Raw genomic sequence first — 72,089 nt, 5'->3', positions numbered from 1 at the left:
CATTTCTGGTCATTACAATTAAAATAGCCTCCTGTTTTACCAGTTCATCTGTTGTATATCCAGTGTCTAAACATTCTTTAGACACTGACAAAGGCAAAAGATTGTTTAAGCTTTGGGCAAAGTAATCACTGTGCTCACTTATAACAGACAAAAGCATGGGTGTTGAGCATAAAAGCAGCATGAATAAATAGCTCAAGCGATGTTAAAATTCGCAAAGTAGGGACCAATGCATTGTTACCTACCAGAACTAGGAAGCTGAACTGTAGAGGCAATTGCCAGAAGCTTCAGATCTTAAAAATATTCAAGAAAAGAAATTAATATTTTGTTTGGTAGATTGATTGCATTGTATGAATGAATTGCTGACTGTAGACAAAGATATAGCCTAGCGAAATTGAGATTTAACCATTTTACACGTATATATAAATACTACAATACGATATATATAATTATAATATATTTACCTTATTGCAGTACAAGTCTTTCCGTCATGAGCGTGCTTTGGCACATATATTTCAGCTCAAAATTTCGACACAGAGTATGGTCGGGGTCATAAATTCTATCTAACAGCTGCTCGTTAGTAAACATAGGTCGAACGTCGACCAATAAACGAGAATAAAGCTCATTAAGGCATTTTAAATCGTTTTTGGCCAACGCAGACTGAGCAGTCTCGTATAAATTACCACAACACAATGAAGACATTATAAAATATCACAAAACCGTAAACTGAGCACAGAGGCTGTTCAGAAACAATACGAGTGTATGTTAATTTTCAATTGCCTAATTTGCCTAGCTCAACTATGCTTATCAACAGCAATGATTGGTTGGAATTGCTCAAGTTAGGCAAAAAATTGACCAATGAAAGCATACGGTTGCAAAAATTGCCCAATCAGAATACCTATACACGATGTCAAGTTAGGCAAATTCATCTTGTTTAGGCAAATTGCTAACAACCAATCAAATGGCTAGATCGCCTTCTTGACTTAGGCAAAATGGCTGCTTTGCCTAACGACACGGAGCTTTATAGATAATCATACGCATCTGGACTACGATTCATATCAAAATTACGTTATTTAATTGCACAACATTTCTAAACAAAAGTCAGATGATTTGACTGCGATAAAGTGCTATTCATAGTTTCATAATTCGATAAATTCGTATCGAATCTAAGTCGAAGTATATTTTGGTAATTTCACCATAGGCACTTGCCTATGGTGCCTACCCCTAGATCCGCCCCTGGAAACAATGGTTAACCTTCCTTGGGATAAATCTGTCTGCCAGGCAGTGGCGTGCGGTCATGCAAGCGTAGGCAAGCGCCGCTTACCTAAGCATTTTACCGAACAAAAAGTTTTTGGATCAATCTCTGAGCAAAATCAGTTTAAATTTTTCTGTTCTAAACAATGTCAATGTAATCTTTTGTCTAAATTGTCTTTACAGTTGAAATGCTTGCTATTTATACGCGATTTACTGTCGTGGTTTTCGGTTTCACTTTGCTACACTTGTAAGATGAGTCAAGTGTATTAAATTAAGTGGATTAAATTAATTATTTATTAACCAAGGCAAGCGCGCTTGCCTTCGGAGCTCAATTTGAACATTTGCGCATGCGTTAATCTAGATTTGGAGGCTTCTTATTCGAGGAATATCGAGAAAAGGCAAGCGGCGCTTCTAAGGGCGCCGCTTGATAGCGATTGGTCAACAGTCTTGTACGCTCGCAATTTTAAACACATATCAGCGCACGAATAATATTCGTATATTCAACACATTGGACATCCGAATTATTCACGTCGTTAATGTTATCGTTTATTAAAAGACGACTGAGAGCGAAAGGTAATGTTCTGATTTCTAATTCAAAGTAGTAGTAGATTTCTAATTTATGTATGTAGAAGATATTATCTGTAGCATGTTATACTTTAGCGTTATATAAGTCTTGCGTATGAGCTCTGAACGTGTTTTCAATGTACTAGAACGCTATTAAATTTTGTGATTATTTTATTCACTAGCAAAGAAGTTATTTGCAACAGTCGTGAGTATTCTATATGTTAGAATTTATTTACAGGCTTTTTATATATTTTGATAAACAAGGTGCAGTTATTACACAGCGGATAATGTACTTGAAATTTGAGTAGTTTTACGTAATTATAAAGTTAAGTGCGTAAGTTTAAGTAGCGCGTTTGAGTAAGTGTAGGATTGGCTATTTCCTCTATTGCTAATACATGAATCTAGATGAGTAATGTACGCACGTTATGTACGTCACTACAAGATATCATGTAACTGATGTAAGGTATAAATAAGATTGATTTTCCTATAAAATATATAGCATAGGAATTTTCATCCTTTTATGTTCTACTTCTACAATTCGGTATTTTCACGACACCTGTACAACATGACTGAATGCATTGTGGAATCACTGTTATCCCGCTCATTTGGATTGAGACCTTTTTCCGAGAAACGAGAGATCGTCGGCCGTCCCACTCCTGAGTTGCAAGGACTACATACAACATCCAAGCGAAGTTGTAAAGTCTTTATTCGAAGTTTTCAGACGTCAAATTACGACAAGTACAAATGGCCGGCTGGCTCCTCAAAATTGAATAAGTTATTTTGCTGGCCGTGTCTTTTGTTCAACTCAACAGACAAGACAGTCTGGTGCAAGAAGGGATACGATGATTTGGCCAACCTGTGTAATGCCGTCAACAGACACGAGAAAACGAAGACACACTTGTCCAGTTGCCTAATGAATGCCAGTTTTGGGCGTACACGCATCGGCATGCATCTAGACGAACAGGCCCGTCAACACATCTCAGCTCACAACTTGATGGTGCACAAGAATAGAGAAGTACTTCGCCGTTTCATTGATGTTGTTTGCTCTCTTGGCAAACAGGAACTTTCTTTCAGAGGTCGGGTGGAGCTGGAGGAGTCTGCCGACCGGGGCAATTACGTCGAATTGATAAAACTGCTAAGTGCATATGACCCCACGCTTGAACAGCATCTTCATACAGCAACCGTGTTTTCTGGACTTTCTAATCGTATCTAGAACGATTTGATTGTTGCTTTCAAGGACGTTATGTTGAAAGCAATAAAAGATGAAGTGATGAGGAGCCCATTTGTCGCTATTTCCCTGGATGAAACCTCCGACGTTAAGACCTTATCGCAGCTAACAACTATAGTTCGCTATGTCAACCCAGTTGGTAAAGCTGTGGAGCGCTTTCTTGGATTTACCGATGTAAGTGCGGACCGTACTGCGGCTAGACTGAAACAAGAAGTCGGTAAAACCCTGAACGAGTACGGATGCGGCGAAAAACTGATTGCCCAAACGTATGACGGTGCGAGTGTGATGTCAGGAGAACTGTCCGGTTTGCAAACACGAGTAAGAGAAGACTATCCACATGCTCTTTTTATCCACTGTTGCGGACACGCATTAAATTTGGTCCTTGTTCAAGCTGTCTCGTCAACTAAAGAGTGTCGTATATTTTTTATAACCGTCACTGGTCTTTCATCCTTTTCATGCCTCGTCCAAGAGAACATACCTGTTGGACACAGTTGTCGGCAGACGCATTCCCACTGGAACAGCTGTTCGATGGCACTATCAGAGCAGGTTAATCCATGCTGTACTGGAGACAAGAGCAAAGCTGCTCGAAGTTTTCGAATACATCATCGAAAATGATGACGAGTTTGACGGTACGACGTTAAACGAAGCGAGGGGCTACTGACAAGTTCTTGCAGATTTCCAGTTTGTGTTCTGCCTTAAAATATTTTCAGAAATATTTGGTCTTACGGATGTTTTGTATAATATCATTCAGAGTAAGCAGTTCGATATTGTCTTCTGTGTCACGAAAGTTCGCGAGACGAAAGATAAGATTCAAGAACAACGAACAAAATTCGTAGATTATTGGAATTTTACGTCAAGTATCGTCAAAGTAGCACTGAAACGCGGGCAAAGTGAAGAGGATGTAAAGGCGTCCTTCCGTCAAATGTTTTTCTGTGTAGTCGATACCATTGTCGTGCAGATTGACTCTAGATTCGAAAGTCTTAACAGCAGAGCATTCGTTTCTTTGTTGGATCATTCAAAGCACGAATTGTACAGCCGGAATTTTCCCGAACGAGAGCTGCAATCGTTGCAAGATTCATATGGAACATTCTTTAATCTTCAAGCACTAAAAGTGAACTAATCGTTGTATACGCATCTGCCGAGCTCAAATCGAAACCTGTTTTGATATGATATCAAAATAATCGAACTTGACTTGAAAGCCTGTTTTCCAGAGGTGTACCGATTGTGTCAGCTCATTCTTACTATGCCAAGTACGTCCTCCTCTGCAGAAAGATCATTTTCGGCTCTCAAGCGTATCAAAACGTATCTTCGCAGTACACAAGGGCAAGAGCGACTTTCTGCATTGGCTACAATTTCAATCGAGAAGGAGATGTTGGTAAGTTTGCAGGGAAGCCACGATTCTATGAGGACGTTATAAAGGAGTTTTGCGCAAAGGAAAGACGGATGGAATTTACATTTAAGTAAATCTGTTGTAGGATTTTGGACTATTTCGTTCTGTTACTTCTTCACTACAATAGAAATGCACGCGTAGCCATTTACTTAAAACGACTTTATATCACAATACCACATGTAATACTTTTAAACCGTAATTGTGATATATACTCTATAAAAGTTTTGAATTTTTAGATTTTTCAATACTGTTTCAGTCATGACAGATACATTTTTTCGACAAAGTACTCCCAGAAATCGCGGGAAATGCGCTCCAGTAGCCTTCAAAATCCAAAAATTTTCTGGGGGAGCATGCCCCCAGAAATCCTAGATAGCTTCGCGGCATGCCGCGAACCTCACCCCCAGCGCTTACCTATTAAATTCGGTCACTGCACGCCACTGCTGCCAGCAAACTGTAAACAAGCTTACTCTGAGTATTAAAGTCATCTATAAGCTAAGCTCAGTGAGCTAATGAGTCACCCGGGTCACCCCCCAACTGCATGCTTTTTCTTTGTCTTCTATACAAGAATATCTGCCTTTTCCATGCTTCAATTTTAATAAATTGTTTTGAAATCATATTTCGCTTCAAACTGTACCACAATTTCTTCTTAGTCCCCACGCCTTGCCTTTTCTTTTTTGTCAACAATGCTCTATTTTAAAACTGCAGGCTCGTTTACGTGTAATTATGAGGTCAATTTCTAAGAAATGCTGTTAAATCCATAGATCGTTCAAAATTTCATACGTCATAATTTGTTATTGAAATTTTATCATCTAGCGAGCGCCTGGTTGACGTTATTATTTAGTTGTTTACGACAAAATTTATTCGTGTTTTATGAGGATTGTGTTGAAATAATGCTGTGTAAATTAAGACACTGCAAATTTATCTACGTTTGAATAAAGTGTTGGAGCCTTTCATATTACCATAATATTAAAGCTCTTATATATTCGATTTCTGCAATGCGATATTGCACTATTTATAAAATTCTGACGGTGTTCTTTGAGACCATTGACACGCCTTGGATCTGCCCCTGGGCTTTATGTGAGCATAGTGATTAGGATGGAGGTCTGGAAATCCTTGAAAAACAAGTAAAATTGGATTAACCGTGCCGTATTTATGCCGTTTTAAACGTCGCATTTTAAATACGTTTAATGCAATTAAAAATAAAGAAAATAAGAAAAAATTCCTTATTGTCTTTTGTTTTAAATGCATTTTACTCATGTAAAATGCTACGTTTGAAAATGGCCTTATTTACATTGTTTAATTTGGAAGTTGGACTTTGGCCAAAGAGCCCCGGCGAGGAAAATGTTGTGTAATCATTTATTTATTTTATTTATAATTATTGATTAACATTGTGAAATAAACCTTGGCAATGCAATGGAAAATATTAATGTGACACGCGGGCAAACATTTCTGTTGTCTGTCATTCAAATCACACAATTATAGTGAACGCGAGCAAATTTTCAATCTACGCCAGTAAACAAATCCATCCAGATATGTTCTACATCCAGTGGTGGTCCTATTGAAGTCAGTACATAACAATTTTTTATTGACAAGTTTGCAGGGGCAGCACTACCCTTTCTTTGTGACAATAATTTCTGTTTTATAAAATATAAACTAAGTGCATGGATGACTGTCACAGAGGTATGAGTGACACCCTCATTTCAAAACATCAAAGTTTTTTTTAGTGGTTTTAGGATTGCGATGTTACAATAAAATCTGTGCATTTTGCTCCGTATGATCATGAGTAATTGTGAAGCGGGATTTAAAAATATAAGCTCAAATTTCAATTGCTTTCTTTGTATGATTTAAAACTACGAAGCAGAGAGAAGCTATCTTCGTCATATAACAAAACTAAATGTGACATTTGTACTTTAAATAACGCTGACCATTGGTGTATGTAAAAATATAGTTTGAATCGGTTTAACTGAAATCCTACAGACTGTTAGAAGCTATGCCTTGTAAAAATTTCAAAACACGTTAGCTATAATGAGTAAATGAGATAATTACGTTAATCCTGTTAATCAAACAATTGTTCTCATTAAAATTAAAAAATGCATTTCCATGTTATGGTACAGAAACATAAATAGTTCCCGTTTTACTATCCTGTTATGTCTTCAGTAATGTTTTTGCTTTCAGCAAGAGAATAATACTTCCCTTGTTTTTGTATTTTAACTTCCCATATTCTATTTTATACTGATAAGTTTTACATCTCTATTATTATTGACATCACACAAACATATATTACGGACACTCAATTTACAAATGTATACGCTTATTTAGTTGTCGATTCTTTTGATTTAAAAATCGAATTTAGGACACAATTCAGTTGCGACTTTTTCGGGAGTACGTAGGGAGTACGTTTTTTGGGAGTCGTAGGTTTTAGTTTGTCTTTACCAGGTTGTATTGAACAGTAACAAATAAGGTATGACTTGTCATGTATTTAAAATGAACAACCAAAGATTAAAGTAATTGAAGATAAGAAAGTATTTTTTTCACAATATACATCAAAATTCATGCAAAATGCATATACTTAAACGCCATGTCGACAGTGAAGTGGCACCTATGCAAGTGTTTACATGAAGATGATTAAAGTCCATGTTGCCTTGAAGACGTTCTGTGTAACATAATTGTGGCACTTAATTGCATCGATTTTGCGTAATGAAACAATGAAAAAAAGAATGACAGCATAATGCTATAACCGACAACTACAATAACGAGCGTAATGAAACAATAACGATCTCTTCTAACAACATTTGAGAAATTAACCTTACACTCCTCTTTCTTGTAAGCGAGATACTACAAGTCACGGGCTTGTGACCGGTATAGCAGAGTTAAAAGTTGAAAGGTTTATCAAAGATTGATCAACTGAATATTCCTACTCATTTTTGTTTCGAAGCATGCTGAACAGCTCATATGGACAAAGCTCGAATTCCATATTAAATAAACAGTAACATAATCCGGTGTTAATGTTAGACATAACATCATTGGTCTTCAGTGAAAGCACCAATTTTCGACAGGAAAATTATCTATTTTCAACATAGTTTGTTACAAGCATCCCGCTTGCCGATATGTATAAGTGTAATCACAAGGTTAAATAGTTAGAATGTTATTTAACAAAAAGGATGACAGCATAATGCTATAACCAACAACTACAAACGATAACAATCTTTTCTAACAACATTTGAGAAATTAACCTTCCACTCCTTTTCCTTGTAAACGAGATGCTACAAGTCCCGGGCTTGTGACCGGTATAACAGAGTTAAAAAGCTGTTGGTTACAGCCTAATGCTGTCATTTATTTTCTTTAATAACATTTATCCAACTATCTAACCTTGTAATGAAATAATGAGCTTCATCCTGTAACATGAACGTACGTCTAAACAAGGGAAGTAAACAGTCATATGCACAATTATATAAGGCCCAGACTTATTTTCGTTTCATCATTTGTCTGCAAGATTTCTACTAAAGATGGCGAAAGTCAACTTTGGAATTTTTTTCACTCTCGTATTTTTCTACGCTGCCATTCAAGGGTAAGTATTCGTTTTACGCTCATTCCTTCATTCCTTAACACGTAAAAGTGGATTTTTGAATAAATGGTCAATCACTCATGCAAGATTTAATTGTTGTAATGATGCATAGATCTATGATATTACTTTCAAAAAAGCACTCGAGTACGTAATAACTTCAATTCAACGAGAGAAGATCTGGGATTTCTTTGCAGTTTATGCATTAGCCACAGAGTTTTCCACTCATTATCTTTATGATTTTTTGGGGGGAAATTGAGTTTTTAATTTTGTACATCAGGAAATACAACACGAATGTACTGGAGATAGATGGCCTTGACGGTCTCAGTTACTTTTTACTACAATTACATACATAAATTTTTAGTTATTTTTACCCCGAATTCTGTCATTTTGATGAATAATGGATTATTATTTTTTTTTGACAACAACGAATCCAAAAAGCTTACTTACTTAGTTTATTAATGCATTACAGTAACAAGTATATGCTATTACATTTGCTCATCCTATAATATTATTCAATTATAACAATTTAATCTTGAATGTAAATCAAACACTTTAACTTATTTAGTTTTGCGAAACAAGATGTTTCGTCCATTAATGGTCTAACGACCATTAAAGATAGAAAAGTAATGCCTGAGTACACAATTAACAGAGATTTTATCAAATTCTGAAAGAACAAACCTCAGTCAGAATAATTATTGTTGTACTTAATTATTATTTACAATTGTCAATCTTAGTAAACAGGCTCCTAAGAGAAACTATAAAATTTTAAAGCCAAAATCTTAAGCAAGATGCATGTGTGTTATCAGGACATTACTTCGGTCCCACCTCCCCCCCACCCCCCGTAACCCGCTCCAAATATCATAGTCTTATGCCGCTTTGAAGCCAAACATCATGGCATTAAACCGTTACAATTGTATCTTTATAGTTTGACTTCGTTTTACTTTTTTCATGGTAGCAATAGGGGGCTTACTCAGTTTAAATAGATCGGCAATCAACTCCAACAACAACCTGTTTTTCATTTTTTGGCTTTTTAATTAAAAGAGTCACAATGCCTACAAGATGGTAATATAATACACACTTTCTCCGCCGTTTCAGATCTTTTTCTTTTTAGTAGCAAGATACAATGATATTCTTTCAATAAATTGTGTATTGGTAGGAATTTCTAACTTTGGACAACCAGCAACACAACTTCTACGTCTGCGAAGGCGTTTATCACTATTAGTTCTATACTCCATGTTTAGGAGTGATCATCGTTGTGACGTCACACGACAAAGAAAAAGTTCGCAAAATATACAGCGAAAATCGCAACTTTAAAAAGCTACAAAATCTGTTAGAAGTGACCAGTCTTAATTCTGTTTTCAGCCAATGTGCTAGTAAAGCGCATATTTTCAAGAAAGTAAATAAAAAAGTTGTCGAAAAAATCGTGGCTGTAGCACTTTAAACAAGTCACACATTGAATCACAATTTTAATTGCAACCAAACTAGGTTTAATATGTTGCAGATACTAGACGGAAAAGATCTTTTCCCTGACTAAAGTCCGGCTACAGAACTTCTCTCATTACCGGGTCCCACCAAAGCCGAAATCTAAAGTATAAAATGTCAATAAATTTGGGTTCCTCTTTTCAATAAAGGCAAAGCCTGCTATTTTTGGTGTCCTTGATTAAATGAAATCTGCCATCTTGTGCTGTAGTTTTTTAGTACAGACAAAGAATTAATACTTGCGCACATTATTTCCTATTCTGCTAGTCCTAAAACAATGGACTATCTGTACACGAAAAATCTGTAAAAAAATTAAAAATTACATTAATTTGTACAATGAGAAACGGTGGATAGGTAATATCATGTTTTCTTTAGTCATAGTGTTCATAACACTTGACATGTTATTAATCGGCGTATCTCTATTTATCGAACAAGTATAGAAGTTTACACAATCTAATATATACAGCTATCTATAGAACTTATAGTTTTTCTCTTGTTTAAAGTCAACAAATTCATTATAAGAGTAAATCTATTTGATAGATTTCTATAATTAGTGACAAACACTTATTCAATAGGAACTATTGTCAATTATTGGTATTAAGATTAATATAAAATCAAATCTATCTCTAATAGGTGAAGATTATAAAAAATGACATATTAAAAAAAAACTTAAATAGCCCACAATGTTAAAGCTGAGCGTATGTGTTTGCGTTGAGATTGACAAAAAGATTGACAAAGGCTTAAACAGCATGCACGATATTTTACACCCTATATGTTTCAAATGATTTTTAGCTTTTCCGTTTTCTTGAGCGAGATATTTTAAATTGCACTTTTAATTCAGCTTGGGAGAATAATCATAATGTCAGTGTCTATAATTGGATGAGTTTGGATTGACTTCATTTGTTGATGTTGGCGTATGCTAAATTTGACTTTTGAGGCAACCACGCCTTCCTCCTGTTTCGCTGTCTTTAATTTTTTTTTAGATTCTTTCAATGACCTGCTTTAAAACAACAAAAACGCCTAACATTGTTTTTCAGCTTTAATCATCCTGGTCACTTTAAGTGTTTCCTTTAAGTCAACAACCTTTTACGGCATCCCAATAGGCGTCATAGATATCCGTTTGAGTTTTTTATACAATCGATTTATGTATTGAACACCAATTCTTATTCATGTGCAATATGTTTGTCTAACTTCCATTTTTTATGGTCTTAGCAGTCTTATATTTTGACAAGGTAGGAAACTTTCAACACAAAATTACCGACCGTTAATTCAAATATTTTCAGAAAACCGTAAATATTCCATAGATAAATGTCAAAACATAGAAAACAACTGCGGCACAATAATAACGTTTGTTTTTACTATATTTTTGCAGCTTTTTCAACATTAAAATTTGTTTCTATTGTATGAAAAACATCAATGTTTTTAGGGTTTGTAGCAAAAATTTTTCAAAACGTATCTAATTCAGGGCCACTTACCTTCTCATTCATCATGTTTTTGAATGTTCAAAGGCATCGCAGATTGGCAGCATTTAATTCAAAAACTGTACTAGCCATGCAGTCTGAATACATACAAACTAAATTGCGCGCGTGACAAGCATTACACATGAATCAAAGAAAGTAATTAATATTTACGCAAATCGATCGCGCATAAAAAAGGTTCCAAGGCTGCCTGTGGCACTCCTGTTTACTGATCTTTTATTGATCTTGCGTCACGCAATAGTACATATACCTGAGCCCAGAGTCTTTACTAGAAAGTTAATTGGGGAGATGCATATCCATATATTCCGTTGCGCCCTACTGACTTCTTTTGAAAGTGAATTGAGTTTTAAAAGAAATCAGTATGGCACGACAGAGCCCAGACTCTGAGCTCATCTATGGCAAACACAATTGAATTCTTGAATGTTTCGATGAAACTTAAGAAAGCTAAAAAAGTCAGCCTATGATGAAATTTACAACAATGATCAACAGGGTATTTGACATTCTTAATACCAGATCTCCTCAGGCAAAGGGATACTAGAAACTTCTGAGAAGAAAATCTGAGGACACAAGGGTGTCATGCAAAGAGAACCTAAAATTAAGAATGGACATGACATAAACTCAAGCAAAAACCTACGCAGTATAATAATCATGGACGTCTGTCATCTTTACCGACAAATCAAGTCATTTAAACATCTTTGATGATCATACTCTTGAGTTGACCAATGGCCTTGATGAAAACAACAAGATGAAATCGATTACGTACACTGCCGTCAAGTACTTCACCCTTCAAGTACAGCAAGCGTTTTAATGAAACCGTTATATTCATAATGGACAATGAATTTACAGATTCCAGTTAACTAAATTGATTTTGTTTAAAAACCAACAAAATTTTATGAACTATTGATAAATATTACGTATCGACCGTGAACTGTACAGTGTGTAAACTGTTTCCGTCAGTGGTATCATCTCAAAAAGAGTGAGGAAAGACTTCTTTGAGAACCCGAATTGAAACTCACTCGGACGATTGAAATCTGTCAAGCGGATAAATTATCGTTACAACAATTAAAACTGTTTAATAACGACAAAGAAATAAATTCTATCCACTGGCCTCGTCATCCACGACGAGAAAACTTCTCCAAAAGACAGCACGTTGATAAAAGGCAAAAGGAAAATCGTGATGAAATTAGCATAGAAAAGAAATGCATGCATTGTGGAAACAAGCATCCTAAAGAAAAATGTCCAGCATTTGGTCGGCAATGCAATAAATGCAAGAAATTCAATCATTACGCCAAGATGTGTCGCTCAAGTAGAAAATTAAACTCAATTGAGACAAAAGGATCTAATAATGGATCTAATCAAAAAGAAGTAAGCGACCACTTCCTATTCCTCAATACAATACAAGCTGCCATAAACGAAACAAGAATCAAACGCAATCAAGCGGAATCTGCAACACTGTGCGTGAACAATACTGAAGTCAAGTTAAAACTAGATCCTTCGGCAGAAGTTAACGTCATCCCAGTTAAAACATATAAATCGTTAGCAAGCACTACAAGAATACCGTTAAAAAAGCCAGCAGTTAATCTCATCGCATACAACGGCAAGCCTGTTCCCGTTAAAGCAGTATGTACTCTGCATTGCAAATACCGAGAAGAAGAGTACGATTTGGAATTCTTTATATCAGATGCACCCAGTCAGCCTATACTCAGTATAGTAGCCTGCAAAGAGTTAAACCTCGTCAAGTTTACTCAAGGACTAAAATCACAAGTATCCGGTGAGAGCGCGTCAAAGTCAACACAATATGCTTCTACAGATGAATATTCAGAACAAATTCGAACCAAATATGAAGATGTATTTACAGGTCTTGGCTGTCTCTTAAAACTATACCACTTGGAAGTGGACCCTGAAGTACAGCCGGTCATAAATCCACCATGAAAAGTTCCACATCCTCTGCGAGAGCATCGAGCAAAAACCCTCGAAGATACGGTTAAGCAAGGAATTTTGGTAGAAGTTGATGAGCCGTTGGATTTGGTAAATTCAATGGTTACTGTCAAAAACAAGATGGAAGTTTACGCATCTCTATAGATCTTTAAGACCTCAATAAATCTTTTGAAAAGAAAATATCATCAGCTTCCAACAATCGAAAAAATCATTGCTCGAATGCCAGGTGCATGCTTCTTCTCGACGTTAGATGCAAAATTGGGCTATTGGCAAATACCTCTGGACGAAGAAAGCTCCAAGCTCACGACTTTCAATACACCATTTAGATTTACCTGAATGCCGTTTGGAATCCGAAGTGCTCAAGAAGTGTTTCACAAAAGAATACATTAAATCTTTAATTATATAGCTAGAGTCGAAAGAGACATCGATGACATTCTTGTTTGGTGTAAAACACTTTAAGAACATGATTAGCGTCTCAAGGCAACGCTGGGTCGAGCTATAGAGTGCAATCTAAAGTTTAAATTAGAAAAAGGTCACTTTAGAAAAAAGAGTGTGGTGTATATTGGACATCAGCTCACACACAAAGGTGTCAAGCCAGATCCACGGAAACTAGAAGCAATTGTGAACATGCCACAACCCGAAGACAAGAAGCGAATTCAAAGACTTCTTGGTATGGTCAATTATGTTTGATAATTCGTACCAAATTCACCGGAAATCACTTCACCTTTACGAAAATTACTTAAAAAAAGACATAGCGTGGCACTGGACGGAAAGACATTCTCATGTTTTGAAGAGACAAAGACCTTACTCTCAAGTCCACAGCCTGGCATCTTAGCATATTGTGATTTAATGAAATCAGTTTATCTTCAAGTAGACGCGTCGAAATCGGGACTAGGAGCAGTACTTATTCAATGAAATAGACCAGTAGCATACGCTTCAAGATCTTTGACACAAGCAAAAACAAGATATGCACAGATAGAAAAAGAATTGCTAGCGGTTGTTTTTGAGCGTAATCGCTTCTATCAGTGCATTTATAACCAGCATGTCATAGTTGAATCGGATCATCAGCCACTGAAAACAATCAGCAAGAAATTGTTGGATTAATCATCACTTCGCTTGCAAAGAATGCTACTGATTTTACAGCGGTTTGATACTGAGGTAAAATATAAACCGGGAACTGAATTATACATAGCAGATACGTTGTCCAGAGCCCATTTGTCAAATTTTAAATCAGAGGAAGAAACACTTGATTTGCATTATCAAACGATTGCTATGATCTCAATGCTACAATTGTCTGACGGCAAACGAAGAGATATCACTGAAGAAACAAGGAAGGACTATATGATGAAAGATCTAGTGAGAGTGATTACTGAAGGTTGGCCAAATGATAAGAAAAATCTTTCAAGCTTCTTAAAACCATTATGGAGCAACAGAGAAGAACTGACAGTAATTGAAGGCGTGGTGCCCAAAGGAGAAAAGATTTTCATTCTACCCTCACTGCGAGGAAGTGTTTTAAATAAAATTCATCAAAGCCACATGGGCGCTGAAAAAAGTAAACAGCGTGCTCTTGAGCTTGCATACTGGCCAGGTATAAATAAAGATATTCAGGCAGTTGTTGAAAATTGCTCAATTTGTGCTGAATATAGATGCAGCAATCGAAAAAGCCTATGTTACCACATACAATAACTAAATATTAATGGCAGATTGTGGCAACAGACATGTTCTATTGGAATAATGATGATTACCTTCTGGTTGTGGACTATTACAGTAGATTCTGGGAGATATTTAAAACTACCAACACGAAGAGTCTTGCAAGAATAGATAAAATGAAAACACTCTTCGCACGACATGGAATTCCAGAAAACGTTAAATCCGACAATGGTCTACAGTACTCTTCAAGAGAGTTTGCCGCATTTGCCAAAACGTGGGGTTTGAACACATAACGTCCAGCCCAGGTTATTTGCAATCAGACGGCTTAGTGGAGAAAACGGTACAAATGGCAAAGTTCACTCTGACGAAAGCTCGAAGAGATAATCGAGATTTAAATTTAGCCATATTAGAGCAAAGAAATACACCAATTGATGACATTGGATCACCAGCACAACTAAGCATTGGATGAAGACTTCGATGAAATAGGCTATCCTCGACTAAACAACGTATTCCAAAAACAGTGAATCCTGAGATCATTCAAGTAAAATTGGAAAAGAAGCAAAAACAACAGAAAGAATACTACGATAGATCGTCGAAATCCGTCGAAAACTTGAGAGAAGGTGAAAATATTTGTGTTGAAAGAGAAGGGAAATGAAAACCAGCCGTTGTCATAATCAAAGCGGACACGCCAAGAAGTTATAATGTGAAAACATCTGAGGTGCAGAATATCGACGAAATAAAAGACATTTGAAGAAAACTAATGATCAAAATTTGCAGCCTCCCCTTCGTTTTCAATCAAAGAAAAATGAAGCAGACACAAAAGAACAAACCCAACTTTAAAAAACAAGAGTAAAAGATGAGCAATCGATATGTTTAGCTGGAACGACTTTATCACCAATGAAGACAAGATCAGGATGTATCGTAAGTAAGCCAATATAATGAAAAGACTATGTTTAACCTTTAATATAGACATTTATAAAATCAAAACATTAGTTACATTACATAGGGAATAGTTAGTTAATCGTTTATTTAAACTAGAAAGAAATTATTAGAAAAATCAGACAGAAAAATACAAGGATACTAGTTTTAAAAAAGGAAGTTGTAATATATTGAAATGAAACATGATTAATATACATCTATGCTAATTCTTATCTATATAAGAAACTCATAGTCGTGTACATAAGTAGTAGTCTGACTGACAGAGTCAGAGACGTATCAAGAAAAATAAAGAATATTACACAGTCCACAATGCGTAATTTTATAGTCAAATGTAAAACGTAAACAAACTTCTCGAAAAAACCCGAAAAAAAAACCCATTAACGAATATGAGTAAAACGAAAAACTCTCGAAAAAGAGTTTAATTATGCAGACGATACAAAACTAAAAATGACTTATTTTTACTGACAAAAACTAGAATAGTGAAAGCCAACCCTTACAAAACAGCAAGGACGAGATCGAAAGCAAGCTTTGTGTCAGGTCAAATAATGCCGTTTATAATAAAAATTTTAATAACCTCGCTTTCACGATCTTTACTTTACTACGGGCTTGGTTGGTGCAAAAAGAACTAGGTCCGATATTTCTCCGTAAAGACTTGAGCTCAGTTATTAAGGGCTTGATATACATGAAAAAATTTCTCAATTCTGGCTGCCTCGTATATTACAATTTCATTGGATATTATTTTTTATAACACTATAGCTTTCAAACACGCAGCTAGAACAAGGTGACTACTTTTGGCAGTGTTCATATTTTTTTCAAACACGTCTTGCAAAAGGTGAAGTGTAAGCTCGTTCACCATAGAAAATTTACGTAAACTTGCGCCAGCCATTGCATTTGCTTTGCTTACTTTAATTTTCACGCCTTTGAAACGTTTTATTTTGATTGTCTCTTAGATCACTTCATTGTTTGATTAACCAATCCGGAGCAATTTTTTTTAAAAAAATTGCACTGTATTTCTTTTTTCTGCACCGTGTTTCTTCTTTTTTCCCTCTGGTATTCACAATAGATTGCACTGCTCTTAATTAACCAATGAGAACTGAGAAGTTTTTTCATGTATATTATTAAAGCGTAAATCAACATAGCCAATCCAATGTTGGCTTCTGAGTTTTACATAAAAATAGCGATTATAAAAAATGGACAAATGACTTTTTAATTTTAGTTTAACAATATTAAGCCACATTTGCACCTTTATGAGCAACGTCTTTCGCCAAATTATTTTTCTCGATCTTGCGAAGAGCAGCGGCAAGTTCTTCGTACCACAACTGCTTATTTTCTCGTAATTCAAACCATAACTTTAGCATTTCAAACCCTTTCCAGACCACTTTACGATTTTCTAGTTCAATTTCTTTTATTCTCGCATCTCTGACATTCAGAAATATTGCCAAATTCTTCCATATATCAGGAATTTCTTGGGCAATCTCTAGCAGAATTTGGTAAATTTCTGCAAAAGACGCACATATAAAAGCAAGTTAATAGCATTTTTTACTTTAGAAGAAAACGCGGGACATCTTACATCAACTATATAGATATACATAGCATGACAGTTGTTAAAATACATCAAAGGTTTGTCATGTTGATTTAAGTACAACTATGGATAACAATATAATGGTGCTTTCAGTAGTGATGTGTTAAAATGCTAGAACCAAATTTGGGTGATCTACATTGGAAATTTTAACAAAGTCCGTTTCGTTACGGTGAAATTGATTCGTAATTTTTTGCATCATTTAAACTGCATACGGTACGTAGTTATAAGTTATCAGTCAACACTGATGATTGCCCAACATTAAGTTCGAAATAAAGCCATTTTTTAAAGAAATCATTTATTATTTGTAACGTTTCGTCTTCAGACAAGACAACATCAGACAGGTAATTAAAATAAGCAATATGTTAAGCGTCTTTTTTTTCTCTCTCAATTGCCTATTTGCCTATTCTGTTCTCTTCCTAGCATTTGAACAATGCAAAACCGATTCAACAATCGTAATGGAATTTGCAGAGCGCAGATATTAGTACAAAAAAAGAGCTCTGAAGAGAAAAAATTTTCAACGAAAGACAAATTGTTAACGTAAAGATCATAAATTATCCTCAGAATTTAACACGGATTCCAACGTCATTTCGCCTTATTATACATGAAAGTTTTCTCCATTTAAAAGTATAAAAAGTAAATATACACCAAGGAGCCAAGGGCAAATAATGTTAATTTTTACTTAGCATAATATTTGATATGTATAACGCGAAAAACTCGTCATCCGAGTGAGCACCTTCAGCAAGCTTTGTTTTTCACCATTGTTTATCAAGTGTAGTGAAAGACTTTTCACCCTAACGCTACCTAATTGGTTGAGAGAAAGACTCTCTTTGCGTTGAAGACGTATAAACAAATCATTGATTTCACCTTTCTCTGATCTGATCATATATTCAAGATAAAATAATCGATTTTTCTCTTTTAAGTGCAAGTTAAACAATTGACATATATCCTTAAGTTCATAAGTACTAATAAAGCAACATGATGGTAAAAAATTTTTGGTTCTTCGATGGACGCATGAAAAAATCACACTTTTCGAAGTTGGCCCATGGCTGTTTCGTTTCTGATTCATAACAAGAAAGAATTAAAATTAACCTATGACTTAAGATAAGTCTTGTTCAGTTTTCAAATTAACATCAATAACCTTAACACATTTCACGCATATAAAACATGAAGTGCAACCTAGTACATAGATGGGAAAGTTGGTAAAATAAATTGCTTCACACGTCAATGTTGTCATCCCTGTTTTATTTGATTTTAGGATCAAAATTATGCACCGAAATATTTCGTCCCCAAGATTTATGTCTCTTGAGTTTTTATATTTCTTATAAATTTTTGCATTTTCAATAATGCTTGCGAGTTAATAAAAAATATTTTAACATAAAGAAGGTAAGGCATACATGCTCTAAGATTTGACTCGATAGGTTTGATGGTGTAAACATATATTCATGTTTGCATAAAGTGTCGTTATGGACGTTGCAGCGAGAAAATCTCCTTCGCTCTTTAAAGAACAGGCATTTACTCCTGTCTGTTCTCTGTAGAGTCTCTTAACTCTTCGTATTGATAATTTTATCCCACAACTAAACATATTCTAATCATACTACATTGAGAAATTATCGTGCAGCAACCTAATTTGTCAGCAACCTATATTTAGAATTAACCCAATGAAAAATTGATCATCTATGGCAATTTCACTATTTCATAAATGCCACTAATTTTGCAAAGCATTACAAAAACCTTATTGCATAAAATAAGGTGTGCCATATATATTTCATATCGCATACCATATATATTTTGCTAAGTGGAAAAGAATCTGCGCAAAAAGACAGAAATTAAACCAGCTTTGCTGAATTGTAAAGTAATATGCAATGTTATAAAGGTACTGGCTGCCATAATTTAGTAACCCTAACGTCAGAACTCTAACTGAAACAACATACACATAAACTGGTTATGTTTCTGTTTCTTTAAATGGGGGCAAAGATGCTAAACCACTTATAGGTTTTATAGAGAACTGGTACCAAATCACGAAAAACGTATTCACTGCTGGAAACAAACTAAAACACCCTTGATCTGTGCGTGTATCTGAACAAGAAACTTTCTGTTAATTTGGGTCAGTTTTTGTTTACGTGTATACGAAATAATGTAAAAATATGCCTTTTACAATAGGTTTCATACTATAACAATTTCTGCAAATTTAAAAATATCATGTTTCTACGTAGTGACGTAGCTGATGAAGGGTTGGAGTTAAAAAATTAAGCAAGATATACTTTAAATTGAAGTCATATATTTTAATTCTACTCGTCATCATGATTAGCGAAGGCATAACATGCCTTTTCATATATCTATATAATACAACAACAATCACACCCGTGCATCTTCGTAAATGGTTTGTGTTAAATACTGCATGCTGAATTTATATTCTTTTTAAGCTACTCGTTCGTTCCTCACTCAAGGCAAGAAAGACGTACAATAAAATTTTGCCTTAAGAAAATTTGTTCAAATTAAAAATTAACTGCTTCCAAGGGGCTTCACATATTTCACACGTAAAAAACGGCAAATAAAGCAACATAGTGCAGATATGAAAAAGTTGGTTAAACTAAATTGTTTCAAGCATAAATGTTGCCAGTGTTTATTGTCTTAAGATCAAAATTATGCAAGGAAGTATGTTGCTCACAAGCTTTATGTCTTCTAAATTTTTATATTGTTTTTTAATTTGTTAGGCGTTTGATATAGTGCGTTGAGAAAAAAATTGCCGCATATTGAATATAACTTAAACATGTTCTAAGATTTGAATTTCACTTGATGAGGAAAACTACTTGGTTTGAGCTAAGAGTTTTTTGGGGGATAGGTTATTCATGTAGTAAAAATATTTATTTTAAAATTTGATTTAAAATAGTTATGATAGTAAAATTGTCAATGAAGAATTACAAGTTAACTAATTTTCGTTTTTTTCCTCCATAGTTTTCCCTAGAGAACTGTACAATTTTTGGAAAGAAATATAGTGAGACTCCTGGATGTGCTTTACGTTTGAGGTTTTGCGTATAAAATTTGTTATAACAATGCTGGTTTTTTAAACTATTTTAATGTCACAAAAGTAACATGTGCTATTTGAATTACTACAACCTAAAAATAACACCAAAATTTGTAACGTTTCGCGTTATCTGTGATTGCAAAATGTTCTAACCTCTTAGTTTTATAACAATGAACAATATTTACAAACAAAAGTGAAAGAATATTTGAAGAAATAATGAAATCAACTTGAAATAGATTCCAAGTATTTTCATGATTTCCTCTCTTTTTGACTATTAAAAAGTTCATCTAATAAAGCTCTAAGTTTTGTATATTTACCTTCCAATAAAAAAAGCATACCTTCTATTTTCTCCGTATGAACGTGTAGATTTAAACGAGATATAGCATCAGCAGTATCATCAGATTTTATTTCTTTAAAACAGATATAAAAGAAGAGCAAGTGAACCATACCATAAAATAGAATGCTGCTTTTTATAATAAGTATGTTTCTAGAGAAATACTGAGTTAAGTGGAGTTTATAAAGTTTACTGGATTAAAAAAAAAGAAAAAACCAAGAATCATTTCATGAACTAAATTATTAGAATTTAGCTGCACGTTCTTTCCAAGAACAAAGATATATATCAATCTTGGTTTTTAAAAAAATAAATAACATTTTTAAAATCCAAGTATTGTAAATCTGGTATTTTTCTTAAAATATTTAAAATAAAAATCTAAAAAAACGTAAAACTTTATTTATGTCCTAATTTTTAATTAAGTTTTTTTTTAGTTTTTCAAATTTTAAGAACTAAAATTAAACGAAATTAGTAGGAAATTTTTCAATTCGTCATATATAGAACCAAAAAACACTATTTGTAATAAAAATAACTTGCCCCATCCTTGTAGCTATGCTAAAAACCAAGCACAATTTTAAACAGAGTACTTAAGATTTTTTAAAGCATACGTTTATATTAAGTAAAAACAGGCAATTCAAAAAATAAAAATAGCTGAATCAGGACAAAGTCAAACAAATTGTATTTAGGTATATCAGATTAGAAAGATTTAGGATGAAAAGGCTCTCAGAAGTTTCTAGCCGTAAATTACAAACCAATAATAAAGCATAAGATTGAAAGAAAATAAGGAAAAGTTTACCAAAAACAAATTTTAATTGCATGTGTCGTCGTTTCTTTGTAGTTTAATTTAGGTTAGTTTTCTTATATGTTAAGGAGATTTAAAATATTTTCGCTCCTAAATATGTATTGAAGTGCAATACATTGATCTTAATTTGCATCAACCTTTAAGAAACAGATCTTTTTTATCCATTTTAAGATAGCTCTACAAATAAACTATATATAAGAGAACTTAACTAAATAAATGCTAGGATGGTTAAACGGCCTAAAATAACATCATTACTCCAAATGAATCCCAATTTCACCAGAAACAGCTTTAACTAACTTTATAAATATTGCTTAAATTGCTTTTCTCTATTCAGATTTAGCCGAACATAATACAAGAAGAATTCATGATTTGTAAACACAAAAGACATAAAAAAATTTTACCTGCAATTTCAAAAACCTCAAAAGTTACACTTGAAAACGCTTATATTTGCTATGATGTAAAAAATAAAGAATAACATACCAATACTGTTCAATGACTCAGTAACAACAACATGATCCGAAGCAACTGATTTTGTTTGAATTGCCAGGGCTTTTTCATAAATATCTTTTGCTTGGTCACATTCTTTAGTACGATGGTACTCATTGCCAGGATTGTTAAAAGTCGTAGCTACATCTACATGTTCAGGTTCAAGTGATTTTTGCTGAATTTCCAATGCTTTTTCTTGAAATTCTTTTGCTTTGTCATATTCTTTAGTACAAAGATACACATTACCAAGATTGTTAAAAGTCGTAGCGACATTGACATGATCAGGACCTAGTGATATTTTTTGAATTTTCAACGCCTTTTCGTGAAATTCTATTGCTTTGTCATATTCTTTAGTACGATGATACACATTACCAAGATTGGTAAAAGTCGTAGCTACATCAACATGTTCAGGACCAAGTGATTTTTGTCGAATTTCCAACGCTTTTTCATAACACTCTTTAGCTTTGGTATATTTGTTGGTATCATAATGAACAATACCAAGAATGTTTAAAGTCGTAGCCACGTCAACATTTTCAGGACCTAATGATTTTTGTCGAATTTCCAGCGCTTTTTCAAAAAATTCTGTTGCTTTGCCATATTCTTTAGTACCATAGTGCACGTTGCCGAGATTGTTTAAAGTCGTAGCTACATCAACATGTTCAGGACCTAATGATTTTTGCTGAATTTCCAACGCTTTTTCATAACAATCTTTGGCTTTTGCATATTTATTTGTATCATAATACACATTGCCAAGATCGTTGAAAGTCACGGCTACATCGACATGTTCAGGACCAAGTGATTTTTGTCGAATTTCCAACGCTTTTTCATGAAATTCTTTTGATTTCTCATATTCTTTAGTACGATGGTACAACTTGCCAAGATTTTTTAAAGTGGTAGCTACATCAACATGTTCAGGACCAAGTGATTTTTTTCGAATTTCCAACGCTTTTTCATAACACTCTTTGGCTTTGGCATATTTTTTGGTATCATAATGAACAATACCAAGAATGTTAAATGTCGTAGCCACGTCAACATGTTCAGGACCTAGTGATTTTTGTCGAATTTCTAGCACTTTCTCAGAACACTCTTTGGCTTTCGCATATTTGTTGGTCTCATAATACACATTAACAAGATTGTTTAAAGTCGTAGCTACATCAACATGTTCAGGACCAAGTGATTTTTGTCGAATTTCCAACGCTTTTTTATAATATTCTTTGGCTTTAGCATATTTTTTGGTCTTAAAATACACATTGCCAAGATAGTTTAATGTCGAAGCGACATCAACATGTTCAGGACTTAACGCTTTTCGTTGAATTTCCAAAGCTTTTTCATAACACTCTTTGGCTTTGGCAAATTTGTTGGTATCATAATACACATTACCAAGAATGTTTAAAGTCGTAGCCACGTCAACATGTTCAGGACCAAGTGATTTTTGCCGAATTTCCAACGCTTTTTCATAACACTCTTTGGCTTTGGCATAATCTTTAGTACGATAATACGAATTACCAAGACAGTTTAAAGTCCAAGCTACATCAACATGTTCAGGACGAAGCGATTTTTGTTGAATTTCCAACGCTTTTTCATAACACTCTTTGGCTTTGGCATATACTTCAGTACAAAAATGCACATTACCAAGATTGTTTAACGTCGTAGCTACATCAACATGTTCAGGACCAAGTGATTTTTCTCGAACGTCCAAAGCTTTTTCATAACACTCTTTGGCTTTGTCATATTTGTTGGTATCATAATACACATTACCAAGATTATTTAATGTCGTAGCTACATCAACATGTTCAGGACCAAGTGATTTTTGTCGAACTTCCAAAGCTTTTTCATAACACTCTTTGGCTTTGGCATATTTGTTGATATCATAATACACATTACCAAGGCAGTTTAATGTCGTAGAAACATCAACATGTTCAGGACCTAGTGATTTTTGTCGAATTTCAAGCACTTTTTCATAACATTCATTGGCTTTGGCGTATTTCTTGGTCTTATAGTACACATTACCAAGATTGTTTAACGTCGTAGCTACATCAACATGTTCAGGACCAAGTGATTTTTCTCGAACGTCCAACGCTTTTTCATAACACTCTTTGGCTTTGTCATATTTGTTGGTATCATAATGCACATTACCAAGAATGTTTAAAGTCATAGCTACATCAACATGTTTAGGACCTAGTAATTTTTTTTGAATTTCCAATGCTTTTTCGTGAAATTCTTTTGCTTTGCCATATTCTTTAGTACGATGGTACACCTTCCCACGAAAGTTTAAAGTCGTAGCTACATCAGTATGTTCACAACCCAGTGATGTTTGTTGAATTTCCAGCGCTTTCTCATAGCACTCTTTGGCTTTGACATATTTGTTGGTCTCATAATACACATTACCAAGATTGTTTAAAGTGGTAGCTACATCAACATGTTCAGGACCAAGTGATTTTTGTTGATTTTCCAACGCTTTTTTAAAGACTTCATTTGCCTTGTCATATGCTTTAGTACGATGGTACATATTGCCAAGATTGTTTAAAGTCGAAGCTACATCAACATGTTCAGGACCAAGTGATTTTTGTCGAATCTCCAACGCTTTTTTATAACACTCTTTGGCTTTGGCATATACTTCAGTACAATAATACACATTACCAAGATTATTTAAAGTCGAAGCCACATCAACATGTTCAAGACCAAGTGATTTTTGTTGAATTTCCAACGCTTTTTCATAACACTCTTTGGCTTTGGCATATACTTCAGTACAAAGATACACATTACCGATATCGTTTAATGTCCAAGACACATCAACATGTTCAAGACCAAGTGATTTTCGTCGAATTTTCAACGCTTTTTCATAACACTCTTTGGCTTTGGCATATTTGTTGGTCTCATAATACACATTACCAAGATTATTTAAAGTCGTAGCTACATCAGTATGTTCAGGAGCAAGTGATTTTTTTTGAATTTCCAACGCTTTTTCGTGAAATTCTTTTGCTTTGTCATGTTCGTTAGTACGATAATACACATTGCCAAGATTGCTTAATGTCGTAGCCACATCAACATGTTCAAAACCTAGTGATTGTTGTCGAATTTCCAGCGCTTTTTCAAATAATTCTTTTGCTTTGTCATATTCTTTAGTACAAAGATAAACATTACCAAGATTGTTTAAAGTCGAAGCTACATCAATATGTTTGAGACCAAGTGATTTTTGTCGAATTCCCAACGCTTTTTCGAGAAATTCTTTTGCTTTGTCATAATCTTTAGTACAATTGTACACAATGCCAAGATCGTTTAAAGTCGTAGCTACATCAACATGTTCAGGAGCAAGTGATTTTTGTCGAATTCCCAACGCTTTTTCGAGAAATTCTTTTGCTTTGTCATAATCTTTAGTACAATTGTACACATTGCCAAGATCGTTTAAAGTCGTAGCTACATCAACATGTTCAGGAGCAAGTGAATTTTGTTGAATTTCCAACGCTTTTTCGTGAAATTTTTTTGCTTTCTCATATTCTTTAGTACAATAATACACATTGCCAAGATCGTTTAAAGTCGTAGCTACATCAACATGTTCAGGACCAAGTGATTTTTGTCGAATTTCCAACTCTTTTTCGTGAAATTCTTTTGCTTTCTCATATTCTTTAGTACAATAATACACATTGCCAAGATTGCTAAAAGTCTTTGCCACATCAATATGTTCGAAACCAAGTGATTTTTGTCGAATTTCCAGCGATTTTTCAAAAAATTCTTTTGCTTTCTCATATTCTTTAGTACAAAGATGCACATTACCAAGATCGTTTAAAGTCTTAGCCATATCAACATGTTTACGACCAAGTGATTTAAGTTGAATTTCCAAAGCTTTTTTATTACACTCTTTGGCTTTGACTAATTTGTTGATATCATAATTCACATTACCAAGATTGTTCAAAGTCGTAGCTACATCTACATGTTCAGGAACATGTGATTTTTTTCGACCGTCTATTACAAGCCTTGACAATTCTGAAACAGTTATAAAACCAAATAAAGCTTAAGTGACAAAAACTCGGCCCATTGACTCAGTTAACCCTCATATCTTATTATAGAGAGGTTATATAGCTTCTATAGGTTTTAGAAAAGTAAAGAGCGATTAGATTCGTGCAAAGACAGTTTTCAAATGGACACAAACGCCGATATTTCATGGCCATAGGAAGCATTTTGATGTCAAATTGAATTAAATAACTTGTTCTACCCATAACGTAAGTTTTTTATTATTTAAAAAGTCGCAAACCTAAAATATTCAAAAATTTACGTTAGTAAACGTTGTGCGCCATCATTCCTATTTGGTCTTTATTCTTGTACGGGTAAAAAAGAAAATAGTAATCTGGTACATCTTTGTTTATTCCCACACTACTGTTTTGACGCAATTACCTCAGCAAGTTCTATTTGTTAATTATACACTTTTCAGTAGTGTTTAATGTGATGTTCTAGCGTCAATAGTGAGCTTTAGTAAGTGTGTATTAATATACAGTGCGACTTAATTCAAGTACAAGTTTGAAGTTTGACCGTGTTCTGGATTGGCACAAGGAAGTTTGTTGTCGTTGTCGCTTCGTCAAAATTTTATTTTATGTAAAAAAAGACCAAGGTTTTTCTTTGAAAACCACCGAGTTTTGTGAAGCATTTAGCTCTAGCTACGGCTTTATTTGTTAATATTAATATTAACGAATCAGCAATAATGATTTTGCAAGAACTTTTTTTAGACAGAAAAATCAAGAGTCAAGAGTCAAGGACTTTTATAGACAGAAAAATCTTTACTTATTTACTTTTTATGTTTTATATAATTGTAGTATTTTACTGTTTGTTTACGTGTGCATTTGCATTGAGATGCATGGAAGTATAAAAGATATACCAAGTTTTTTCGTAATTGAATGACATTTTGAAGCTGTTACATCAAGGCATTTGTGAGTTGCAAAAAAATCCACAGAGTAAAACTATTAGGTTTCTAAATAAATAATTACACTCGCTACATCGACAAAGTTCGACTTTACTGATTTAAACATTAACAAATAATGAAGGTGCTTGAAGCATATATTGTTCATGGTCAACAAGGGGATGAAGAAATCGATAAAAACTATTTTAATTGTGAATTTTGTTATTTTCTCGGTACACTAAAACGAATACACTCTTTTTGGCGTAGACTTGTATGTTTCTTAAAATGAACGGTCTCTTCACAAAAACGCCTCATGAATCATTATTGGATTCATCGAATGGTTACTCTATCGTAAGTTTGGAATGTTGGCATGCATTTTGCAACATGAAATATTACGACGTTTGTACAAGTGCGTTTTGCATTCCGGCACTCGTTACTCTTTGTAGTAAATCTACCTCATATTTACACCTTAACTGATTTGAATTTATGTAATTTAGAATAAAACGAAAGCGTAAGAGATTCTATTTTCGTTTTTCGTTAACATAAACATATTTACAACCCATACCCTACGTTGAAACGTTCGAATTTACCAAAGAACAAGCATTTACGTACTTGTTAGCAATGAAATTATAAGCTCTTACTATATATATATATATATATATATATCAAATTATTTATGGTCCCAATATAGTTTAAAAGGCAGAAAGTCAAAGCGACCATTTCAACACCTTGCCCTCTACAAAGTTATAACAAGGAAGCATAATTAAGTAGTATAGAGACTACCGATTCTGGCGCAACCCCGGTCTGGGAGATTTCGTACATCAATCTGAGCGCCCCAGCCCTAGTTCGTTTACACAGTACAAAAAAAAAACTGTGTATACATTGGTCCCGACAAAAAATCGCACCGGTTCTGGCGCACATCACACCTTAAGACCTAGTATACGCAAATCTAAGCACATAGTAAGCACATATATCGGCACAAAAATCACAAGACAGCGAATGTCAAACCCAGGACAACGGCAGGAGCCAAAAGACGGGCGGCCGGCCGTCGGGGTCTATTAGTTCTGATGTGATAATTAGTTCTGATGTGATAGTTAGTTAGTACAAGTCGAGAGAGTTCCCCTCGAAGACCCAGTCCAACATGCGGAGGTGGGTATCTACTCGCTCCCTCGCAAGCACAACTTGCCGTTGCAGTTCCTCGGGAGCAGCCCGGAGGAAGCGATGAGGCCACCCCCTAGATCTCATAAGCTCCTCAACTAGCTTTTCTCGGTGCCAAGGCGACTCGACATGCTTACATAGCCATTCCACATCCCCGCCGCTGTCGTCACACAAGTGGCAAACGAAATTCATAGCTTTGCCAGCCAACAACGCACGATTATGCCGCCGGCCATTGAAATGCTCGGCTAGATTCATGACGCTCATAGCGCCAGTTTGACATGCCAAACACTTCATACCAGCGACACTATTTCATACACAATCTTATTCAAATATTGGTTTCCCTCGCGAACAAAAGAGATGTTCACCGCTGTTATTTATTATGATCACAGCTTCGATCGGTAGCCCCTGGCATGGGGTGATGAAAACTGTCACACCAAGATGATGCAACACTGTCAATGGCGCACAAAGTGTACTCACTTTCGCTGCAGTTTCCATCTCGAAGCGCTTGGCTCGTGATCAGCGAAATTGTTCGGAGCACGATCTCAGCGGATATCCGAATGCAATCGTGTTTTTCAGCTTTCTTGGCCAATCTGTGGCTCACGACCAAACCAGCAATAGCGGTCGTGCCGCAAACAGCTGCTAGGCCTTCGAGAGAGATCCTGACAAGAATTAAGACGACGGTACTGAGTACGGCCACGCCGCTAACAGCACTACCCACAGTGATAGTAGATAGGGCTTTGCTCGCGCTGTACTTCACAGCTCTTATGTACTTTTTGTAGAGTGTTTGGCGGGCTTCCATTTCCGTGTGCAAGCAAGCTTCAACCTCTGAAGTCTTCTGTAATCGGTACGTATTTCCGGCATCGCTCGCAGTAGGCAGCGTAGTATAGAGAGGCGCCGTCGACACCGGAGCTGAAGAAGGGGGCGCGGAGGGCTCAAACGAGGTCATACTGCTCCAATAGCAATGTCACTATAAAACCAACGGTAATGTCTGTTGAAGAAAACTAAATAACGGCCCCCGCGTCTCTAATGCAGAGTCGAAAACTGTGATGGCTGAAAACTGCCCACATGGCTTGCACACTTCGAAAGTTGTCTTCTCGACATCGTTCACCTTCAGCCGGACTGTCGCAACATTGTTTACAGCAGCCGCGATCCCCATGCGAAGCACTCGACTCGCGCTGAGAACCGGGCCAAGCGAGACCATCCGCCGGCCCCCTTCTCCGCCTGCAGAGAAATACGTGTAGGATGGCGTCTCACCCTCCTCGCAGCGCCATCGGAACAATAATACTCAACCCGCTTGGCGGCCTGAGCTTGGGTGAGAACGGTCTCCAGCTGCGTACGAGTGGGGCGGTCAAAAGCGTATTCCCATACAGAGATCGAGCTCGGTGGATCTTGCTTGGCATCGTATTGGCAGCGGAAGCGCGTTAAATCCGCCACAGGAGGTTTCCTTGCTTGGAGCCAAATCTCATCTGCTTGAGTCATACACAAATCTAACGCCATGCTGATACGATATGTATCAGGGGAACTCAAGATAATACAACCTATAGGTACGTCTCCAATTGTATCCGAACGTGCCATGTTGGTTCGAGACTGCCAGCGGGATCTTGATATAGTTTCTGAGAAGAGAGGTGCCATCACCCCGCCAGAAGACATTGAATCTCCAAACCCAAGCCTCTTCCAGTTTACTGCTGCTCATATGATACCACTCGTTTTCAGCCCGCTCAGCCCAGAGACTCTGATAACGGCGGTTGCTCGTTTTTAGATCACCCCCGAGATAACGGCGGTTGCTCGTTTTCAGATTACCACCTTCCATGTTGCTTCTGTAATTATGCTAGCATTATTATACTATAACAAAAACTTCACACTTCAAATGTAATTATGTTAGCATAATTAGTTCTGATGTGATAATTACAGTATAACTCAGACGACACTCCAGCTGATACCTTTCTCTTTCGACATCGTGTACACATACTGATCGAGGCACAGAAAGTTCACTTTGATTGACGTGGTGGTGTCGGAGGGGAGCGCAATAGGACTGTCCGCCACTGCCGTGAAATGATATTCGATTGTGAGATTGCCTCGTGCTTTTGCGTTGTCTGTGACAGGGTCCAGATTGAGATTGATCGGGATCATGAACCAGTTGTTGCAATAGTCCTCGGCCGTGATGGGCACTTCCGTGCCGTACCTCCTTCTGAAGAACAATTGGACCAAGTTTTAGCCCCTCAGGTAAGAACTTTTACTGTGGTCGTAGAAGTAAGTGGCTCCTGTTTGGTTAGCTTCGCCCGTGCTGCACTGCCACGAGAACTTCAGAGGGTGATCAAAGAGGTTCTGCACGTTCACGATGATGCAGAGCTGGCTTAAGTTGGCGTGGATCATAGCTAATCTGTTACTGGAGTCGGCGGCGGCATTTGGATTAAGTCCTGGTGCGTCTCCGAGCCTCGAGTCGTTGAAGAAGAGAATCATCTTCCTGGGGATCGAGGCATTGTTTAGGAGCGCGAGAATGCCAGCGTCATCGTTCAAAGACTTCTGAAATACCCTGGGGCACAAGGTGTGGAAATACAGCTCCTTAGCGATCGAGACCTGGTGGCTGTAGTCTTTTTTCATGCAATAGGTGGGTAGACAAAGTCGAGCTCCAGCAGATGTATACGTATTCTGCCGGTAGCGTCTGCATTGTCCGCACCGACCCCTGTGTTAGAAATGATCATGTTGCGACTGAGATCGCCTTTTGGGGAGGTCGACCCGAATCTTCACCTGTGTGCCCGGAGGCAGCCAACTATCCCCACTGGATAAGAGAGGGAGGAATGGGCGAAACTTATACAGAAAGTTCCCGCTGAGAACACGGACAATAATTTCTTGCACCGTATTCGAGAAGGCTTCGGTTTAAGAGGGCTGGACACCAGGCACCCTTTTAAGGTATGATCGGCAGCAAAGTCAGGGTTTCCGATTTCGCCTACTGTGTTTGTCGCAAAGGCATAGCCAACGCGACGGTCTACTCCATATGTGTAGGTCTGCAAGGGGAGAGCTTTCAAAGCCCTCTTGGTATCCAGCTTCTGTAAGCCGAATAAGTCACTATCCGCGTATTGCAACTTCCCGGTCGAGCTCTCTATAAGACTCAGATGTGCTGAAACGGTTGCATATAAGCCACGACGCCACTCTGCGTGACCTCTTGCTGATTGAGTCCCACACGAATGTTTTTTACCCAACTATAGGCTGGGCTCGTGGGAGTGATCCAATCGGGGTAATCGCCCGTGTTTGGGTGGTTGCGATTGTCTTTTACCGCGTACCGCATCTTGACGATGAAATAGGATTCCGAAAGCGCCATAAAGTTGTTTTCCGAGCTGATGTCTATCCCAGTCCAGAGACTTGGAATGTCCGGATAGAGAGTGACACTAGCTCGCCCCTCAAGCAGGGAGACCTTATTTTCAGTCCTCTCCTCGATGGCATCCTGGACTACCTTCACAGGTGACAGCAGACCACGGAAGGGCTCGGAGATTTGGGATGTGTCAAAAGTCATCGCCATGGTTCACCTTTGGTAAATGCGTCAGTTGCTTGTACCTCCAGTTGGATGTAAGAGGGTTGTTGGGTCATGTTTAACATGGCAGCAGCAACAAGCGTAGTCCTATCCGCGGTGAATAACTCGCCGGCGGTCAGCCGCAGCGTCCTCGAGCACAACTTTACGATGTGGGTTAAGGACCTGAACACTATGGGAAAGGCGATATTTTTCGAAAGTGCCCAGTTTGAGCTCCATTATCTGAATGTCGGGCCTGAAAGCAACAAGCTGTACGTTGTTATTAGTGACAGCGAGACCACGCTCAGCATCCTCACGGGGACATACACAGAGGTCGGGCACCTCATCAAAGTTATAAACCAGACTCTGGCCAACGCCGATCATGACGGTATAGTCTTCAGCTACGTGCGGGCTCAGAGCCGAGTTCAGGTCAGGGTGCCGGCTGGTAAGACCTTGAAGATGAAGAAAGATAGCCCCTCCCTCATCCTCGGCTTATGCGAGATTGCGGCAATTAAATCGTGGGATGCCGTAGGTGGCTCCTCCGGAATCGTGAAAAACCTTCCTTATGCAGTAGACCCGAGCGCAGTTCGGCGGGCAGTCCTCCTTTACACGGATCTGATCTACCCCGCTGTGGAGTATGAGGATAACTCTGACAGCCTAGTCCTCAAGACCTTTCTCGTGCAGACACTCGACGGCATTAACAATTATGTGTTTGCTAAGCCCGACTTGCAGCGTCTACGCCCCTACCAACAAGTTAATGAGGTGTCCTTTTGGTTGAAATTCAACCCTGGAGAGCACATTTCCAAAGGGTATCCGATCTTTCTGGATCTAAGAACCGTTGATATTAATTAATTTTAATCAGAGATTTAATGTGCCAAAAGATAATATGAGCAACATCTCAAGCTAATGATGCGTCTTCCGGAGGAGCTTCGGGTTGCCTGCCATGGTGTTGCTGCAGCGGCTCGCCACGATCTTAGGGGTGAAGGTCTGCGAATGAGAAGTTTTCAACTTCTGGAGTTCGGCAATATTGCCGATGTCTCGCGGGAGGGATGGAGAGCAATGTCTCGGGAAGCGTTTGTCGACATGGGGAAAAAGAACCTACCGTGCGCGGCATTGCTCATTGCGGCCAGGAAAAGGGCGGCATTCCTCATTGACATGCTCGCCGAAGATCTGATGCCCGCGACTGCGCAGCATATCCATACCGTGGCGGAAGCGCTTTGCTTCGAAGAGCGCCTCTTTGTACTGGGCATGGCTGATATGCTTTTTCACAACGGCCTTTTTAACACCTTTGGCTTGGCTCTCCTCCAAACCATCGGCTTTCAGGATAGAGTACATCTTGGGCCTGAGCTCTACAAACTCAGAGATAGGCGCCCGAGCGCACTCGTCCTTTATTTTCCCCAGCACATTCTTGTTGGCTGTGCTGAACAGCGGATGGTCTTTGGGATAGTTGCTGGTGTCGTACTGACCAGCGTTGAGTCTCATGTCGGCGTACACGTCCTCAGTCTGGATCTCCAGCACAAGGCTGTCGGTGTCGGTGTAGAGGAGCTCTGCTGACGACCAGTATTGCACCTTGAGATGGTTGTAGTACCAGTCGTACAACAGATGCTTCGAGAGGTCGAGAATGCTCATGCCCACGAAGACCGGCCTGTTGAGCAGCAGACTGCTTTTATTCATGTGAACGGCTGCGAGGTCTCCCGCATCGCCATAGATGAGATGCCGATTGAATGTCGGATTGGCGATAAGTTTGCGGAGTCTCTCGGTCTCGCTTAGCCGGAGCAGCTTCACATCGACACGCTTTCGGAGGTTCTCCATCATCTTGCCGAAGACGCTGTTGTTCAGCAGCTTGTAGAGGTTGACTTCAAAGTCACTCTTTGCCTTCTTCTGGAGTTCGGTGTTTTTCCGGATGTAGGGCTCCATCCAAGGGCTTTGATCGAAGCGGAGTGACCTGTGGATCTTTTTCAGGCGCATGCCAAGCCGCAGATAGAGCTGCAGATTCCGATAATGCAGGACTTATTGGGTCTTGTCGCGCAGATTGGGGACCAGCTTCTCGACCTCGTGAGACGCACCCCCAAACATCTGTTTGAGGAGATTTTGCTGGTAATCCGACATCCAAGCGTTGTAGAACTTTAGGCGTTCTGGCGCTAACGGATATGCATTGTGCTTGTCGTGCAGCTATTCTAGGTATTCCAGGTCGACTTCGAGAATTTAGCCCTACTCTGCATGTACAGGCTGGTTCAGGGTCGCTTTTGCATCCTCTTTGGCGACCCACTCGAACGCGCCTGTCGGCAGCGGGCGAGATATACTTCTTGGCGTTGTTGGGAATGCAGGTGACCTCCCCTTCAGTCTCTGCGATAGTCTGCCTTATGAGATGTCTGTCGTAGTCCCGCAGGTTGTGGAAGACAACCGGTATGATTGTCGTCTTCGGGCTGAGCCGCAACTTCAGGTTGCACTCATTGTGGGCTGCACCTCGGTACTTGCCAGTAATGTGGCAGTGGTCTCGCACGGAATCTCCTTTGAGGGGCTTGCTGCAGACGTGGCAATTTGTGGCTTTCTTGTAGCTCCCAGTCCTTTCCTGTCATGTGCATAGGCTCGGGGTTAGCCAACACCGTCTTGATCTTGCGCTCTTATTCTTGGAGCGCTTCCAAGAAATGCTTAGCCGCGTCAGGTCCTCGGTAAAGCCGCGGTGGCTGCGTTTCCCCGTCGAAACGGACGACTATGTACGAGTAGCCGCATGGCTCGTGCCTGGATGTTTGCTGGGTGCCGCTCTTTTAGGGTTAAGCGCGGGGCCCTCGATTTTGCAAACCAGACTCTCGAAGTCGGCGTAGATTATGAAGGGCGCTTTGAGCTGCTTGTGGTAGTTCTCAAAGCGGATTTTGTCGGGTTTTTTTCCGGGAGTTGGCATTCTGATGGCAACCGCGGCCTGGTTGATGCCTCGACATTCAGGATTATGCTCTTCCAGCAAATCCTGCTTGGTGAAGCCGTGAAGGCAACGCTCACAGAAGTGCTGCTGATGGTGGCCACTCTGGTTGAGAAGGCGGTCGAAGTTCTTAATCCAAGTGTAGGGGTGTTTCTTAGGATTTTTCGAAACTGAGACGAGGAAGAGATTCACAGTCTTGCGAGCTCCCTCTACTTTGCTCAGACGGCAAGGAACGACGCCACCTTCCCAACCGTACACATTGATAGCAAGGTCGTTCTGACGCTCTACTCGTTCGAGCTGGGATAACGGTGTGGGTGCGCTCGCTCCCGCAAAGTCAAGGCCCTCTTCAGTGGGATACTTTCCCGGCTGTTGCGGGTGTTTAGCTGCGGGAAATAGCGCAGCCCTTAGAGACTAGCGGAGGCAGTCGTCGTCTTTGTTTTTCACGTTGATGATCGCCTTCTTATTCTTGACCGTGGTGGGGAGAGGAAGGTATGAGCCTCCACGTAAAGGCTGATAGTGAGCAATGTCAAGCCAGAGTGTTTAACACGATCCACTATCCACCCAGATCCTTCCCTAGTGTACTTTTCTAATCTCTCCAGGATTGTTGGGAAGGCATCATGTAGGGCTTGCAGAATCTCATGCGCCTGTAGCAGCGTGATCTGCTTTGTCCGGAACACTGGTGCTTGGAGCACTTCAGTACCATTTGCTTCATCCTTCCGAAGCTTATCCTCTACAGTCAACTGCAACTTAACTCCTCGTAGAGCTAATAGCTCCTCGATGAGTTTGCGTTTGATGTGAGGCTGGACGTTTTTGAGAAAGCCATCAAATCGCGTTCGGAAGGGTGTCCCTTCAGCACCTGCATTTTCCAGGCTCTCAGTTGATAGCTGAAGGCCTTCGTTTCATCCCACTTAAGTTCCGTAGGTGGTGGGGGAGGAGCCCTTGTGGGGTGTTGTGGTTTAATTCCAGCCAGAAGTTCATCATCGGTAGGCTCGGCGGGCTTGCTCTTGTGTGGTTTGGGGATAGGCTTGCTCTTGCGCGGTTTGGGGATAGGCCTGCGCTTGCGCGGTTTGTGGATAGGCGGAGTGACATTTCTTGGCGTAGGCGTTTGAAGAGCCTCAATAGAGTCGTGCAGCGCGTCTCCGCTGATCACACCTTGCTTATATAATTATATAAGATCCTTAACAACACCTTCCATCTCAAGTGTCGCAAATTTTAGTTCTATACCCTCCGCGAGATAAATCTCTAAATCGAAATTAATTCAAAATGTCGAAGTTAATTCGGCGAGTACTCTAGCAAATTTCTTTCTTGCTTGTTTCTCCGCATAAACGGTATACTCTACGTGAGATAAATCTCTAAATCGAAATTAATTCAAAATGTCGAAGTTAATTTTAAATGTCGAAGTTAATTCGGCGAGTACTCTAGCAAATATCTTTCTTGCTTGTTTCTGTTTATAAACGAGCTAATGATGCACCCTATCCGCACCGCAGGCTTGACAAAGGATAGTTTCTGCCTGTGGTCCGACTCCACACTTACGACATGGTTGTGGAAGTCGCCCGCCTTCCCTTAACCGCCTCATATGAAGTCCACAGTATGCCCCTATGGAGCTTCGCCCACATGTGGTGAACTTTCCGGGTAAAAACCACGCACACTTATTCTTGCCCTGCCTCATGATAATGTGTCAAGACATATACTCTATGAGAGAATATTTGTCTAAATAATAGCCCCCGACGGCCGGCCGCCCTGGCGCGGGGGGTGGTCCGGCCGTCTTTGGATCCTGCCGTTGTCCTGGGGTTGACATTTGCTGTAATTATGCAAGCATACCTACGCAAGCTAGGGCTGGGGCGCTTAGATTTACGTATAATAGGTCTCAAGGTGTGAGGTGGGCCAGAAACGACGCTCTGTATACTACTAATTAAGCGATAATGATTGATGCAGCAGTACCATGTTGTGTCTCTTTTTTCTCGTTCATGAATGAAAAATCAGCCATTTATGTTGCTCCTTGTCATCAGGAATATTTTTGCAAGTTTTAATAGCTATTACATTAAACTGTTTTGCATATGTCACTATAATGAATTGTTGTTTATCATTCAGCTTACGAAAATGATTTAGTGTTATATCTATGCAATTTATTAAAAGTATGTCATTTCTGTTTCGTTTCACTTGTTAGAAGCCTAACTCAGAGCTCATAAAGTATGCAGTGAGGCCAACATTGAAGTGCAAATTGCCGAATTTTTAAAATATACTCCATGTAAGCAAGGTGGTTCCAGATTTAAGGTAGCATGTCATTATTATAGATTGCTGGGTAAAGTACATAGATGACATATTTTCTTTGTTTGATTTTCTCAACTTAGACAGGGAGAACTCAACTTATTTTACTCTGTAATCTCATAGTTAACATATTTGTATTTTCTTGTCTGTGTAAGTTGAGAAAAATACACAATAACATTATTGGCATGTGCACTTAAAGAAAGTGAGCATGTGTATTTCATTGTCCTTCAATTATAAGTAAAGCAAAATGGAATGGACACATATACATAATGCGTACTTTTAAAAACTTTCATTTTAGTGCAGGTATTAGATTTCTACAAGTTTTGAATTTTTTTAATTCAAACGGCATAATTAGATTTATTATATACAATTTGCTTAACGTGATATTAAACAATTATTGAATGAAATAGTATATGAATTAAGACTTATGAAGGCCAAGGTTTGTTCAATCTACCAATGCTGAGGCAGATAGAACACATTGATGCCTTGATAATTCTTTATATTACGTGAAAACCCAATTCAATAATTGTTTCATTATTTATATAAAAAAGCAAGTGTTGCTTAAATGTGAAAAAGGTGCCGTAACGATTAAAGTTTTGTTCACTTGTTTTGTTTCTCGTATGTATGAGATGACGTTGTAGCGCGAGATAATTTCGTATATTCGACGTACGTACGTGGTGGCATTCATATAAGTAGATTTATTCGATTGCTTTAAGTGAATAAAACTAAAAAATACTTTGATCCATATGTTTATATAAATTAAATTAAGAAGATATACATACAGCAGATGATTCAGTTTTTCATTTAAATGGCATCTCTTACAGACAAATATGTCAATGTTGTTGTAGGTGGTAAGACATATAAAAATGATATATAGACTACCATTTTCTAATAATAATATATGTTATTTTCTTGCAGGTCCAAAAAGGCAACTTATTGGAATCGGCCTAATTAGCATTTTTGTAAATATGTATATTAAAATACGCACAGCAAAATAGATGAATTAAAAGTTGATAATATGGAAATCAAACTTTAGTTCGTATCATTGGAAAGGCTGTTTTATGACTTTACAAATAATGCATCATTAATTGTATGTTAAATGGACGTCGGATAAACGTCAGGTAAACATTGTACGAACGTCTGATATATGTTGTATGAACGTCTGATATATGTTGTATGAACGTCTGATATATGTTGTATGAACGTCTGATATATGTTGTATGAACGTCGGATAAACGTTGTATGAGCGTTGTATAACCGTCGTGTTTAGGTTGAAAATACGTTACATCCCAACATTCATCCTAACGTGGCCACCACGTTCCTATGAGTATCAATATGCCCCCCCCCCGCCCCCCAATTAACGTTCTAGTTACGCTACTGACCATAGCTTTAACACACGCAGCTAGAACAAGGTAACTATTTTGGCAGTGCTCATATTTTTTTCCAAACACGTCTTGCAAACAGTGAATTGTAAGCTCGTTCACTAAAGAAAATTTATTTAAACTTGCGCCAGCCATTGCATTTACTTTGGTTACTTTAATTTAACTTTCACGCCTTTGAAATGTTTTATTTTGATTGGCTCTTAGATCACTTCTTTCTTTGATTAACCAATTAGGAGCAAATTTTTTTTTAAAAATTTGCACTGCATTTCTTATTTTTTTCCTCTGGTATTCACAATAAATTTCAATGCTCTTAATTAACCAATGAGAACTGAGAAGTTTTTTCATGTATATTATTAAAGTGAAAATCAATATAACAAATCCAATGTTGGCTTCTGAGTTTTACATGAAAATGGCGATTATAAAAAATGGATAAATGACTTTTTTATTTCAGTTTAACAATATTTAGCAACATTTTTACCTGTATGAAGAACGCTTTCAGCCAAATTATTTTTCTCGATTTTGCGAAGAGCAGCAGCAAGTTCTTCGTACCACAACTGCTCATTTTTTCGTGATTCAAACCAAAACTTTAGCATTTCAAACCCTTGCCAGATCACGTCATCATGATTTAGTTCAATTTCTTTTAGTGTCGCATCTCTGACATTCAGAAATATTGCCAAATTCTTCCATTTATCAGGAACTTTTTGGGCAATCTCTAGCAGAATTTGCTTAATTTCTGCAAAAAAATGCACATTTAAAAGCAAGTTAATAGCACTTTTTACTTTGGAAGAAAATGTTGGACATCCTACATAAACTTTATAGATATACATAGCATGAGATTTTTTAAAATACCTCAAATGTGTGTCATGTGGATTTTAGTACAACTATGGATGACAATATAATAGTGCTTTCAGTAGTGATGTGCCAAAATGCTAGAACCAAATTTGTGTGATCTACATTGGAAGTTTTATCAAAGTGCGTTTTGCTACGGTAAAATTTATTCGTAATTTTTTGCATCATTTAAACTGCATACGGTACGTAGTTATAAATTATCAGCTAACACTTATGATTGCACAACATAAAATTCGAAATAAAGCAATTTTTTTAAAGAAATTATTTATTATATGTAACGTCTTTATACAAGACATCATCAGACAGGTAACTAAAATTATCAAGTGTGCGTTTAGATTTATATATTAGAAGTGTAGTTATAAGTGTTAGATTACAGTAAGGTGTGAATAACATGATATATATGTATAGTAAAATACTATATAAAGTATGAGGGAAGATACTAGTATGGAGTGTGAAATGGACGCAAAACGTAATGGGATATTTAGAAAAGTTCGAGTGGGAAAGTAAAAATTAAAATATGTCGATCGTTTTGTTTTTCTCTCTCTCTTGCCTGTTTGCCAGTTCTGTTCTCATCTTAGCATTTGAACAATGCAAAACCGATTCAACAATCGTAATAGAATTTGCAGAGCGCCGATATTAGTACAAAACAAGAACTCTGAAGAGCAAAAATTTTCAGCGAAAGACAAATTGTCAACGTAAAGGTCGTAAATCATCCCCAGAATTTAAGGCGGATTCCAACGTCATTTCGCCTTATTATACATGGAAGTTTTCTTCATTTAAAAGTATAAAAAGTAAATAAAGACCAAGGAGCCAAGTGCAAATGATGTTAATTTTTAGTTAGCACTAATTTTGATATGCATAACGCAAAAAACTCTTCATCCGAGTGAGCAACTTCAGCAAGCTTTGTTATTCACCAATGTTTATTAAGTGTAGTGAAATACTTTTCACCCTAACGCTACCTAATTGGTTGAGAGAAAGACTCTATTTACGTTGAAGACGTGAAAACATAACAATGATTTCACCTTTCGCTGATCTGATCATATATTCAAGATAAAATAATCGATTTTTCTCTTTTATGCGCAAGTTAAACAATTGACATACATCATCAAGTTGATAAGTACTACTAGAGCAACATGATGGTTAAATATATTTTGGTTCTTCGATGGACGCTTGAAAAAATGTACAATTTTCGAACTTGGCCCATGGCCGTTTCGTTTCTGACTCATAACAAGAAAGAATTAAATTAACTTATGACTTAAAATAGAATTCTCGTTCAGTTTTCAAATTAACATCAATAACCTTTACACAATTCACGCATATAAAACATAAAGTGCAACCTAGTACATAGATGGGAAAGTTGGTAAAATAAATTGCTTCACATGGCAATGTTGTCATCCCTGTTTTTTGTGATTTTAGGGTCAAAATTATGCACCGAAATATTTCGTCCCCAAGATTTATATCTCTTGAGTTTTTACATAATGTTTAATTTTTGCATTTTTAATAATGCTTGCGAGTTAACAAAAAATATTTTAACATAAAGACGGCAAGGCGCACATGCTCTAAGATTTGACTCTATAGCTTTGATGATGTAAATAATTATTCATGTTTGCATTAAGTGCATTATAGATTTTCCAGCGAGAAAATCTCCTTAGCTCTTTAAAGAACAGGCCTTTACTCCTGTCTGTTCTCTGTAGAGTCTTTTAACTCTTCGTATTGATAATTTCATCACACAACTAAACATATTCTAATCATACTACATTAAGAAATACATGCCCCTCCAATGTTAAGCATACCAATGTGTATGAAATATACTTATTACAATTGATGGTGTGTAAATAAATGCACATAACGATGTCATATTTCATAAAAGTATTTGAATGATATAGGAAAACAAAAATGCAGAGTGTTTGCATGAAAGCACAAGTGTTACAGGGAAACTTATACTTTTCACATATTTACTACACTTGACTTGGTGTGCTATAGTGCTACAGTCGTTTAAACAATAAAATGTTTTGGAACAAGATATGAACTCCTTGCAAAATATTTGCTGTTTCCTTTTTCCATTTCTTAGAACCACTTGACTATATAAAAATTATTGTACAGCAATTTGATTTGTCAGCAACCTGTATTTAGAATTAACCCAATGGAAAACTCATCATCCATGGCAATCTCCCTATTTTATAAAAGCCACTATTTTTGCAAAGCATTCCAAAAACCTAATAGCGTTAAACAAGGTCTGCAAACCGGAGGTTGAAGAAGGATTATTAGGAAAATTACCTAGCATCCCAGGTCTCATTTATTGTCAATTTTACTATATAGTGTTTGAAAATTGAAAAACAACAACATTAAGAAATGGATTGGAAATTTAATGCTTATATAACACTGCCTGGTCATGATTGTAAAATACAGTTGAGTCGTTGTTACAGAATGTTGAGTTTTATGCCTGATTTCACATAGAAACTCAAATGCAGTAATTACTACAGTGTCGTACTCACTGGACTAAGTGCGAGATTTGAAAATGAATCTAATGGACAGTAAAAATATTTAAAATCACCAAGGCTGAGAAGTTGTGCATAGGCTGTTTGGTAGCATTTATCCAACAAAGGAATGTCTCGTTCTACAAATCTAATCCAAAGTAACACAGCCCGTAAAAAAATAAGGACAACTTTTTTCTCTATTTTCAAGGCAAATATAGAACGTTACAATATCTCAACGATAGGAAAAGATATCATTATGGAATCGTAAAGGCAAAGGCGTAACTAGAACGTTAATTAAGTTAGGGAGGGAGTATAATCATATATTAAGTTGTGCCATTCTGATTTCTATTAAAATTCAATTCCCTTTTAAAAGAAAACAGTAGGGCACAACGGAATATATGAATATGCACCCAAAATTAACGTTCTAGCTACGCCTCTTCTTAGAGGGAATCTTATAATGCATATATTTTGCTAAATGGAAAAGAATCTACGTGAAAAGACAGAAATTAAGCCAGCTTTGCCAAATGTAAAGTAATATGCGATGTTAGAAAGGTACTGACTGCGGAATTTAGTAACCCTAACGTCAGAACTCTAACAGAAACAACATACACATAAACTGGTTATGTTCCTCTTTCTTTATATAGGGGCAAAGATGCTAAACCACTTCTAAGTTTTATAGAGAACTGGTACCAAATCAGGAAAAACGTATTCACTTCTGGAAACAAAGTAAAACACACTTGGTCGGTGCGTGTATCCGCACAAGAAATTATTTGTTAATTTGGCTAAGTTTTTATTTACGTATGAAAGAATGTTACATGCAGTGCGGTGTTTTAAACTAAATGAATATATGATCTTTGCACTTTGCTGGACAATATAAGCAATTGTCTCATGAACCTGAAAAATTCAGGTGACTCAACGGGATCTTGAGTCACCTGAGTCATTCCGTTGAGTCACCTGAATTTTTCAGGTTCATGAGACAATTGCTTAAATTGTCCAGCAAAGTGCGAAGATCATCTCTTCATTTATTTTCATTTACGTGTTTACTAAATAATGCAATAATATGCTTTTTACAATAGGTTCCATACTATAACAATTTCTACAAAAAGTTATAGTTGAAGTTATAGATTTTAATTCTACTCGTCATCATGATTAGCGAAGGCATAACATGCCTTTTCATATATCTATGTAATACAACAACAATAACACCCGTGCATCTCCGTATATGGTTTGCGTTAAATATTGCATGTTGAATTTGTATTCTGTTCAAGCTACTCCTTCGTTTCTCACTCATGGCAAGAAAGAAGTATAGTCAAATTTTGCCTTAAGAAAATTTGTTCAGTTTTTAAATTAACTGCATGCAAGGAGATTAAATATTTAACACGTAAAAATAGTGCAACCTAATGCAGATATGAAAAAGTTGGTTGAACTAAATTGTTTCAATCGTAAATGTTGTCATGCCAGTGTTTATTGTCAAAATTATGAACGAAAGTATTTTTCTCCTAAGCTTCATGTCTTCTAAGTTTTTATATTGTTTTTTAATTTGTTATACGTTTGATATTGTGCGTAAAGAAAAAAATTGCCGCATAAAGAATGTAACTTAAACATGTTCTAAGCTTTGAATCTTACTTTATGCAGTAAACAACTTGGTTTAAGCTAAGAGTTTTTTGTGGAATAGGTTATCTATGTAGTCAAATTGATTATTCTCAAATTTGATTTTAAATAGTTGTGATATTAAAATTGTCAATGAAGAATACAATTTAATTAATTTTCGTTTTTTTCTTCCAAATTTTCCCCTAGAGAATTGTACAATTTTTGGAAAGGAATATAGTGAGACACCCGGATGTGCTTTAGTTTGAAGGTATTGCGTATAAAATTTGTTATAACAATGCTGGTTTTGTAAACTATTTTAATGTCACAAAAGTAACATGTGTTATTTGAAATACTACAACCTAAAAATAACACCAAAATTTGTAGCGTTTCGCGTTATCTGTGATTGCAAAATGTTTTAACCGCTTAGTTTTATAACAATGAACAAAATTTATAACCAAAAGTTAAAGAATAATTGAAGAATCAATGGAATCAACTTGATCTAGATTCCAAGTATTTTCACGATTTCTACTTTTTCTGACTACTGAAGAGTTTATCTAATAAAGAATCTAAATTTGTCTTCTAATATAATAAACATACCTTCTATTTTTTCCGTATGAACGTGTAAATTTGAAGGGGATTTAGCATCAGCAGTATCATCAGACTTTATTTCTTTGAAAAAAATATAAAAGTAGAGAAAGTGAACCATGGCGTAAAATAGAAAGTTGCTTTTTATAATAAATTTGTTTATAGGTGAAGACCGAGTTAAGTGGAGTTTATAAAGTTTACTAAATTAAATAAAAAGAAAAAACCAAGAATCAATTCTTCAATTAAATTATTAGAATTTAGCTACATGCTCTTTCCAAGAACAAAGATATATATCAATCTAGGATTTTAAAGAAATAACGAAAGTTTTTAAAATTCAAGTATTTTAATTCTGGTATTTTTCCTAAAGTATTCAAAGTAAAAACTAAAAAATGTAGAACTTTATTTGTGCCCTAATTTTTACTTAAGTTTTTTTAATTTTTCTAATTTTTACGAACAGTAATTAAAGGCAATTAGTAGAAAATTTTTTAACTCGTCGTATATAGAACAAACCAAATATATTTGTAATAAAAATAACAAGCCCCAGCGTTGTACCTACGGTAAAAAGAAAAAACAACTTTAAATAGAGTACTTGAGATTTTTTTAAAGCACACGCTTATATTAAGTAAAAAGCAGATACTTCAAAAAATTAAAATAGTTGAAACAAGAGCAAAGTCAAACAAATTGTATTTATGTATATCAGTTTAGAAAGATTTAGGAGGAAAAGGCTCTCAGTAGTTTCTAGCCCTAAATTTCAAACTACATAATAAAGCATAAGATAGAAAGAAAACAAGGAAAAGTTTACCAAAAACAAATTTTAGTTGTTCCTTAGTAGTTTAATTTAGTTTAGTTTTATCTATATGTTAAAAGAAATTTAAAATATTTTTGCTCTTAGAAATATATTGAAGTGCATTACATTGTTCTTGATTTGCATCAAACTTTAAGAAACAAATCTTTTTTATCAATTTAAAGATAGCGAACAAATGGACTATGTATAAGACAATTTAATTAAATATATGCTCAGGATGGTACAACGGCCTATAATTGGATCATTACTCAAGATAAATCCTACTAAAAAATAACATACCAATACTCTTCGATAGTACAGTAACAACAACATGATCCGAAGAAACTGATTTTTTTTGAATTGCCAGCGCTCTTTCATAAAATTCTTTTGCTTTGACATTTTCAATATAGTTTAAAGTCGTAGCTACATCAACATGTTCAGGATCTGGTGATTTTGGTCGAATATCCATCGCTTTTTCGTGAAATTCTCTTGCTTTGTCATATTCTTTAGTACGATAGTACACATTACCAAGATTGTTTAAAGTCGCAGCTACATCAATATGTTCTGGACCAAGTGAATTTTGTTGAAATTCCAACGCTTTTTCATAACACTCTTTGGCTTTGCCATATTTGTTGGTCTCATAATACACATTACCAAGAGAGTTCAAAGTCGTAGCTACATCAACATGTTCGGGATCTAGTGATTTTTGTCGAATTTCCAGCGCTTTTTCGTGAAATACTCTTGCTTTGTCATATTCTTTAGTACGATGGTACACATTACCAAGATTGTTTAAAGTTGCAGCTACATCAACATGTTCTGGACCAAGTGATTTTTGTCGAATTTCCAATGCCTTTTCATAGCACTCTTTGGCTTTGGCATGTTTGTTGATCTCATAATACACATTACCAAGAGAATACAAAGTCGTAGCTACCTCAACATCTTCAGGATCTAGTGCTTTTTGCTCAATTTCCAACGCTTTTTCGTGAAATTCAATTGCTTTTTCATATTCTTTAGTATCAAGATACAATTTACCAATGTTATCAAAAGTAAAAGCTACCATAACATCTTCAGGACCTAGTGATTTTTGGTAAATTTCCAACGCTTTTTCGAGAAATTCTCTTGCTTTGTCATATTCTTTAGTATAAAGGTACACCTTACCAAGATCATAAAAAGTCCTAGCTACATCAACATGTTCAGGATCTAGTGATTTTTGTCGAATTTCCAACGCATTTTCGAGAAATTCTTTTGATTTGTCATATTCTTCTGTATTATGGTACACAACACCAAGACTGTTTAAAGTCGCAGCTACATCAACATGTTCAGGACCTAGTGATTTTTGTTCAATTTTCAACGCTTTTTCGTGAAATTTTCTTGCTTTGTCATACTCTTTAGTATAAAGGTACACATTACCAAGATTGTTTAAAGTCGAAGCTACATCAACATGTTCTGGACCATATGATTTTTGTCGAATTTCCAACGCTTTTTCATAACACTTTTTGGCTTTGGCATATTTGTTGGTGTCATAATACACATGACCAAGAGAGTTCAAAATCGTAGCTACATCAACATGTTTAGGATCTAGTGATTTTTGTTCAATTTCCAACGCTTTTTCGAGAAATTCTTTTGCTTTTTCATATTTTTTAGTACATTGGTAAACGTTACCAAGATTATAAAAAGTCCTAGCTACATCAACATGTTCAGGACCTAGTGATTTTTGCTCAATTTCCAACGCTTTTTCGTGAAATTCAATTGCTTTTTCATATTCTTTAGTATCAAGATACAAGTTACCAATGTTATCAAAAGTAAAAGCTACCATAACATCTTCAGGACCTAGTGATTTTTGGTAAATTTGCAACGCTTTTTCGAGAAATTCTCTTGCTTTGTCATACTCTTTAGTATAAAGGTACACATTACCAAGATTGTTTAAAGTCGAAGCTACATCAACATGTTCTGGACCATATGATTTTTGTCGAATTTCCAACGCTTTTTCATGACACTCTTTGGCTTTGGCACATTTGTTGGTGTGATAATACACATGACCAAGAGAGTTCAACGTCGTAGCTACATCAACATGTTCAGGATCTAGTGATTTTTGTCGAATTTCCAACGCTTTTTCATAACACTCTTTGGCTTTGGCATATTTGTTGATATCATAATACACATTACCAAGGCAGTTTAATGTCGTAGAAACATCAACATGTTCAGGACCTAGTGATTTTTGTCGAATTTCAAGCACTTTTTCAAAACATTCATTGGCTTTGGCGTATTTCTTGGTCTTATAGTACAAATTACCAAGATTGTTGAACGTCGTAGCTACATCAAAATGTTCAGGACCTAGTGATTTTTGGTAAATTTCCAGCGATTTTTCATAACACTCTTTGGCTTTGGCATATTCGTTGGTCTCATAATAGATATTACCAAGATTGTTTAAAGTCGTAGCAACATCAACATGCTCTGGACCAAGTGATTTTTGTCGAATTTCCAGCGTTTTTTCGTGAAATTTTCTTGCTTTGTCATATTCTTTAGTATAAAGATACACATTACCAAGATTGTTTAAAGTCGTAGCTACATCAACATGTTCTGGACCAAATGATTTTTGTCGAATTTCCAACGCTTTTTCATAGCACTCTTTGGCTTTGGCATATTTTTTGGCATCACAATACACATGACCAAGATTGTTTGAAGCCGTAGCTACATCAACATGTTCAGGACCTAGTGAAGTTTTTAGAATTTCGAGACATTTCTCAAAACATTTCATAGCTTTTTCGTATTGTCCAATTTTGTAATGCTCAATGCCAAGTTCGTTTGATATCTTAGCTTCATTTTGCTTTTGTGAGTCTTTTTTGATTTTTAATAATTTGAAAATGAAACTCATTATCTTTCTGACATTACCACCACTAGAAAAAATGATCAAACCTCATGTACTTTTCATTATAAACAAATAGGAAATATATAGATTTACTTCGTTTTTATTCATGTTATTTAAATTTTTAATGTTAACCGTTTATTGCCAGCCATGACAATTCTGAAACAACTATAAACCAAATAACAGTTAACTCCCTGGTCTGATAATAGACTGGTTATATAACTTATGTAGGTATCACAAAATTAAAGCCCGATAATATGTTCGACGATGAGACAAATTAGATTCTTGCACGGACAGCTTTTAATAGTACACAAACCGCCAATATTTTAGGGCCAGAAGAAGCATTTTAATGTCAAATTGAATTGAATAACTTGTTTTACCCATGACGTATATTTTTTATTATTAAAAAAGTCGCGAAACTAAAATTTTCGAAAATCTACTTTGAAAAACATCATTCACCATCATTCCTATTTGGTCTTTTAATCTTGTACTGGTGGAAAAGAAAATGATAACCTGGTATAACTTTGTTTATTCCAACTCTGTTGTTTTGATGCAGTTAGTTTAGCATGTTTTATGTGTTACTTATACACTTTTCAGTAATGTTTAGTGTGATGTTCTAGCGTTAATAGTGAGCTTTAGAAAGTGTGTACTAATATACAGTGCGATTTAATTCAAGTACGAGTTCGAAGTTTGACCGTGTACTGGATTGTTTGATGTCGTTGTTTTTTCGTTAAAATTTTAGTCTGTTGTGAGCCGCCACCAGAATGGCCCCTTACGCGAAGAATGCCGCTATATCCTTCGCCCTCGGTGTGCTCAGCTCGCTGTGGGAAAACGTCTTTGACAGTATCTTCGGCGTGGGTATTCTTAACGGCAACATGTCTCGCCCCTCCGACGACTACCGCGAGGAATATGTGCCATCCCGCAAGCTGAATAAGGGCAGTGCAAAAAGATCGAGGGCTGGAAAGACTCGCAAGACGACGGGAACAGTTCGAAGAACACGCACAGCGCCAAGGTTGACAACAAGACGGAAGACGGGGGCGTCGAAGCGCGCAGCGCCTGGAAGAACAGCAGGAACACGACGGAAGACCACGGGGTGAGCGACGAATAGCGGTTTGGGTGAATTCAAGAGCATGCTCCTGGATGCTGCAAAGAGTACAGGCAAGAGCGCAGTGAATCGCACAAAATTGAGGGCCATTTCTAGTTTGAAATCTTCAGCCACAAGTTTGGCACCCAATGTCCTTGCTTCGGCGCCTGCGGCAGCTTCACGTTTCCATCAGCCTATCAGCAACAGCATTTCCCAGGCCTTGCGGACCGCGTCCTCGACCCCGACGAGCGCCCACATCGTCCAGTCGTACAACATTTAGAGAGGTGCATATCTTTCCGAACTAGATTTTCTGCTCTTATTTCCCACCCCCGTCAGAGCAATTTTGGCGAGAGCTTCTTCACAAAACGGCTCCTTGCTCACGTTTGTCCGAAAATTCTGTACGTCCTTTCGAACACCTCCGCTGATCAATATATTCAACTTAACACGGCCTTGAAGCCTTATTCCGTCATGCCTGAATCGATCGAGGATACGAGTATTGAACCGAAGTCATACGTCATCATCGACGACATCCGCGTCATGAATCTCAAATGCGGAACGCAGAGGGAATGCCACTATAAGTTCTTTTCGATGTATAGCCATCATCTGAAATTGAACGTCTTCTTCCTGTCCCAGAGCTTTGACAAAATAAAGGACAAGAAGGTTAACACAAACTTTCTCTATCTCTTCCGATTCACGGTTAAGTCGAACGTGAAGCGGTTTCTTAATACGTTCTTCAGGCGGCACGGGCATAAAACCGGCTCTCATCTTCAAACTGTACGAGAAATACTTGACGTGTTGCTGGTGCCTGATTCTCGCTATGGACTGCACCAATCAGCGATTCGCCTATTATTGCGACGAAAAATCTATTACGGTGGACCTTTGGTGAAAGCTTTGCTTTCTCCGTAATCGTTTTTAAGAAACGTTTTTAAGCTTGCTAGCCGCTTCCCAGCTTTGCTGTCTCGAAAATTCAGTTTAAGGATTGACGGTTGTCCGTGATCTTAACGATATCAACTTAAAAATTCCTTACCGCGAAGAACCAACGCTTGGAATTCCGTAACGTAAAAATCGTGCACAACAACTATGAAGATCCTATCAAAGTTTTAAATATAATTGTAAAATACAGTCCCATGGTTCGAGTGAAGTTTTGAGAACAGTGTTAAATTGGTTCAGTGAACCTGTGTATGAATTTCTTTTCAAATAAAGATATGATTAATTTATTAACGAAGTGGTAAAAGTTGAACAGGTTTGAAAAACGAGTTTGGTGATTGTGTCTCAAGTCTTGACACTGTAACAGTGGTACAAGAGGACTTTTAAACTTGGTAAACACATATTGCTATGAACATTTTCCATTCACTGGAATGAAAAATGATTCAGCCTTGGAAAAGTAACGATTCAAGTTGACGCAATTTCTTCAGGCAACGAAAATCAAATTTGGAAACAAAGCACACTTAAAATTCATGAGGAATATTTAGTTTAAACGTCTCCAATAAATATATTGATGATGGATATTTAGAACTAAATATCATTCTCCTTGATATTGAGGGAAATACGTCCGTAAACGTTCCTGTGATAACAGAAGATCCCGACGCAACTCTGTTATTACGTATTTAAATGCTGACTGGTGCTTAAATATTGTGTGGCAAACATCTGTTACATTACAAATATTGCTAATAACGTTAATAAAGTCAGTCTCGAACTGGAGTAATTAATTCTGTTATTTTCTCGGTACACTAAAATGAATACACTCTTATTAGGGTAAACTTGGATGTTTCTTAAAATGAACGGTCTCTTCACAAAAACGCCTCATGAATCATTACATATTTGTAAATAAAGATGACTACTGAAGATTTTGACTCTGAAGAAGACTACCGCTAAGGTTGTCGAAACGTCAGTCAACAACAACAAAAACAGTCCTTCTCAGGACTTTATTAACCTGGACGATCATCATTTACAAACATGTAACGATACTCCCGGGCTCAAACCATTTACTTTATCATAAATCATTATTGGATTCATTGAATGGTTACTTTATCGTAAGTTTGAAAAGTTGGAATGCATGTTGTAACATGAAATATTACGACGTTTGTACAAGTACGTTTTGCACTCCGAATACAGCAACCAGTATTGGCTGAATAAGCTGAGCTTCGAGCAATTGAAGAAAAAACAGGCTAAATATTTTAGGCCTAAGAACTGCGATCGTCTTATTGTACCTAAGGTAAGCCCCGAAATTTGGGGAAAATTAGACCCCACATCTAGAGGGAGTGATTTTAAATTGAGTGCCATTCAATCAGCCCCGACAAATGTCGGTCATATAGCAGCAAAAAACACCAATGAGCTGTTGGTTGCCCGCAATAACAACAGCAAACTGAATATTGATAATCTTGTTCGTATGAACGTTGATATCATAGCGATCCTGGGACATGTAAGTTTTGAATTATCTCAACGACGACGTGACGCTACACGTCCCAATCTCCATCGAGAATTTAGTACTTTATGCGCATCGCATGTTCCCATTACGAAATATTTGTATGGAGATGAATTGCAAACCCAAATTAATCAAATTCGCACAACCAACAAGTTTGGCAACGCGACAACAAGCTCTTCTTATACCACTTGGCAGCAACATTCCAAACAAGGGAAACGACAATGGCGCCCTTTTGTATCCCGTCATCAGGGTAACACTCCTTATTGGTCGAAGAGTTACCAATTCGGGAAGAAGCAATCGGACACAATGAATGATTGCAGGTAGAGAACTTTTTTTAAGAAATTTTTAAGAAATTTTTAACACTTAACAGGTAAACCAGTATTCTTTTTTTGTACCCACGCTAATAGCGTATTTGAATAAAAGCTTGGAGACCTATCAGTCTGGCAGCATATCAATTTTTTTAAGTTTATGGGAAACACTCGCCTCTGATAAGGAAATCTTAGAGACAGTGTCAGGACAAAAAATTGAATTTGAGACAATTCCGATTCAAAGAGCTTTACCCAAGCAAATACAGCTACCCGAGATTAAAATGAACGATATTGATTTAGAAATGAAAAACTTACGCGTAAAAGGCGTTTTGAAGATTTCTCACTCTGAATCAGGGAAGTTTGTATCTCCAATTTTCAATTGCCCAAAAAAGACGGTTCATTACTCTTAATCTGTAATCCTTAAACAGGTATGTTAGATATCACCATTTTAAATTGGAGTGTGTTTGGTCAGCTATTAGGTTTATAAAACCAAATTATTTCATGGCATCCATCGAGCTCAGAGATGCTTTTTATTCCGTACCTATTCACCCAGCATATCAAAAATCCCTCAAATTTTGGTGGAGAGGGCAACTATATGAATTTGCCTGTGTTTTTTTCAAATTTATGTCAAAAAGGACATATTTTGGTTGGATTTATTAATGATACTTGTCTGAAATTTGACACATATACTTCATGTTTCAGGAATATTCGAGATAACATTTGCTTAATTAGTGAAATGGGGTTTTACGTACTTCCAGATAAGTCAGTTTTAGTTCTCTCACAAGTAATTACTTTTTTGGGTTTCCGACTCAACTCAGTTCTTATGCGAATATTTGTGACGACAGAATGAGCTGAGAAGATAAACGCATATGTCATGAGCTGCTACAAGCTTCTCACAAAAAGATAAGGGATGTTTCTGAGGTTTTCGGCACTCAGCTTCGAGTCTCCCGGGCGTAATGTACGGTCAGTTGCATTATCACTGGCAGGAAGTGGATAAAAGCGATGCCCTTCAGTCAAACCGGGGAAATTTTGACAAGACAATGACCCTGTCTTCCGAGGCCATACATGATTTACGATGGTGGCAGTCATCAATATGCACGACTTACAGGCAATTTACTCACAATGAACCTAGCATATGCCTAACAGATGCGTCGTTGACAGAACGGGGCTGCTCCCTAAATGGTGTATGTGTTGGGGGTAACTAAACCATCTTGGAGGCTTCCAATCATATAAAATATTTGAAAATTCTTGCGCTATTGTTTGCCCTCGAGTCGTTTTCTTTAGAAATAAAAGGTTACCCTGTTAAGGTATTAATTGATGATACTACCGCTGTAGCTTGCATTAATCAAATGGGCATATGCCCACTCAAGGTCTATTTTCAAGTTGACATGCAATGTCTGGACCTGCTGCATTTCGTATGATAGTTGGTTGACAGCAGCGCACATTCCAGGATTACAAAATGTCACTGCGGATCGAGAATGTCGAATATCACGCAGAGAAACATAATAGCAAATGAACAAGACTCTGTTTACGTGTGCCATTAAAAAACTACACGTAACTCCGAACATTGATTTGTTTGCTTCAAGGTTGTATAATCAAGTGAAATCCTATGCTTCATGTCAACCTGACTCGTATGCTATAGCTGTCAACGCCTTTACGATATCGTGGGCCAATCATACATTTTATGCGTTCCCGCCTTTTAGTATAATTTCGCAAGTGTTACAAAAAAAAGTACAAGATAAAAGCAAATATTGATCTTAGTCCCTAACTGGCCAACACAAAGTTGGTGGCCATCTTTAATGCAGATGCAAATAGCACATCCTGTAGTTTTACCTGGAGGAAGAATGACTTTAACTCTTCCAGCTCATCCGGATCACATCCACCCTCCCAATACAAAACTGGAGCTACTACTTTGCCATTTATCGGGAAACTCCTCTCTGATAGAGGCATTTCACCAGAGGCTTCTCAAATCATCCCGCAGTCTTGGCGGACCGGTACCAAGAGGCAATATTTTACATACCTTAACAGTTGGTGACAATATTGCAACGCAAACAATATCGATCTTGTCGCGTCCTCTGCAGATGAGGGCATTAATTTTCTTACAAAATTATACCAGGAAGGTTTATCCTACAGTGGTATTAATACCGCAAGGAGCGCCTTATCTACAATCTTATTGCTACCAAGTGGCATCTCGTTTGGTACACATCCACTCGTTGCTAGGTTTGTTAAAGGTGTATTTGTTGCAAGACAATTTCTTCCTAGATATGCCATGGTCTGGGACGTTTCAGGGGTATTCAAACATCTTCGAAGTCTGTACACTCCAAAAGATCTCAATTTGAAATCATTAACACCAAATATAGTAATGCTTTTAGCTTTACTATCTGGTCAGCGATGCCAAACACTTTATGCATTGGATATTTCTCATAAGGAGAAGAAAGAAGATCGAATAGATTTTCATGTGCACCAACTGCTCAAAACATCTAAACCTGGTAAACATGCTGCTCCTTTAGAATTTCGGGTTCATCCACCAGAGCTTGGGTTATGTGTATTTAGTTACTTGTCCCATTATCTAAATGCCACTGAACCAATACGAAATGCTGCAAGACAACTCCTATTAAGCTTTTAAAAAACCTTATCAATCGGTCACTTAAGCGATCATTTCCCGATGGTTAAAATACGTGTTAAAGGATGATGGTATAAATACTAAGGTTTACAGTGCACACAGTATTAGAACTGCATCAACTTTTGCGGCAAAAACATTGAATATTTCTATGGACACTTTTATGAATGCAGCTACATGGCGTAATGAACAAACTTTTCAAATATTTTATAATAAACCAATTCATGCGAAAAACTTAGGCAATGATCTATTTTCTGCCATTTGTGTGTCATGAAATGTGAAATTTCAGCTATATAATTTTGTTATTAGTTATTGCTCATGTCCACATTGCTTTAAAATCTCACATGACTACCTAGTGACGTAGAACAGTGACGAAATAGAATTAGAAAATTAAACGAGACTTACCTGAAGTCGAAGTTTGATTGAAATTCTATGAGTTACTATTCAGGAAATAGGAATTCACCCACCCAACTACTAACTTACTTCTTTTCAAATGATGTTAAATACTAGATGACTTCCTAGTTCTTGAACAGTAACTCATAGAATTTCAATCAAACTTCGACTTCAGGTAAGTCTCGTTCAATTTTTTAATTCTATTTTAGACTTTTGTTAACATCTTCTGCTCTGCGTATGAGATGACTAATATTCCAAAAGCACTTCTTTTTCAGTACAACTTCACAGCACATTGTTGTCAAGTTAAAGACAATATGCCAAGCATTACACAGTCAATGAGTGGGGCTTCGAAATCACTTTATACATATTCAAATTCTCAGTTCCTCTAAACTGATTCTATGATTTGAAATATCTAGGAGAAAATCTTACAATAGATGGAGAAATGACTTTGCTGATGATTAGATAGAGTGTGATTTTTATGTCGCTCTCAATATATGTGAATGTGAGTGAGCTTTTAGTTTACGGGTATAGATTTCTTCAAGATTTTTATTGCCGAAATAAACATAAAACCCATAGCATCGACGACATTTCCATCAAGCAACTTCGTGAATATCTCAGGAAATACAATGCATTTTTGTTCGAAAGAAAAGAAACAACGGAAAATACAAAACAATTAAGTTCCTTCGTAAGAAATGAATTGTCTACGTTGAGTTTTAAATCGTACGCACTCACCTAGCATGAAGCAGTTTATTTAAATTATATATAATCCATATGTCGTCGTATGGATGGCTTAGACGCAAATAAGACATTGAAAAGGCTTAATGCAAAAGATCAAACAAAATATTTTCTTTTTAAAATACATAAAATTTAGTCAATATTTATCTATAGTGTGTCTACGCTATATACTAGTCATTCAGTGGTGGATTCAACTTTATATTAGAAGACTAATAAATACAACGCTTAATTTAGCCTTATTTTGTTATAACTATAAATTCATGTTATTAATAATTTCTATTCATTTTAAAATCGTCGAATCGTCCGACTCCCGGTCTGCATTTAAACTTAAAATCGTCCAATCATGTTTCCCTTTAATCATAACTCACTGCTTTAAAGGAACGCACGACAAATAATTGTTAAATGTTTATTGAGTACTATTGGTTTTGTAAAAAAATTAACGCTTGGGAATTAAAGCAAGCCACGAATATATTCAAAGTACGAAATCATTAATATTACAAATAAATGATTATCAATGACATATAGTAATTAAAACTTTATTTATTTTTTGTGTATCATACCTTGAACTGATAACGACTTCAACTATCTTGAAATAATCTCATAAAAACATCGAACGCATCCTTTAATTCCGTGTATAATAAATGTTTTTATGCAAAGGAATTTGAACCATCGTAGGAATATATTGTTATGTAAAGCGAGGGTATTACACCATATGATTTTTATTGTTGTTAATCATAACATTTTTTAAATAATATAGTGAGCATTGATTGAGCAAACATTAGATGTATATTTGAATTATAACTTTGCGATGTTTTTATTGTAGTGCATATGCTCGCTTTAATACTTTGATAATTTTCTCTAGTACTTATAATTAAATGTTATTTATAAAGAAATTGCACATAAAGAGTGTAAATGCTGATATATTTTTAGCATAATATTGAAATACCGGCTGAAAATTGCAGCACACAAACTTGTTTAATTATTCAAGAAATTTGAAAGAAACATAAACAAAACAAGAATAATTAAAATAAAAAGTTTCTGAAAGAAACTCTGAAGTCGACTTAAATAGAAGGATAACTGGTGCATATCATTGTAAAAACTCGCCATGTCAAAATCATCCATAAGATTTACTGCTCTCTGTTTTAACGTGAAAACAGTGTCCTCAGGCCCCAGCATCTGAAAGTCGCTCGTGTATGCGCTCTAAACCGTCGATATTGTCAAAAAATAGGTGTTCTGAAATGATAAAATGCTCTGCTTCAGCAATAATTGCTTTAGTGCTCTGAAAGAATAAATAAAGACTGTGTTCCGAGCCTACAGTGCCTCCTAAACCCGCTATTTTGAATTTGAGAAAAAAGCGCGTAAACCTGTAAACGAAGTGGGATCGCAAAGCATTATGCAACACGATGTAAAAAATTCGCCATACCGTATATGTAAATTTCTCAAAGACTATATAAAAAACACGACGATTGTCATGTTATAAAAAGGATTGGAACGCTCCATGAAACTTCGGAATAGGCTATAAATTTTGACGATACGATGCAAGAAGTTTCGAACTTATATGAAAAGTTTAGAATGTCCTACAGCAAGTTTCGGACATATTTTTTAGATTTGTCTCGAAGTATATAAAGTTTGCCATGTATAATTTTAGTATAGAATAGGCTATAAATTTTGACGCATAGAATAGGCTATAAATTTTGACGATACGATGCAAGAAGTTTCGAACTTATATGAAAAGTTTAGAATGTCCTACAGCAAGTTTCGGACATATTTTTTAGATTTGTCTCGAAGTATTTAAAGTTTGCCACGTATAATTTTAGTATGTTATGTAATATTGTAAGTTTAGAATAAAGTCCAATTTGGCGCCTCATAGGTATCCTTTGGCTATGAATCTCGTGAAGAACTCACAGAATTTCTACATACGCTTCAAAATCTGTTCAGGCAAACACAACAATCGTTGTTATCAAACGACCATCTTGTCTTAGAGCACTGTAAAAGTAAAATTGAGCATTGTATACCAATTGCTCCTGCGATTTAACTTTCACTAAATGATCCTCGTCCTCGAAATAATCCCTGCCTTACAGCGACGCAAAATGCACAAATACAAACGCCAAATATACTAAGCATTCAGGCTTAGTCAAATCGAAGACAACTTCCGGTCACAATTTTAACCAAATTAGCTACCTTTTGCTGTTTTTTTTCTGTGCACAACATTTTCCCTTTTTTATTTGGTGTTAGATGATTTTGAGTATATTAATGTGGCAGTAAGCTTTCAACTTAAATAATTGAATGCCGATTCTACTTTCTTATGCCATGTTTATAATGACACGTGTATTATCGAGAGAATAAGGAAAACTTTCACCAACCTTTGGGCCTTGGGGATATATCTTTTCCTATTTTCAGTTAGAGATCTGTAATGTATGAAATCCTTTACCAAAAATTAGCTTCTTGTATTCTATACTTTGTAACTGAAAGGATATATGTTTTGATAGAGAGCCCAGTAGTCCAAGCCTAAAATGGTCTTAACCTTTCTTTTGTCTATACCAGACTTGAAAAGTGTGACCACCCATCGTTTGTGACGTTAATTAAAATGTGATATTGGCTTTGTTGTTGTGACCATCAAAGAAGCTATAACCGAAAGGAACTCTGGTGAATTTGCATGAGCTATTATTTTCAGCTTTTATTCGAGGGGAAGTTTATGTTTTGATAAGTCCTTTTTCATTATGCAACTAATTTATTTATATCACCATTAGGTAACACATAAGAATTACTTTTATTTGGGGCGAAAACTACCCAACACCTATAATAAAGTCTAATTATCCTTTCGAAGATTTTGTTTGCGTTATGTAAAAATAAAAAAACATCTAAGATCTTTATATAAGGTGAATATCACAATTATTAACGCTGTACTTGAATAATTATGAAATTATGAAATGAGTACAGCTGTTTATAAATATATATAACACGAAAAAATTACATTGAAAACGTCATGAAATGAACAGAATTGTTAAAACTATCAACCATTCTATTAACATTATTTCAAATTGCACAACTCCATACAGAAGCCATGTAAATTTATACTAATATAAAACTTGTCCTCGCATGCCCTTCAAAAATCGGATCATAAAAATGGGTGTTTTTAAGAAAATGCAAAAATACAACAACCATGTTAGCCGTTGTTGAATTAGTACAAAAAAAGTTCATTGCATGCAAATACATCAATGATAAACAAGAATTTACACAAGAAGAGAAACAAGAAGAGATAAACAAGAGGGGTATACTCAATCCCCCTTCACCTTCTTTAATATACCGCCATTCTCACTTAATTCCGTCATCTAAACTTCCTACTCCCCTCACATGTAATCTAACACCTTGTAATATATGCTTGTATTTAAAACCTTATGTTATAATTTATCTCAAATAATCTGAAGATGTCTTAAGTTAAAGACGAAACGTTATTAATAAATCTTTCTTTATTTTACTATTGTGATGGCTTTTTTAAAAGTCATATGTTGGGCAATTATGTTCATATTGTAAACAAATGCTTTAATAACGTCGATAAAGACATCATCAACATACAATCCATACATACCACAACATGTTTGCAAACCTTATTGCAATTACCTTACCTTATTCCAATTGCAGTAAATCCGGATTGCTGTCCTTGGCAGCAACAGGGATGAAATTTTCCACGTTGATGTTACAAAAGATATCCACCCCGATACGTTGCGCTAAGTTCTCCTCCGTGTAAATTTTGCGAGATCGCAAAGACGATAATAATTCCTCGTAAATCGACACCAACGTTTCTACATCTTTGCTAGATAAAGCGCTGCTAACAAGATGTTGAAACAACGCCATCCTCAAATAAGGTTTAGATCTAGCTACAAAAAATTCGACTGATCGACGTACAAGTGCATGCAAGTGCATGAGGATTTTTTGTTCTGCTGGATTTCCACATAAAACCGCGCCGAATTTTGGTAAAAACGAAGATTCGATAACATGCAAAATGACGTATTTCTCGATCTTGACCAATCAGATGTTGAGTTTAAGCTTACCCATGCCTTCAACTTAGTCAAAAGTTGCAGCCAACGACGTAGTTAATTAAAGATTCACCATTCTTATTATATATAGAATATTGTAGCTTCGGCTTTCGGCTTAATATAATACTTCATGTAATTTACTTATAGAAATATCAACATATCGGAGACAAGCAATTTGTACGATAAATATAACACACTTCGATCTTATTAGATTTTTCTAACAAATTGCGATTTATTATGGGTCATTGATAAAAAATATTAAATTTTTGAAGTTGCAGATCGTGATGGATCTATGAAAAAGGAAAGTAAATTTACTATTACATTAATTTTTCATCCACGTCATGCGACGTATTTGACGTAGTCTGGATCAGCCCCTGTCTGCGCTATATACTAGTCATTTAGCAGTGGATTCAAATTTATATTAGAAGACTAATGAATACAACGTTTAATTTGGCCTTATTTTGTTATAACTATAAATTCATGTTGTGAATAAAGTTTATTGATTTTTAAATCATCGAATCGTCCTACTCCCGGTCTGCATTCAAACTTAAAATCGTCCAATCATGTTTCCCTTTAATCATAACTCACTGCTTTAAAGGAACGCACGAAAAATAATTGTTAAATGAGCAATAAATAATTGTAACATTTTTTAAATAATATAATGAACACTAATTGAGCAAAACATTAGATGTATATTTGAATTATATCTTTGACTTGTATACTTGCAAACTGGGACTTGTATAAACAATATGACTTATTGGGTGAGTGGGAGTGTTGTAAAATACACTCAAAATTCTTAACTATGTTCCAAAGCCATCATCAGAGAATATATATAATATATTAATCCTAACACGGTTTTTACTATGCACAAGAAAAACATGTGACTTGGACGAGATTTGAACTCGCACCTTCGGGATACTCATTGAGTTCTATAAGACCTGGAGGGAAAACGTCAACAAAATTACAATAAATTATTAGCTCGTGGCCGCATGGTCAAAAACATGGCGGATTTTGGTTGTCAAAGTCAGCGGAAAGATGCGGGCTCATAAAAATAAAATTTTTTTCGTCCAACCGAATTTGACAACCACAATTGCGATTATATAAAATATCAATGCCAAGCACAAAAACTTTTAGAAATTTTATCTTTAAAACATGCTGTAAACGTGTTTGGTATATGGTTGCTGAAGTAATGCCAGAAAAGGAAACATTTCATGACAACGGTGAGCAACGTAAGATTATTAACTATTTAAAGTGTTCAGTGTTTTTGTTTTTAGTCAATACTTGAAGTGTGATGGTATATATTTTAAGAATGTTTTTACTCCTAAGTTATAATTTAAGTTATGTTTATCCAGTCTTATTTGTTCTTTACTTAATCGCTTGCTAGACGAAGCAAAGCAACCAATTCTTATCGAGATATGCATATCTTAAAACTCCTTGTTTCAACTGAGTTTACCTTCAAGAAATGGAGGATTTCTTCGTGATATTTTTCTGAAAATATGAAGCAAATATTAAGAACAGAGCTGTATTGAAATCAAATGCAGTGCAGGATTATTTAATTAGCTCTTTGGTACATGTCGTTCAACAAAAAATACCTGTATTAAACAGCTAGCCCGGACAATTTGACAGATCATGGACAATCATGATGATAGTGTGTAAAGGTTTGCTTTTTGCTATAAGTTTTATTAATGCCATCTGGTGTTTCTGCAAATGAATTGTTTGTTATAGTAAACAGGTTAGTACATCAAAATCAAGATAAAAACTACGTTGTTCAATAATGTGCCAAATTATGCTCCTACCTTGAAATATTTGCACAAGAAAAGCTTATCATGACATGCATGAAACATTAAATACAGTACGGCCTCATCTGACAAAATCCATACGTTTTTCAATTCCAGGTGATTAAAAATTCACATAAGATGCATTGGTTGCAATGAAATTGAATGTGGAACAACCAAAAATTGATGACAAAGACCTTTTTATGTCTTCAAGAATTACGATATCATTTAAAAGAGTAAGAGTAGCAATCTAGTAAAAGAAACGACATCTATCTTCAACATGAGACTTTTCCAATTATGTATAGTTTCTTTGTACAAAATACTATTTTAGATAAACTTGACTTTTAAGTCATTCACTGATATTTTTATCAAAAGACGAAAACAAAAATTCAAAGGCATAATGTAAAATTCAAAAGTTTGTCAAGTTGTTTGAACCTAGAAAAAATTAGTATAGGTAACTGTAATCTGTAAGGACACAATAGAAAAATAGTGCAAGAAGGTTAGCATTCTTGAGAATTAATAAGTTCTTCTTGACACACATTACACAAGGCCATAATATTATAAATAATGACTGTACAACAACAATTATACAACATGCTAAAGATCTTCACCTACATTATAATTATTTAAACAGATTTGCCTTCATGCAACAATAAGAAAAGTGTTATGTCGGAGAAATCAATACAATTTAATTTAATCAATCGTATTTTCAATGGGAAATTAATGTAGTTCTGTTCAGTTGTAGATACATGTTTGTCAATGACAACCCAGTTTCTAATATCTTGGCGCAAAACAGAACCAGCAACATGATTATAGAATTTCTGAATTTCGTTCTTTTGCTCCTAGTTCTCCTAGCTCAAGATATTTTCTTCATAATTTCTCAGTAGATTTATCAGAATATCATAATACCTTATAAGACACTCAGAATCAATCCTACCAAAAAAAACTCAATAAATACCTACCTATAATATATTCCAGTCGACTTAAGTCGTGGGGGTAAGCTAACTTTTCTAACTCATTTTTGAACATTTTAACTAAGATTTACCCATCTATTCAGGAAAGACAGTTCCACCAAGCTGTTAACAAACAGTCAATAACACAAGCAATGCGCATGGGATTATGCATTAAAGCTAAACGACACATTAACAGTTTAAAGAATGCAGTTTGATGTTTATTTCTAATATAGCTAAAGCATTACTTGACAAAATATACGTTATTTTACAGTATATTTACCTCATTTAAATGTGTGTGTCTATTTCACAAAAACCTGAAACATTATTTTCAATATTTTATGCTTAAGGTATAGTGGTTGTTTTCGCTGGTTGTCATTAATATAAGCAGGAATAGAGATTCAGATTCGGCAGGGAGCGAATGGTAAAAAATTTTCTCAAAGTGGAAGTTTTGACAACCAATATCCGCCATTACCGCCATGTTTTTGACCGCGGGGTCTAGGCCCCTTTTCCCCTCCAGGTCTTATAGAGATCAATGGTGTCGATCCAGGTCTCATGGTGTCATTCGCAAAATAATTCTTGCGATGTGATTGGCTTGACACTTGACACCCTTTCCACGGTGTCAAAAGATAGCAAATTGCGCAATATTCCAACCGCCGACTATTCAGATATTATTTCAGACAAAATTTGAACAATAACCAACAAGAAAAACCAAGGCGTGTGGACTAAGCTTAGCTGGTCTGGCAAAGCCTGGCCTCTATGCCACACAATAAATCTTATCCAACAGGAAAAACTATGGAAAAACACACACAAAAAAGAAATTGTGGTACAGTTTGAAGAGCAATATGATTTTAAGACAATTTATTAAAATTGAAGCATGGAAAAGACAGAAATTCTTGTACAGAAGACAAATCCGGAAACTATTAAATTTGATGAAAATTTGGCCAAGGAAGTGCGTAGGTTTCCATGCTTATATGACAAAACATGCAAGTATTATAAAGACAAGTTTGTCGTGGCAAATGTGGCAGAAAAGTTGCAGAAAATCTGAATCTATGGGAAGGTAAAACAATGTAAACAAAATATAGGTGTGCTTGAGTGGCAGATTATAAAGGTGTATAGACTGCAGTCTGCTATAAAATATACAGCTTTCGATTTATCAAAATTTTTTCTATTTACGTCTACTGCAAAGTCCGAGGATCTCGTTATACTGGCAATGCTATTGCTTTGATAGAGGCATTGAAACATTACGTAAATAGCAATAAAGGCTCTGTGCCTTAGAAGCAGCAATATGTAAGAAACACTGGAATAATTTATAATTAAGAAAACAAAACTTTTTGTCAACAATTTCATTTAGACAACATGGCTTCAAAATCACATTCATACTCTAAAGTTTGAGCATTTTTTAACAAAGTTCTTCGATAGAATTTGTCAACAATTCAGTTTTTAGTTAACTTGTTGGTGTTTGCATCATTGAGCTTCCGAGAAAAGGCAGAGCCTGAGTACTATGCAAAAATTGGTTGGACGGTGTTGGGTTTTGATTCATTTGTATATTGAAAAGAACATTTTGAATCTGATGCTTTGTAATTGCCTGTTCATGTGCATTTAATTTCTTCAACTGGGAGGCAACAAGCATTCGAAATAAATCATTTTCATCTCTTTCCACGTGTTTGTTTTTGTTTTGATGCCTAATTGCTTTTGCATTGTATGAAGGAACTGTATTTCTTCTTGCTCAACATCAACTTTTGTCTTTGATAACTTTTTATGTCCAGTTGTATCAGATATATCAGAAATCTTGTCATCAAATACTTCATCTGGCTCTATTTGTTGACAGTCGTAGTCTTCATTTAGTAAGCCCGCATGCTCAATTTCATCATTGGTTAACAAACTACAATTACTTGTGGAGCTGCTGCTGGTAGTTGATACTGACAAATAAGTTTTTGTTGCTCTAGACTTTATGTATGGTACTAATAACTGTAGAAAATTATAGTCCTCCAATCAGTGTGTGAATTAACCGTGTGCAATGTGCAATTTGCACATCGTTTTAGCTAAAATGAAAACAATTGCACATCACTTTTTCAAACGATGTGCAAAAATTAGCGATTCTAACGAAAAACACTGCGATAACAAATACGGCGATAGCAAAAAATCACAATTATATTTTCATTAGGAAGAAGACCCACATACCAACAAAACTCTTAAAGTTGATAAATACTTGCTCCATCATAGTGGGTTTTACTTTTGTTCTAATGCTAAACTTTAAACTTTCCTTCGAACGAACAAAACGGAGGAGATCGTTTTACCGTTTGAGAAAGCAAAAGACGTTCTTGTCATAAGTACTTTACTTTTATTAAACAACAACGTGTTAGAAATATGTGAGCATTCTATAAAAAAAAATTCTACCAAATAAGTATATAAAAGCAACATGTTTAAAATATGTTAGTTTTATATGATGTAAATACTCAATGTTAATTTTCATAGTTAGAGTTTAATTATTTTAGCGTTCTTTGTAAATATAACATTTCTAAACGATAAATTTCTTTTTTCTGTCATTGATTTTGAACACAGAAATGTAAAGACCACTTTTATAGGTTGTGGAGCTTACGTAAAAGGGGACTTTGATTTAACGAAGGGAGAGATTCTAAAAATTCTGGTTAGGCAAAAAACACTTGTTAACACTGTTCACCAATCCTCAGGACGAGGTGGAGGTTCTTTTGTTGCTAGAAACAACAATATGAAAGATTGTTATATGCAGTGCGGTGTTTAAAATTGAATGAATGATGATATGACCTTCGCACTTTGCTGGACAATTTAAGCAATTGTCTCATAAACCTGAAAAATTCAGGTGACTCAACGGGATTGAGTCACCTGAATTTTTCCCGTTGAGTCACATGAATTTTTCAGGTTCATGAGATAATTGCTTAAATCGTCCAGCAAAGTGCGAAGATCATATCATCATTCATTTAAGGAACAACAATGTTCCACTACTGGTTGCTGGAGGAGGTGGTGGTTTAAAAAACCTGAACAAACGTCTAGAAAATTGTGATGCCAGCAATAAGACATCGGGAAAAAATAATAAATGTGTCACACCTTGTGTAAACTGGGCTGAAGGAGTAAATAGACAGGGAGCAAAGCAGGCAGACTCAGAAAATTCAGGTATAATATCAGATTTCACAATATCTGTTTGTATCATTGAATTAAAATACACGGAACGCCATCTGAAGCAAATAATTGAAGTTGAATCTTATAACAGACACGCGATATTTTACCCCCAGACACGCATGTCTAGTTTTTCGAGATTTTCTCGCGGAGTAATAATTAATTAATAAACGCTAGGGTAAAATCTTCCGTGTCTGGGGTAAAATCACGGCTTCAAAAAATTATTAAGGTTTTGTATTTCAGGAAGCGTTCCATGTATTTTAGTTCAACGGTTTGTATACTAATTTTTTTATCAATCCATTACAAACACGAGTAGTGTTTTTATTTTATGAAATCTTGACAATAAATTGACGGCAAAACAACCTGAAACTTATACTGTTACTTTCATGTTTTTTTAGGTGATGGAGGAGGTGGATTTTACAGCAATGGAAGAAGTAGTAATCTGTTTGGAGGTGAGTATGGAGATGGAGGAGAAGGAGGTTTTGTTTTCATAAATGAAAGAGCAGGAGGACGTGCCAGAGCGTACAATGATGTTGGTGGATTTTGAGGTAGTGGTGGAACATATGGTAATAGAGGAGGACCAGGTGGAGGTGGGGGCTCCTCAGGTGGAGCATCCGGGGATAATGTGAATGGAGCTTGTGGTGGTGGAGGTGGATCGTACAATGTGGGAAAAAATCAAGTAAACAAGTCAGCATTTAATGAGAAAGGAGACGGATATGTCTTTTTAACTCTTTATGTTAATTAGCACTCAATCTCTTACTCTCTACAAAAGTATATGAACTTGTCTTTGAGGTATATGAGCTTTTAAAAAGTGAAAAAAAAACTAGTTCCTAATGATTAAACTTCATGATTGAATGATTAAAAGTTTATGTTATAAAAAGATGAGCAAATCTAATGGTATATTCTTGTTAATCTGTATTGCATTTCATATAATAAACAAAGTAAGTAATCTTTCTGTAATCGTTGTTGTCAAATATTCATTTTTGATCAAAATCAAAGAATTCGGGTGAACACAAATAAAAGTTTATGGATGTAACTGTAGTAAAAAGTTACTAATGCCGTCAAGGCCACTCTAGTTGGCATTGTATTTCCTAGTGTACAGTTTTTAAAACTCAATTACCCAAGAACAAATCATTAAGAAAATAAGCGGAAAACTATGTGGCTAATGCATAAACTTCAAAGAAATCTCATCCCAGATATTCATCAAGATTTAGATCAAGAAATTAAGTACGTACGTGAAATGTCATCGAAGATAGAAAAGTAATGCGTAAGTACATCGGTAACATAGACTTTTTAAATTCTTTATAAAATACCTCAGCCAGCTTACTTATTGCTGTACTTATTATGTATAATTGTGAATGAATTGTCAATTTTAGTAAGCTGGCTCCTAAAAGATAATAGAAAATTGAAAAAAAAAACATTTCAAAAATTGTAATGCCAGCTATAAGTCATTGGAAAAAAATAACTCATCTTTCTCTTTCTGTAAAAACTTGGCTGGAAGAGTAAATAGACAAGGAGCAAAGGTGGATTATTCAGGCTATTCATGTAATATCAAGGCTTATGGCCACTTTTTTCCTGCTAACTTTTTTTATTAATCAAAGACTAACTTGAGAAATGCTTGGTCACTATGAAAGATTTTCATTGAAGTTACACTATTTGACATTGGCCAACTAAAGAAACGCTTAAGTTTATGCAGCCAAACGTTCTCCATATGTCTACGATTGCTGTTGATGAAGGCGAGAATATCCGTGGAATATACAGGTCATTCCAACAGCAGAACGTAAATGTCATCGTAAATGAGAGCAGAACGTAAATGTCATCGGTACTACTTCGTAAAACAAAAACACAAAATCACTCTTTTTTGTTTCGATCCTTTTACATCTTTAATTACGCATTCACTATTGAAGCAATCAGGAGAAAGTCTAAGCCTTAAATATAGCAGGTTTTATAAGAAGAATTTTAAAATTGTACTTAAATTTAGTTAAGTGGTTTTTATCTTCTGTTCACTCATTTATATCCTGGTAATTTTATAAACGTTGTAAGTCATTTTCTCATATAATAACAGAAAATTAATATCTTTCTACGATGCTTTAACAAATGATCACATAAAAATTTTGTTGTAGCTAATTGTATGAATCTTGTTGGCCATGCGAACACATGAACATTTTAACTAGGATAAGAGATTACAATTTAACAGTTAAAAGCTAAATCACAAGTGTTGTGATTTTTTTAAAATATTTATTGTCACTCCTCGCTCTACACAGCTCTATATAACATAGACAAGAAAGTCTACAGATTTTCTTTTCTAAATTTAATTATTCATAATATTTTTCTGTATGTAATCTAATATGTCCCATTTGGTTTTACTTGATAAGCTAATTATAATAATAATTGTATCGTACTTAAATTGTCTCTTACGACAATTAACTTAGGCCTACCCACAAAATTTTGCTCGCATGTAAAGGTTTTTTTGGATGTCGTATAAAAGTCGAATATTGCATATATTTATATGTATAATTTATTCACAAATATAATTATGAAAACTTTTGATACACGAAAAAGAAGGAAATTTATAGATTTTTCTTTAATTAGAATCAACCGTGTAAATCAAATGGCACTTCATTTTCTATTTGAAGATTATTTAAATTTTTACTGTCATTTTGATAGTAAGCTGTACATTTAAATTATAAATTTTTATTTTGCCTTCAAAATAATAAAGTTTTTACTTAAATTTTTCAGATTTTCTACTTATATTAGTAACAAATAAACTCTTGAAAGCAACGTTTTGCATTTTTTTTGTCGTATAAATATGAAGATTGAACGATTTTTTTAAGTCCTTACTGAAAGCGGACTGCTAGATTAGACAAAAATTGGACAAGAAATGTATTATTAGTTATAGTTATCTCACCAAACAACAGCATAATTGAGGCACACATAATGGCATGCCGTTTTAAACCTATTTTCGTACTTAAGTTCTATAAAATCTTCAGCAATGAGCAATAATCACAAAACGAGATGAAACGGAAAAAACGGAGACTGACCTCTCACGAAAGCAAAACAAAAGCGTTCACATTAAGATAATAAAAAAATTACTAGTGCAATTGCTACAAAATATGTATATTTCCACATACTTACAATTATATAGATTTCTGCCTCATTTTGATCATTCAACACCACGAACTATAACAAAGATGACAAATTTTAATTTTGGCTTTTCCCTCCTACTTGTAGTTATCTATGGATCTATTCAAATGAAAGTTTCGTGTGCTGGGTTATGTTGATTGAATATAATAAGTTTTTGCTTGTATTTTTATCTCTTTTTAGCTGTTCATTTAATCCGATCTTGACACTTGACACTCACCTTTCTCATATATATTATATTCCTCGCAAAATCTATGCATTTTTTTACACGGCATTTTTCTTTTTTTCTAGAAAGACACTATCATCTTTGGTAACTGTCTCCACTAAAATCCTTTTTTTTATCATTACATAGAGTGGCGTAACCACCCTGCAAGTTTTGGTCCTGCTATGTAAATTTTAGATCATTAACATTATTCATTTCTTTAGAAATCTATTGTTTTTACAGTGAGTGATTACAGAAAAATTAACATAGCAGGACAAAATTTGCAGGCTGACTACGTCATTGATTACATATGCACACATTGCTGCGCATCGTTTTTTAACTTTTAACCAGTCCTTATGAATTTTGCTTCGATTTGCATGTTCTAATTACTGTTTCTGTCTTTCTATGACTCCAAGTGCTCACTTGACCATTCGCAGCTCGGCTACTTCCAGTCGACACTTTCTCAGCAGCTACTGTTATAGTTTTCATGCGATTAGATTATCGCCGGTCTGACAACACTCTTATAAATCTCTTCCTTTAATTTAGCCGATAGTTTCTTATTTCACAGCACACACTTAAAAGAGCTGCACACAGCTATAGGTCCATTCTCTACAAAAATTTTACGATAAACGGTGTTTCAACCATTCTCCTCCCAGTTCCATAGCTCCCAAAGATCTCATTTCTTCTGTTGATTTTTCCAACATGCCATTTCAAATCAGCTTATATCACAATTCTTTCCACCTTAAGTATCTTTTTATATGTATCATCCTGTCAGAATCTTTTTTTCTTTTTGCCACTCATTTATTCAGCTGTACATACACTCTATTTGTGTCAACCACTATTCAACTTTTTTCAATCCTTAGACATAACAAACTATCTGTTATACTTCATATTTCCCAACTACGTCTAGTAAAGGATTTTTGTACCCATGCTTGTCGTTCTTTTTTTAGCATTATTGTGCCACAATTTTTTAGCTTTACCCTAAGTATCTTGTTTTTGCTTCCTTAAATCTTTTTTCCTTAAAACAAGAAACCTTAATCTGACTTTTCTCCATCATGTATAACACTTCCCTTTTTTTCCAACATATTACCAATTATGCGTTCACTTCGAAGATTTGTTTTTCACTTCTCTTTTCAACTTTCTGTTGTTTTTTTTCCTTTTGCATTTTACTTCTTCTTCTTCTCCTAATTTTTAAATTAGCATGTCCACCAGCAATTTATATGTTGAAGGCAATGATAACGGACATTGTTATCCAGCGATCCTATTGGGTCAGGAAGTTTGACTTTTTGTAGCTACGAAAAATTTCTTTGCTGTCGCAATTTATTTCAATTGCGTTCAATGACACGCAAATTGTTATAATTACTTATCCACCAGGCAATTGTTGTTTCTCATATGACATAAACTCCAAGACAGTCGTTCAAGAGCCATTTGCATCAGAACAAATTCTATTCAAACTTGAATAATTAAAGATATCTATTCAAGTTAAATTAGCAGTTTGAAAAATGATATTTTTATCACCAGGAGTCATTCTTTGTGCTGTGATAAAATCAAAAGTTTGGCTGATTCAAAAATGGATGCTTATCAAGTACTGTGTAAGAAAAATACGTCACTTCCTCCTGATTGCTGTGATGACATCAAAACAGAAGTTAAATCATATGAAAGTTCGTATGCATCATTATGCTTAAACAGAACTGACGGTACGTAGACAGAAAAATATTTCTGCTTATTTATACTTGTAATTAATTTGAAGATAGGTTGTGCTTCAATATTTAGCATTTGATTGATTACTTCCTGTCAAATCTAGCTTGCGCTTCACATAAAATATATTTGTATTCATTGATTAAAGTGCATATAAACCTTACAGGATTTTAGTATTGTTTGAAGGAACAACTAGTGAAATTAACAAATTCAAAAAAGTATATTGTTTTACATTAAACCTACCTTAAGAAATTACTGTTAAAAATCCAAATTTACCATATATATTTTTCACTAAGGGGTCTGGTATTAAGTTGATTTCGTGACGTCATGTAAGGAACACAGTTTGCACGGCTCTATTTAATTCAAGACAAACTGTCAGCTGTAAATTATCCATAGAGTCCTTTTTTTAAAAATTGGCTTTATTTAGGTCGGCATTTTTATCGTTGGATTCATCAAAAAATGAAATTTTTGACGTAGACTTTGACAGTAGTTTCAGCAGCAACACTAGGCTCGAGTGAAAAAACACATGTGGCATAATATTTACTTTTTATATAGGAAGCTAGGACGGGATGTTTCTAAGACGGGTTCTGTACATCCAGCATTTATACGAGTTTTTACAACGAGACAAAAAGTAATTGAGATAAGAAAACCATCATATCGCATTTCTTCAGCCTTGATTTGCCAAAGCCTTTGTCTAAAGACTAGCCGGTGCGAGACAAAAAAACATCCCAGCTCCATACAGAAAAAGGACAATTACATATAGAAAATGTATAAAACCGAGGTCTCATTCATCTCCCGTTTTGGGAGTCAATCCATCCCGGCTCTCATATAAACAAGTGCTTTTTGTGCCTCATATACGTAAGAGAAGATTGGGCCAGCAATGACTGGGAACAAAGACTCTACACAAGCTTGCTTCTCTTGCAAATTAATATATACCGCCTAGTCAAGTTCTTGGGCTTAAATGTAAAATGCAAATACTATACAGAGCTGATATTGGACATTTTACTCGCTTTAGCGCAACAAAGTCGAGCCACTTATTTCAACAGAATTGGCTTATTAAAAGGAATGAGGGAAGGATTTTGCCTTATGGGCAGAAAATGTTAAGCCTGCCGGTTATAGTCGACTAAGTTGGCCTTATATGAAAACATCTTGCTATACTTTTCACATATCTCTAACGACAGTTCAGACCTGTGTTACTTACATGACGTCAGCTGTATTCGCAGGCCCAGTCCCATAGCGGTAAAACCGAGCAAACTATTTGTCTGATTACGGAAAAATTTTGGAATATGGCCTTTAATAACACGTATATTGAATAGTGTAAAAACACGTAAGGTTTATATGCAATTTAGATTATTCAATTCAATAGTTGTATTGTAATATAGTTGAGTTCCGTCAATTCAGTGCAAATTTTACAAATCTTGGAGCCACTGGTCGCCACGGTCCAACATCAATTGGTCAATTTTACAATGGTCAGGATCATGTAAATATGGTAAACGTATCAAAAGGTATCCAGTATTGGACAGTGCCTTACACTGGAACTTATGAAGTTACTGCTGTCGGTGCACAAGGCGGTTACGACAAACTTGGCTCTACATACAGAGGTAAAGTTTTTAAAGTTTTCTATTATTGTACTTTGCTATCACTTAATTAGAAACTCATTTTTTTAAGACAATATTATTACACTAAAAGTTACTATCGTAAGGGAAAGTGCTGCTCGGGCTTCCCCTTTCACCCATGGGACGAGTGCTTATAAGAAATGAAGTCCAGCGCACGAAAAGCGGACGGCAAGCTCGAGCGAGCATAAGTATATCCGCTTCCCATGTTTTACTTGCGACGATTATAGAAACATCCTCAAAAAATTTAACATTAAATTCATTGCTATTATGAATGAAAATCGTTTTTATTAGATTATACTACATCTTCATTTTTCGTTCTAAGGCTTTGTGAAGAGTAACAATGTCGTTCACAAATAAATGGAGCAAAGTTTACGCCGTATATGAAAAGAGTAAACAATGTTTACAAGATAATATACAACTGACTGAATCTTTAATTTTGGGCCAACAGGCCGTGTAGTTTTGTTAGTATTTTCTTATCATGGTCGGACTATATTGCTCATTGTTATATACTTAATTTGTGAACGGAGAGGCTTCACACGTGGCAAGTATTTTTTGACCATCCCATTACACATACGTACATAATTTAAAACAAAAATCATTTAACATGCTGAAACAGTTATACTACATGAAACATTGACTCGAAAACTATAAGGTCACTATTGAGAGTTTTTACATATTTATTGTCTACTTGTAACAACACATTAGCTAAATGTATTTTTGCCCACCATGCTGTTAATGAAATATTTGTGTCGATAATAGTGTACTTTTGCCACCATATGTGATTCCATTCTTGTCGTAAAAAGCGTCGATAATAACATGAAAGCACATTGCTTTTTTATCCGAGTGGATCACCTTGGTGCAAATCAGCAGCTGTTAATGAAGCCATACTACTGCTGGTATCAAGTATTCTAGGAAACTTTGCTTTCTGTTCGTTCGACGAATCAAAACTACAAAAGACTTAAATCTTAA

At 35.9% G+C, this 72,089-nt stretch overlaps 4 protein-coding genes and 2 long non-coding RNA genes across 6 annotated transcripts in view; 4 read left to right on the top strand and 2 right to left on the bottom strand.

The window, feature by feature from the left end:
- The first annotated feature begins 3,058 nt into the window (after nt 1-3,058).
- On the top strand, nt 3,059-4,163 carry LOC124455866. The gene is made up of 3 exons (XM_047006480.1): nt 3,059-3,361; nt 3,513-3,672; nt 3,754-4,163. Exons 1-3 carry the CDS (start codon nt 3,059-3,061, stop codon nt 4,161-4,163), a joined length of 873 nt encoding a protein of 290 aa, XP_046862436.1.
- Nucleotides 4,164-15,479: 11,316 nt separating this feature from the next.
- On the bottom strand, nt 15,480-46,020 carry LOC124455865. The gene is made up of 9 exons (XM_047006479.1): nt 45,189-46,020; nt 44,415-44,558; nt 43,343-43,414; nt 38,308-38,562; nt 23,549-25,692; nt 22,850-23,101; nt 21,703-22,819; nt 20,428-20,499; nt 15,480-16,980 (listed from the first exon to the last, which is right to left on the bottom strand). The coding sequence occupies exons 1-9, from the start codon at nt 45,928-45,930 to the stop codon at nt 16,709-16,711; spliced, it is 5,070 nt and encodes a 1,689-aa protein (XP_046862435.1). The 5' UTR covers nt 45,931-46,020; the 3' UTR covers nt 15,480-16,708.
- LOC124455554 lies at nt 37,168-37,459 on the top strand. Its single transcript, XR_006951899.1, has 2 exons — nt 37,168-37,298; nt 37,366-37,459. It is a non-coding gene; the product is annotated as an uncharacterized LOC124455554 (long non-coding RNA).
- A 9,425-nt stretch (nt 46,021-55,445) lies between the features above and the next one.
- LOC124455555 lies at nt 55,446-57,082 on the bottom strand. Its single transcript, XR_006951900.1, has 2 exons — nt 56,909-57,082; nt 55,446-55,778 (listed from the first exon to the last, which is right to left on the bottom strand). It is a non-coding gene; the product is annotated as an uncharacterized LOC124455555 (long non-coding RNA).
- Nucleotides 57,083-62,184: 5,102 nt separating this feature from the next.
- LOC124455864 (glycine-rich RNA-binding protein GRP2A-like) lies at nt 62,185-65,208 on the top strand. Its single transcript, XM_047006478.1, has 4 exons — nt 62,185-62,263; nt 64,239-64,460; nt 64,862-64,915; nt 65,012-65,208. Exons 1-4 carry the CDS (start codon nt 62,185-62,187, stop codon nt 65,206-65,208), a joined length of 552 nt encoding a protein of 183 aa, XP_046862434.1.
- Nucleotides 65,209-69,376: 4,168 nt separating this feature from the next.
- LOC124455862 (glycine-rich protein DOT1-like) overlaps nt 69,377-72,089 on the top strand; it is a 5,442-nt gene continuing 2,729 nt past the window's right edge. Inside the window, exons 1-2 of the mRNA XM_047006477.1 lie at nt 69,377-69,503; nt 70,887-71,105. Coding sequence (XP_046862433.1) covers nt 69,377-69,503; nt 70,887-71,105 — 346 coding nt within the window. The remainder of the gene's footprint in view (nt 69,504-70,886; nt 71,106-72,089) is intronic.

Source organism: Xenia sp. Carnegie-2017, unplaced genomic scaffold (assembly GCF_021976095.1).
Source record: "Xenia sp. Carnegie-2017 unplaced genomic scaffold, XeniaSp_v1 HiC_scaffold_4, whole genome shotgun sequence".
Classification (NCBI taxonomy): Eukaryota; Metazoa; Cnidaria; class Anthozoa; order Malacalcyonacea; family Xeniidae; genus Xenia; species Xenia sp. Carnegie-2017.
The sequence above is the reverse complement of the archived record's forward strand: the minus strand, read 5'-3'. Positions and strand labels throughout refer to the sequence as shown.

What these genes read in the sequence shown, in the direction of transcription:
- LOC124455866 (XM_047006480.1), top strand. Translation starts at nt 3,059, where the DNA reads ATGTTGAAAGCAATAAAAGATGAAGTGATGAGGAGCCCATTTGTCGCT. An exon ending in TGTCCGGTTTGCAAACACGA is followed by an intron (nt 3,362 to 3,512) that starts GTAAGAGAAGAC and finishes GCCTCGTCCAAG; the next exon opens with AGAACATACCTGTTGGACAC. An exon ending in AAATGATGACGAGTTTGACG is followed by an intron (nt 3,673 to 3,753) that starts GTACGACGTTAA and finishes AAATATTTTCAG; the next exon opens with AAATATTTGGTCTTACGGAT.
- LOC124455865 (XM_047006479.1), bottom strand. Translation starts at nt 45,930, where the DNA reads ATGGTAGCTTTTACTTTTGATAACATTGGTAACTTGTATCTTGATACT. An exon ending in AATATGCCAAAGCCAAAGAG is followed by an intron (nt 23,102 to 23,548) that starts TGTTATGAAAAA and finishes GTGGCTACGACT; the next exon opens with TTAAACATTCTTGGTAATGT. An exon ending in TGAGTCATTGAACAGTATTG is followed by an intron (nt 20,500 to 21,702) that starts GTATGTTATTCT and finishes TCTGTTTTAAAG; the next exon opens with AAATAAAATCTGATGATACT.
- LOC124455864 (XM_047006478.1), top strand. Translation starts at nt 62,185, where the DNA reads ATGGAAAAGACAGAAATTCTTGTACAGAAGACAAATCCGGAAACTATT. An exon ending in AAATTTGGCCAAGGAAGTGC is followed by an intron (nt 62,264 to 64,238) that starts GTAGGTTTCCAT and finishes TAAATCGTCCAG; the next exon opens with CAAAGTGCGAAGATCATATC. An exon ending in GGCAGACTCAGAAAATTCAG is followed by an intron (nt 64,461 to 64,861) that starts GTATAATATCAG and finishes ATGTTTTTTTAG; the next exon opens with GTGATGGAGGAGGTGGATTT.